This window comes from Falco peregrinus, chromosome 1, assembly GCF_023634155.1.
Source record: "Falco peregrinus isolate bFalPer1 chromosome 1, bFalPer1.pri, whole genome shotgun sequence".
Classification (NCBI taxonomy): Eukaryota; Metazoa; Chordata; class Aves; order Falconiformes; family Falconidae; genus Falco; species Falco peregrinus.
The window spans coordinates 89434417-89505055 of record NC_073721.1 but is presented as its reverse complement, the minus strand read 5'-3'; the positions used below and the strand labels follow the sequence as shown (position 1 = coordinate 89505055).

The 70639-nt window shown below is 40.5% G+C and overlaps 4 protein-coding genes and 2 long non-coding RNA genes across 8 annotated transcripts in view; 4 read left to right on the top strand and 2 right to left on the bottom strand.

Annotated features, from left to right (window-relative positions):
* LOC101916659 (serine protease inhibitor A3M-like) overlaps window positions 1-21653 on the top strand; it is a 28590-nt gene extending 6937 nt beyond the window's left edge. Inside the window, exons 3-9 of the mRNA XM_055814838.1 lie at window positions 160-307; window positions 1452-1561; window positions 6331-6403; window positions 16888-17545; window positions 18811-19081; window positions 19717-19864; window positions 20692-21653. Coding sequence (XP_055670813.1) covers window positions 160-307; window positions 1452-1561; window positions 6331-6403; window positions 16888-17545; window positions 18811-19081; window positions 19717-19864; window positions 20692-20886 — 1603 coding nt within the window. The 3' untranslated portion in view covers window positions 20887-21653. The remainder of the gene's footprint in view (window positions 1-159; window positions 308-1451; window positions 1562-6330; window positions 6404-16887; window positions 17546-18810; window positions 19082-19716; window positions 19865-20691) is intronic.
* Window positions 21654-31387: 9734 nt separating this feature from the next.
* On the bottom strand, window positions 31388-38231 carry LOC114013419 (uncharacterized). Its single transcript, XR_003556368.2, has 2 exons — window positions 37948-38231; window positions 31388-34113 (listed from the first exon to the last, which is right to left on the bottom strand). It is a non-coding gene; the product is annotated as an uncharacterized LOC114013419 (long non-coding RNA).
* LOC101916488 (alpha-1-antitrypsin-like) lies at window positions 34271-39492 on the top strand. Of its 2 annotated transcripts, XM_055814537.1 has the most exons (5): window positions 34271-34387; window positions 35194-35883; window positions 36375-36645; window positions 37378-37525; window positions 38238-39492. In XM_055814537.1, exons 2-5 carry the CDS (start codon window positions 35211-35213, stop codon window positions 38442-38444), a joined length of 1299 nt encoding a protein of 432 aa, XP_055670512.1. In that variant the 5' UTR covers window positions 34271-34387; window positions 35194-35210; the 3' UTR covers window positions 38445-39492. The 2 variants fall into 2 exon arrangements, with proteins under 2 accessions (XP_055670512.1, XP_013158282.3); XM_013302828.3 differs by lacking the exon at window positions 34271-34387 and having other exon boundaries at window positions 35049-35883.
* Window positions 39493-39971: 479 nt separating this feature from the next.
* Window positions 39972-52106, bottom strand: LOC114013418 (uncharacterized). Its single transcript, XR_003556364.2, has 3 exons — window positions 52012-52106; window positions 51359-51465; window positions 39972-40893 (listed from the first exon to the last, which is right to left on the bottom strand). It is a non-coding gene; the product is annotated as an uncharacterized LOC114013418 (long non-coding RNA).
* On the top strand, window positions 50307-56632 carry LOC101916320 (alpha-1-antitrypsin). Its single transcript, XM_005241932.4, has 5 exons — window positions 50307-50498; window positions 52113-52782; window positions 54288-54558; window positions 55211-55358; window positions 56360-56632. The coding sequence occupies exons 2-5, from the start codon at window positions 52125-52127 to the stop codon at window positions 56549-56551; spliced, it is 1269 nt and encodes a 422-aa protein (XP_005241989.1). The 5' UTR covers window positions 50307-50498; window positions 52113-52124; the 3' UTR covers window positions 56552-56632.
* Window positions 56633-63342: 6710 nt separating this feature from the next.
* LOC101916147 (alpha-1-antitrypsin-like) lies at window positions 63343-69482 on the top strand. 2 transcript variants are annotated; one of them, XM_027793221.2, is made up of 6 exons: window positions 63417-63432; window positions 64941-64988; window positions 65127-65798; window positions 66454-66724; window positions 67331-67478; window positions 69161-69482. In XM_027793221.2, exons 3-6 carry the CDS (start codon window positions 65144-65146, stop codon window positions 69368-69370), a joined length of 1284 nt encoding a protein of 427 aa, XP_027649022.1. In that variant the 5' UTR covers window positions 63417-63432; window positions 64941-64988; window positions 65127-65143; the 3' UTR covers window positions 69371-69482. The 2 variants fall into 2 exon arrangements, with proteins under 2 accessions (XP_005241988.1, XP_027649022.1); XM_005241931.4 differs by lacking the exon at window positions 64941-64988 and having other exon boundaries at window positions 63343-63432.
* Window positions 69483-70639: the final 1157 nt, after the last annotated feature.

Here is a 70639-nt window from a genome sequence, read left to right as displayed (position 1 = left end):
TTTTCTTTTCACTATACATCTCCCATGTAGGCTAGGGAGAGCCTGCAAGCAAAATGTCTTTGGGGAGAAAGCAAAATGAGTTTGTCTCTCGGGAGTCTGTGTTATACTGTGATATCTGATCAAAAGTTTCACCACATTCTTGCACTTCTTTTCTGGCAGCTCAGCAAATTTGTATCTTCCAAAATTCACTCTTTACGGGACATATAATCTAAAGGATATTTTATATAAAATGGGCATCATGGATGTATTCACTGATAAGGCTGACCTGTCTGGGATCACTGGGCAGCCCCAGCACAGAATTTCCCAGGTAAGTCAAACTGCTTTTTGCTTTATGGGTCCATGGTTACTGATACATCACTTTTACATCTATTCATGATCAAAACTCATGTAAAGAAGCTTTGCTTCACATGAAAAGGTGGCTTTTGGTATAGAGAGTATTTTGCCCATGTTACTTGTGCTGTCAGTGCAATTGGGTTGGAGCAGGTTACAAGCCTACAACTTTTTAACCTAGGAGGCTTTTCTGATCAGCATGGGGCAAACTTATAAAACAGACATGATCAAATCCACAGCTTGGTACCCTCCTGCAGCGTGTTGTTACAGTCATTACACTGTTGTTTCCATTTGTGTTTACCTTCTTCAGCCAGCCTGTGGGCAAGTAGGAAGCTGTAGGATGTATCACTGCTGCTGTTTTATGGAGGGGAGGGGAGAGGAAAAATGCTGCTTGCTTTTAAACTGTTTGGAGGAAAGGAAAATGCAGTTATTAAAAACATTTGGCTTCAAGTCTATGAGCAATGACTCTCATTAGTGCCAGGCCCAGGCAAAAGCTACAGATAAGTCATACTTTAATAAACCCAGAGTTTAAAGCTGACGATCAGTGCAAATTTCATTGCCTGATATGGACAAAACCAACTGCCCTCATGACCTCAGATGGAAGTGAGCCAGTTAGGGTCTGTGAATGTCTTGATTTTGCAAGGTAAAACTTACATCTTTCTCTGCTCTAGCCCTCCATTTCTTGTCCTTTGCTCACATTTTTCCTAAGACATTAAAGAACATGGAAAACATAACTTCAATATGCTAATGAGAATATTAATTCTTCAACTATATGGAATTTTAATAGACAGTTAAATATGATCTTGCTCTCTTAACCTTTAACCTAGCTCCACAGTTCTGCACAAGTGGGATCAGGGAATGAGCAAAGAAACAAAACAAATGTTTTTGCTAGTAGGGACATGCTCCTCCACTGGGGATGAATGTTTCATCTTTGGGGCTAGGAAAGCTATGCCGTGTGTAGCTTGCTGCTTTTTTTCCACAATTTTGCTGTCTTTGTGCAGTGGACTCACATCTGTCGCTTGTTTCTTACAAGAACTTCTTCAGGCACTTTTAGCTCAAGTTCTTATTTAGGTGACATATTTTGTACCCCCTTGACTTGTAACATGTCTATTTCTTCACAGGCTATTCATAAGGCTGTAGTAAAGGTGGATGAGACTGGCACCGAAGCAGCAGCTGCCACAGGCATGGAAATAGTGCCTATGTCTGTTCCAGCTACCATTGTATTCAACAGGCCCTTCCTAATGGTCATAACTATGGAGAACAATATACTCTTCATGGGAAAAATTGTGAACCCTCTGAAAAAAGACTAAGTTGATACACGTATTAGGTAGGCGGTGATCACCAAGTGTTTGACCTGATGAGTATGGCATAGCTATAGAGGGCTCTTCACCTCTTAACTGATGTTATTCACTGGTTTTTGTAGATGAAACTCTTCATCGATTTAAGTTGCCATAGTTGCATATTTGTTTGGGCCTTGTTTTTTTTTTTAATTTTTTTTTTAGAAGGTTGCATTCAGGCAGAACTGTCATTAGATCTGGGACAAAATCAGCCTGTGTGATACTGACAGCATAGATACATCTTGTAGCAGGGAAGATGAGTAGCATGTGGGTGGAGAGGGTTGTATAAGCCTGCTTCTTCCCTCACAGCTGCCTTCTCACCCTTTTTTTTACATTGACTAGCAAATGGGTACAAGTTATGGCACTTTACTACTTGTGCCCATTTTCCTACCAACATGAAATTCATATCTAGCATAGATCTTAACATGCATAATGCTTACTACCTTGCATAGTACCATTGTTGTCCAGTGAGTCTATTACAATTTTGACTTTCAGCTGTCGTCCCAGCTAGGCTGCTGCAAAGGGGTCACAAAGAAGGTGTGTTTTTCCCCTGCAGATATATACTGGCCTGCCCACTTTTTTTTTTGTTTTGTTTTGTTTCTGTGAGAGTTTGTAGTTCAGACTCGTTCCAGGGCAAACGTTAGAAGGTCTAAGAATTGTGTCTAAGAAAAGAAGAGGTAGATCAGATCTCTGCAGTTCAGTGCCCTGGAGCCAAACTTTGTGAATCAGATATACAGCTCAGAGCACCCAGAAGACTTCTTCTAGCCTATGCCTGCACCTAACCCAGCTTCTAGAAGCCCCCAAGCAGCAGGAAACACAAGCCATCTCCACATGGTGCCAGTGCATGTACCATTGCTGTGTGGCCCTGGGAGATTACCCATGGTAGTAAGCACCATTCCAGTATTGTTTGTAGGATCAAGCACCCTACTAGTAACACCTATACCCCAACAGTGACACTTACTGTGTCTCTTGACATATCTCCTTCTGTTCCCAGACTGTCCAGTAACACAACATTGGTACTCTTTTTCTCATCCGCTTCATGGTTAGTATAGCCACAATATTATAATGAACTTTTTTCACTAGTAAGATACACGATACTAAAAGAAACATTCATAATGCACATACTTATTTATTTTTTCTTGTTTTCTTTCCTATCTGTTTTTTTCTTCAATTTTTCATAACTATCATTATTTTATTTCATTGCTCATTTTCATGGTATATATCTGATCTCTGGTTGCAGGAGGGGCAAATTATTGACTAAAATGGGTTAGTCTATTAATAGGTATTATTAACACCAGTCTTTGTACAGCCTTGAAATATGCAGACAAATGTACTACAGTAGAACAACAATGAATAAACATGACATTAAAAAGTTTCTAATTCTGCTATTTTATTTCTTTAATTCAGAGTTATGACTTAAGTATGGTTCAAGCAGATTTTTTGACTGGTGTCAACAGTTATTAATATTACATCAGCACAGTAATGCCACTAATGAGCTTCAGAAAGCCCTCTGTCTTTGGCCTGAGCAGTGAAACCCTGTTCACATAGTTCTCCTAGCAGAGATAACCTACTTTTTGGGAAGGTGAGGCATTTCTTTGATGCAGAGATGTTTCTTTCAAAGGCTATAGAAAGCATGCTGTTTCTACTGTATCAATTCTGTAGCTTCATGTGTATGTCTCATTTACCTTCTAAAAAGCTCTCTCCTGACTCCCTCTAATAGCTATGTTACCAGTCTTGGTATGCGTTTTGACCTGTGGTTCCTGTTATTCTATAAACAAAATACAGGCCATCTAGATCATACTCTTTTGTTAATAGATTATGACGGGAAAAAAAAGCTCTTAGGAGTGCTGGAACCCACTTCCAGATTAAAATCATAGTGAAGAAAAATTCATCCGTGTGGCAATCAAGGGCAATAAGGAAGAATAAATTTAGTATTTCCCAAAATGAAAACTAGATGTACTCCATTTGTTTTCATTTGTCTTTACATCTCTGGATCCATAGCAAACCTTGACAGAGAGTCAGCCTCTACAGGATCTTACCTATCTTTGTATTTTATGTTGATCTAGAGGCACTTCAGATCTTGCTAGGTGACAGTTTTCTGACATAACCAGATCTTGCAGCTTGCTTTCCTGTAAAAATGTATAGCAATGAATTTGGACGTAAATCCAAAAAACCTAACTTAAGAAGGAAAAAAAAATTACATATTTACACAGCAAATTCTATTAGAATTATGAGGAAAAACTTCAGAAAATGAAAATCATGATCAAACCAGAGAATGTCCTCTGCCTAAAAGAACAACCCCCTAACCTTAAATCTAAAACTGTAATAAGAAAAGAAAAGGACGAATTTCAGGAAAAAAACAACTTGTAGAAGTCACAGTATGTAATAATGTATTCTTATTCAAAGATATCAGAAACCTGCCAGAGACCCTGAGGGGACAGTAGATGTTCAAAGTGTAGAAGTGCTCAAGGGGGGCTACCAGCAAAACAGAATCTCAATTCATTGCACATGAACTTCCTTTGCAGTGGCTGGGCCTGAGCAACTATTTCAAGTTGAACTAACAATAAAATAGTTTTTAGAATAAAAAAAGTCAAAAAGCAAGTAACAACAAATTGCCAGGACTGTTTAGTACGCATGCAAGAGCTTGTAGCTGTCTTAGGAAGAAAAATGTTAAGCCTTCTACTGTGATGCATCAGTATAGATTGGTCTCTGTACCAGAATAATAAGAAGTGACAAATGTGATATAAGTTTTTAGAATAAGATGAACGTGAGCATTGCACTGAATTGCAGAAGAGTTAGTCCAACTTTGGCATTTTGGAAACTGTAGAATTTGTAGTTGTGGGTAAGTATGACAAAATATTAAAGAACTAACACAACTTTCCTAGAATGGTTTAGGTTGGAAAAGACCTTTAAGATCATCGGTGTCCAACCATTAACCTAACACTGCCAAGTCCACCACTAAACCATGCCCCTAAGTGCCACACCTACACCTCTTTTAAATACCTCCAGGGATGGTGACTCAACCACTTCCCTGGACAGCCTGTTCCAATGCTTGACAACCCTTTTGGTGAAGAATTTTTTCCTCTTATTCAATCTAAATCTTCCCTGGAGCAACTTAAGGATACTTCCTCTTGTCCTATCGCTTGTTACTCTGGAGAGCAGAACAATACCCATCTCACTACAACCTTCTTGCAGGGAGCTATAGAGAATGATAAGGTCTCCCCTGAGCCTCTTTTTCTCTGGGCTAAATGGCCCCAGTTCCCTCAGCTGCTCCTTGTAAGACTTTCTCTAGACTCTTCACGACCTTTGTTGCCCTCCTCTGGACACGTTCCAGCACCTCAAGGTCTTTGCTGTAGTGAGGGGCCCAAAACTGGACACAGGACTCTATAGGCACAGCCTCACCAGTGTCGAGCACAGGGGGACGGTCACTGCCCTGGTCCTGCTGGCCACACTGTGTCTGATAGAAGCCAGGATGCTGTTGGCCTTCTTGGCCACTTGGGCACACTGCTGGCTTGCGTTCAGCTGGCTGTCGACCAGCACCCATAGGCCCTTTTCCACCAGGCAGCTCTCCAGCTGCTCTTCCCCAGGTCTGCAGCGCTGTGTGGGGCTGCTGTGACCCACCTGCAGGACCCGTCACGGAGCCTTGCTGAACCTCATACAACTGGCCTTGGCCCAGGGGTCCAGCCTGTCCAGACCCCCCTGCAGAGCCTGCCTGCCCTCCAGCTGATCAAGGCTCCCACCCAACTTGGTGTCTTCTGCAAACTTACTGAGAGTGCACTTGATACCCTTGTCCAGATTGTTAATAAAGATGCTAAACGGGACTGGCCCCAGTACTGAGCCCTGGGGAACACCGCTTGTGACTGGCCGCCAACTGGATGTAACTCCATTCACCACCACTCTGGGCCTGGCTGTTCAGCCAGGTTTCTACTCAGCAAAGTTTACGCCTCTCCAAGCCATGAGCAGCCAGTTTCTCCAGGAGAGTGCTATGAAAAATGGTGTCAAAGGCTTTCCTAAGGTCCAGGTAGACAACATCCACAGCCTTTCCCGCATCCACTAAGCGGGTCACCTTGTCATAGAAGGAGATCAGGTTAGTCAAGCAGGACCTGCCTTTCATAAACCCATGCTGACTGGGCCTGATCACCTGGTTGTCTCCTGTACATGCCATGTGATGGCACTCAGGCTGATCTGCTCCACAACCTTCCCTGGCACCCAGGTCAGGCTGACAGGCCTGTAGTTCCCCGGATCCTGCTTCCTGCCCTTCTTGTAGATGGGCATCCCGTTGGCTAAGCTCCCACCTGCTGGGACCTCCCTGGTTAGCCAGGGCTGCTGATAAATGATTGACAGTGTCTTGGTGAGAGCTTCCACCAGCTGCCTCAGTCCCCTGCTGGATCCCATCTGCCCCCACAGACTTGTGTGTGTCTAGGTGGTGTAGCAGGCTGCTGGCCATTTCCCCTTGGACTGTGGGGGCTTCGCTCTGCTCCCTGTCCCTGTCTGCCAGTTCAGGGGGCCAAGATTTACTCTTAAAACAACTGGTTTTACTATTAAAGGCAGAGGCAAAGCAGACATCAAGTACCTCATCCTTCTCCTTAATGGACAGAGATTCTCCTTAGCCCTCATTTTGTTGTTAATGTATTTATAGAAACATTTTTACTGTATTTTACAGCAGTAGCCAGAATCCTTTTCGAAAGGATTATTTGGAAGAGTTGATACATGTCCATTACAATGGTTTGATTGAGGTATGTCACATAGTTCAGAGAAAAGATAACAAAGTATCTCAAAAACCCCTTAGGCTAGTAGAGAGGGAAGATCTTTTTGTAAGCAGTATGTTCAGGCATGTGTTATTCATAGAAGTTAGAGTGGGACTTTAATGAATTGTGAGGTGACTTATTTTCTTGGTGGTTCCACCTTGCTCATGGGTAAGGATCTCAGGGTACTCTGTGTCTGGAGAACCACTGCCAAGAAATCCAAAGCTAAGAATACAAAGAAAGAAGCTCTTATTTTATATATGATGTGATCTCGAGACAGGCATTGCCACCCAGAAATTTTGCAGTGATGCTGGATAGGCCACTGAGTATGTCATTTCCATGCTCAGTGCTGGTGAAAAAGGAAACCAAACAGTGGGAGATATAAAGAAAGGAAGAGATGGAAATGTCAGTGTGCCCCTGTGCCATGGTATGGCCACACTGTGTATACTATTGCAGCACTGGACACTGAACTACATGAACCTTCAGTCTAAGCTAAGGGTGGATATTCCTTATGGCTTCTAGGATGTTATCTGTACATACACTGTGTATCTATAGGCTCAACTCAGAGCCAAAGGCTAAGTGTTTATTTTCTTTTCCTGTGCCCAAGCGTGTTTAAGACAACAGTACAGGTCTGGCAGTTAAGAGCATTTTCATTTCCTCAGTTAGTACCATCATCTCTATCAACTCAGTGATTCAGTGGGAAATAACTAAAAATCAAAACTGACATATGACTCAGGAGTTTAGGAGCAGTCATTATAAACAAAGAAGAGGGGTTTTCTGGGTACTTTACAAGGGTCTGTTATCACTTCTTCGAATGATTGAAATAGGTGAATTTATGTTTGTAAGCTTATTTGCAGTTTTGGTCTTTTCACAGTCATTGATCATACTTTTTACATTCAATCACATGAATGCCTTGCTATGTACCAATGTACGTTCACAAAGACAGACTAGATCTACCATATCTCTTAATTAATGTCTCTGGGTTTTGTTCTTCTGTCTCTTTATCAGATGTATATATATATCTGTATAGCTTTTAAGGGGAATATCTCATTGCCAGCTTGTTTTTCCTATTAGATTCCTTGTTTAATGTTTTTTTTCTAATGTGAATTAGCTGTAGGTTCCAAACTATTTTTCCTCTACATCTATGACCTTACAGTATATGACAAATCTATTTTTAATTAATGAAAAAATGCAAATGAGAATAAATAAAACTGTGAGTGGCAAAATAATTTCCTCATTGTTCAGGTCCCCTACAACTGATGCAGAAGTTTTATCCATCCTGAGTTGAAGAAATAAGTGCTTGATTTAAATTTGTTGTAAACAACTACTTTCTTTCCAGTCAGTCTTTTCCTACAATAGCCTTTAGATAATGTCCATAGCCCTATATTGGTGTTATCCTCACATTCAATTTGTCTCCCAAGAGAAATTTTAAGGTGTTAAATTTTCCAAAGCTGTCACAAAAATTTAAAATCTCAACAATTTTCCTGAAAAAGGTTTCAAAATGTTCTTCCATTTCATTGGTAAACAGTAGAAAAGTTTATCACTTGATAACATCTTATAAAATAAAAGTTACTGTGGAGTATTTTCATAATTTCTGTTTGAAAATGTTGACAAAGCCAACATATTTATTAAAATATTCTGATTTCTCTGACTCTGCTTTCTTACAATGAAATTGCTCCCTCAGAGAACTTCCAAGATTTTTTTCTGAGAAAAGATTTTTGAAGGGGACAATAAAGGCTACAGGAAGAATCTGGGTACTTGCATAATCCAGGCAGGTTTCTCAGATGTAGAAAAAACTTGAACATTTGTGAAGTAGTTTGTAAGTAATGCAGCACTGAAGCTGTAGCTCAGTTATAAGCCTACTACCATCAATGATGAAGCAGGGATCAAAGGATTTATGGACTTCTCAGCTTTAGCTGTGCACTGAGTTCCCATCGAGCAGTAGTAGAAATACTGTTTTTACAGTAAACTATGAAGGAAAACGTGTCTAGAAAGTGCTGGTAAAAAAATTCCTCCTTTGGAGACAGTGAATCCTCTTAGGCTCAGTCCTGTCTTGCAGGATTCTGTTTCTGGTGAGGAGATCCCAGTCATTGTGCTTCACAAGTTACCTCAGGAGGGACCTCAGTAGTTCAGAGATATGCGAAGAGCAGGGGGTGCTAAGTGTCATCTGTGCTGTAATATTGGGTGTTGGGTTCGGAGTTATAGTAATTATGAGTGTGGAGGCGAATTAGAAAAACAAATGTGTTTGTTAAGAGATTAATACAATCATCATTAGTATGAGAGCTGGAGCATTCACAAAGGCTGGAGACCAGTTCAAACTGGTTTTCATAATCCCCACCCACCTAAGTTCTACCAAAGGCATTAATTTAAAAACATTGCATCATCAAGGTAAAAAAAAAGTACTCTCACTGGCTGATCAATGAACATGAGAGCAGGACACCGTCACCTAGAAGTTCTTGTGACCTGATTAACCTTTCTGCTCTCTACAGCTGAGACCCATTCTTGCTGACCCCTAGGAGTGCCATAATGTTCTGCTGCCCTATGGAAGAAGACGCCTGGGTATTCTGTGAAAATCAGTCTGGGTTTTCCCTGATCCCCAAAGGTTGACTTTTGATGAAGGAACTTGCTGTGACTTCTTTGGGAATGCCTCCCTCCATGATTCTTCAAAAGGCTCTGTTGGCCATTGCTCTCCAAGTTGATGGAGGGAGCAAGGGGTGCCAGGGCATGGTGGTGTGCCAAGGAGATGTGAGTGGTCTGCAAGTGACTGTGGGTGATGTGAAGAAAGGCAGAAAAAGAATGTCAGAGCAGATATCAGTATGTAGGAGCCAGCACTAGACAGGGTATTAACTAGTTTGAGATAGGGAAGGTTTGATCTGTACTGAAATAGTCACAATTACAACAGTTTTCTGTTAAAATTAACAAATTTGAGATGGTTGTGTAGTGGTTGATTACATGAAAAAAATGGCTTTTTTACTTGTCTGCATATTGATCTAGAGTATGACTTTTAAAAGCTATGTGGTGTTGGCCTAAATCTTCTCCCAACATAGTTAAAAACACTGGCCAGAACAAATCTATGCTATATCCATCCAAAATAAAATTGAAACCTGCCTTCTTCTGTGTTTGTTCCCTGGTGGATTCCTGTGTTCATATCCTTGTTTTCAACAGAGCAGTACTGTATGAATAGAGACTGACATGGAGTAATAAACAAGGCAAATTGCCTCTGTGGTTTGCAGGACCACTTTCTGGGTCCTTTCTTTGAGCATTAGCCAAAATCCATATTGTGTGCTTGGGCAGCTGAGCTTCTGAGTCACAGAATAATGTCATTACTGTTTACTTCTATCCACTTTGATCAGCCTTACTTGATCAGCTGCGTGATTAAAGGTAGGTACTCGATTCAGTATCACTCAGGAGTACAGAGGAGGTAAAGGAAGCAATTCAGATGAGATGGTCCCAGATAGCAGGGTCAGTGGACCAATGGGATGGTGAAGAAGAACTTTTTAATGAAGGCTTTCAAAATAATGTTAGTTGCTTAAGTCTTGAATTACTCATTGGGATGGTTCTTGTTAACTATATTTTCATGTTGTATAGACACACATTTATTACAATTTTAAGTACTATATTGCTGTTGGAAACCCATAATTAATTGATTAATTTCTTTCTTTCTTTAACGCAAGAACATTATTAGGAAAGAAGGATGGGCCAGTCGTTAGAGAGCATTGGGCTGGGGCTTGGGAGTTTCTGCTTCCCTTCCCAGCTCAGTCACAGGTTCACTTTGTATAAGCTTAGCTTCCTGTTTGCTTATAGCTGTCCACTGAGGATGATCATCTTTCTCTCATTGTTCAAACAGCCACAGCGGGATTCAGGAGCCTTACCATAGGTAAATAATCCACAACACTGGACTGGCAGTAGATGAAAAGGTTCAGGTGGAATGATCCCTGCTGGTGTGGTGCTTTGGTGAAAATGGAAGGTGAAAAAAACTTTTTAGTAAGCACAGTGATCTTATCCTTCTCTACTTCCCTGTACAACACTCTTGTGTTGTAGGTGCTGGCAACAGGTATTTGCGTTTTCTAGTCATGAAAGAAGAAAGCCTGGTAAAAGGGTTGTCTTGGGCAGTATCATGTGATGCATGCAGATTATTAATACTTGCAGTTTATGTGTGCTTAATCACCTCTCCCCATGTTGTAATGTACCTAGGTAGCTAGCATCTCATGGATGCAAGTGCTAAACCCACCAGGAAAGAAGCCATTTTCTGTAAAGTCCAGAGGACTTTTTGTGGAAGCTTGCAACTGAGGAACATTTCCAATTTCACTCTGCAGCTGTATAAAGCTGCATCCTGCAGACCACAGCCTTTTACATTGTGTATCGCTGTTACCAAAGAATGCCATGGTATCAAACTGATAGAAAATGATCCTATCTTCATTAAACTCAGTGAAGAAATGAAATGATGCTCAAGGCCATTGAAAGTAACTTTTAATTTTCACATCATCTTATCTCAATAAGCAAGTTCAATGTGTTATTTTTATCTTACAGATGAGAAAACTGAAGCTCATCAGACAGTGTTAGTGATGTTTCAAAGGTCAAAGCTGAGCTGTTCAACAGAGCTGGCAACCTACCCTGAATTTTCAGCTCACCAGGCAGTCTATCCCATCCTGAAGCCATTCCAGTATCCTGAACAGTATTTGGGCAATGGGAAATATTCTTGGAGATCTTTGTAGTCAATAAGATTGCAACATGGCTATTTTGTCAACTGTTTTGGGGGTTATAAGGAAAAGAAAACAAAATGCATACTATTCTTTCAGAAGACCTCCACTGGAAATCATTCAGATGTGAAAGTCTCAGCTATTTTTTACTATATTAGTATTTATACTAATATATATATATATATAAACACTTATAGCTGAAAAGAAACCCCATTGGTGAAGCTGTTACATGAAGAAATGATGAATAACAGGCCTTCTTTTGAAAGATTCTGGGGTCTAAATAAAGGTTTCTAATGTTACAGCGACTGACTGCTCTCCTGTCCCCTTTTCAGGAGGGCTCAAGTCTGCTGTAGGTTCTATGTCATATCGGCCAACCTGCACACTTCTGAAGCAGCAGTAGGAGGTTTAGCTGTTACCATGTATGTGCACCATACATGTAACTCACCTCCTACATTTTAGTAGGTAGTTTGTAACTGGTATTGATTTTCAACTGAAAAATGGTGATGAGTGTTAAGTATTGGTCGTTGCCATTGGTATAGTCTATTTTTTTTTTTTAATTCTAGTCCCTGTTCTCTACTTAGTTTATACATAGTATTAGTGATGCTAATTCAAACGAAAAAAACAGTTCTGTGAGCAGAACTTCCCTTTCCTCATGATTGTTTCTGTCACTATATACAGGCTATTTCATCCCCATTTCACATTGCCTTTCTAAACTAATGAATTTTGCCTTTCTGTCAGGACAGTGGAGGAGATTCTCCAAGAAGTATTAAAAGCATGGCATGAGCACTGCTTGCAGATTGGGCTTTTTTCTTCATTATATACCTCATCCAGACTAGAAGAACCATAGTTACCAGACACGCATACATCTTCAATCTTAACAATTTTCCCTGCACTTTGAACTGCCTGATCCTTTCCAAGGACTATTAAATAACTCAAAACTATCAGCATGGAAGGGAGGGGAAGGCAATGTCCATTTCCTTTCTAATCCCACACTCCATTTCCATCATATTGCTGCTATGTCCATATATTTGTGGTCAACATACTTCACACTTACAAATCTTTGTGTTACTTATGATATAATAGATCTATAGGGATAAAGATTTTTCTATATTTGAAGTAACCTGTGTGTCTGTGAACCATAAGCTGACATGAAAACTATCATTTCCTGACCTAGAGGTGTAGAAGAATAACAAAAACACTGGGCAAGTTGAATGGTTTTGTTGTCATCAAATATATCAGTCACTGGTTAATTAAGAACTCTTTAAACCTGTTTCAGAATAGTTTGTTCAAAACAAACCAAACCGGTAGGAAGTGTTTGCAAGATGTTGGTAAAGGCACAAAATATTATATGGGTCTATTTCTTCAAAAGAAGTAAAAATGTGAGTTGGGGTGTGGTATAGATAATGACCTAGATGAAGTACACATCAGTAAAATAGACTTGGGTAATGTAGACTTTGTTGTGGTTTTAATTATCAGAAGGGATAAACCACATCTCTTTGGTTATTTCGGTATCCCGGACTTTTATTCCTACTGAAAATAAATAGTAGAGAAGTAAAATCTAGTTCAGTAGATGAATGATCAGTATGAATCTGGTTAATGTCATTTCATGACATAGTTTTACAGCTGAGATAGTGGTCAGTAGAGAGGTGGAACTGTACATGGCTTGTGGCAGTGCGTGGTACACCGAGCACGCGTGCATCAGTTCATTATTTCAGTTTAAAGCTGATGTAGCACCTTATTGCTGCTGCTCTAATGAAATGCTATGGAAATGCCTTGTTAAAGTGTAGCTTAACATTAAAAACAAAACAGTAATTACAAGGCCTCACAAGTGAAAAAGAAAACAAGAAGCTTATAACCATTTTGTAATACAATTCGTCCTTGACCACCATGACCTGTCATTCACCTAGGCTTTGATGAATAAAATAATCTCTGTGTTTTGACCTTTTATAGGCAGAATTAGAAGGAACAGGTGAAAAGGACAGGGGAAAAGGAAAGGGGAAAAGGAAACAAAGAAGAAAACAAAGAAGGCAAGTGTCAAGACAAGGTTTATCTGTGTTCTGTCTCTGTGCTTATCTATGTTTGTAATGAGAAAACTACATACGTGAGTAAATGAGTACAAAGGAAAAAGTCACAAATGGGGAAAGGAAACGTGCTTCATGTCACTGCTCAGTTGTGGTCTTTGTTATGAACTAGAAAAATTCAGTCAGCTTGATCCACCATATTTTATTCCTATTGGAAAAAAATAATAGAAAGAAGCAGTGCTTTTTTTTATTCCAACAATTTAAATTTGTAAAAGAGGAACAAGGAGTAAAAGTGGGTGCATGCATGCAGTACTCAGCAAAAGAAAACAGCTTGCTACTTGTATTCCCACCACCTGCCTGAGGCAGTAACTCACATGAGAACTGCAACACAGTAACAGAGAACTGAGACATGTGAAGGGACCGCACCAGTCAGAGTAGGAAACCCATCAGGGAAACGTCTATCACATGTCCTCTCAATGGCGTGCAGCTACAGTCAGATTGAGAAGTTACAGGCAATTAGCTCAGAGTCCATATTCAGGCTGAAGATCAGGAGAAAGGTTTGGCTCTGGGCAGACTTTGGAAGAATGCTGAGCTGCTGGGATGTGTGGCGCTCAGCTCTGTGTACGCTTCAGCATAGCACGGGAAGTCTGACTGCTGGCACCAAGAGTGAGCATCTGTTTCCAGTGGTTCCAGGCACAACATCCCGGTTTCCAGTAGGGTCCCAATTACACAACGTTTGCGCTAATCTCCTCCACATGGTCTGAGGCAACAGGCAGACAGAAAGTCACAACTACTATTCAAAGGGCTGAAGACTGTCAGCTCCATTTGCTGAATTGTGGAGACGATCCTTGGAAATGCTATTTCATCAATATTTGCTCTGTTTCCTCCTTTTTTTTTATTATCTCTAATTTTTATCATGTCTGTTTAATGTTTAACCGTGAAATTGAGTAGATGATGTAGCAGTATAAGTAGCAGTGTGAACAGCATGGTCAGCTGAACGCAGCGGGGCTTCTGATTTTGTAAGTAGTGCACATGCATTTTTCTTGGAGACTTACAAATGATGCTTTCTGAGGTCAGTGGAATTTTCATGTTATGTTAATATCATTTGTTTGTTTGTGACTTGGTTGTGTGCAGATGTTGCAATGAAATATTAATCAAGCAAACATGCAATGGACCAGTGGGACCTGCTGTTCTGGGGGAATATGCTTAGCCTGAAATTAGAATAAAACAACCTTTGAAGTCATGGGGACTTATTAAGTAGTTGCTAAAGCAGAATACTGATTAAATCACCTTTTAGGTTGGAAACAGCCTTCACAGTGACTCAAAATTAGCATAATCCCACTAGTGACTGAACAACCAGGTCCAGTTTATAAACTCTTCTGGTGACTTAATGGGTAAAACAACCATTGAACTGCTGAGGCCAGGCTCTCTAATTAGGACTGGGGTGAGTGTAGGGGGTGGGTGGAAGGCCACAATTTAAATTTAATTACCTCTTTTATTCCCATAGACAAACTAATGTGAGGTTTGGCAGAGAATTATTTTCTGGATTTCCAATTTGCATATAAAAAATACATACCAGATTTAATAAAGCCTTTCCAGTTTCTTCAGCTTTGTAATAGTAACATAAAAATATTTGTGACTGAAATCTCATAATTTCAGAATGCTGAAATGAATGTGATTGACATCTCTAAAGGGGAAAGTAGGTGGGGAAATCTTGATGACAATACTCAGTTTTCCAGCTTCTGGTAGAAGTATTTCTTTAGTATTTCTGTAGAGAGCTGTGATACCAAGAGAAGTTTTTTTTTAATTGATCTGTTATAGTAGAAGTTAAAAACAGAACCATGCCTAATACAAGCTTGCTGCAGAAAAAAACATACTTTGCTTCAGAAATTCTTTGAAATTTGGGCTAAGCTCTGTTTGAATACAGGAAGCGGTCATGGACAGACAAAAATTATCCACCTTTTCACTTAAGTGTGCAATATCTCAAATAACTAGAGAAAAGAGTTTATGAAAAGTTAAACACCCAGTATTTTTGAAACACCTTCTGTACTACATGATTACTTCATTTGCAGCACATAAGGCTTTTTTTATTTTTCAGCTGAGAGGAAGAGGAAAAGTTCTGTTTGAAAAAGATGCAAATAGTTGAATCATATTCCCATCTAGGACCATATTCCATGTTTTGGTTTAATGAAATTAAAATGTAGCATTATCACTTTTTTACTGTAGTTCGCTGCAGTGGTCCCTGTCTGCTCTCAGATATAGTCAGCATACTCAGATCCTAGCAAATATGAGAACACACAGCTAGTGTATACATTTGCTATGAAAACAAGACAAAAACAGCAATAAAAACCAAAACCAATTTGTCACCAGGAATCCTGGAACTTGGGCTGCCCTCAGAAACTTTGTCTAAATCTTGTTTAGATAGTAGATACAGTCATCTTTCACATCTGGGAATGAATATGGGACCAAGAGAACTTCATTGTGGCAGGATATGGGAGAATGCATTCCTGGAACAGAAGGATACAAACAGGCTGTGTTGTCTGGAACCCAGAATAAGAGGAGCCATAGCAGTAGAAAAGTTCTAGAAATGTTTTCAGGTAGAAGCTGCAAGGGCCCAAAGATTACTTTCATAGATACTTGTTATATTTCTGAAGAAGGTTTATATGAGATGTCTCCCCAGAATAGCAGGGAATTGAATTCAGCAAACAAGAGACTTGTTCCTGCTCCTGTGGCGGGTGGGAGGCTCATGTGAAGTATATCATGTCAGCATCAGGAGAACAAGCATAACGAAGAAACTTCTTGTCTCCAAGGGGATTAATCTGAGTGTTCTTTGATTTCCAAATGGGATCTGTGCTCTTCTTTTCCTTTTGGACTCAGGTCCTTCCTGTGTCTCTAGAGGGAGCCACCCATGCCATGTGTGGGGATGGTGAGGGGCAAACCACCATTTAACAAATTACAAACACTTGTTGCAGCCCCCCAAAAGGAGGGTCCCTTCATTCCAAACATGCACCAAACATGCGGGTGCAAACCCGTTTCTTCCCATGTGTCTTCATGCCCACTTTTGAGTGCCCTGCTGCCATGGCACAGGATGCTCCAGGCTTTTGCCTTGAATTTTGCCTTGAAGTTTATGTAGATGACTTTTATCCATCATTTATCAGCTGTGGTCAAAGACTGGCCGTAAGAGTGTAACCATGAAGTAAACAGGGCAGTGAATTTAACAAGCACTGGATAGTTGTCTGTCCATGTGCTGCTGCCCTGATGAAAGCAAGGGAATTTATCCCATTTCCAACGAGAAGTGAGTTGCCTCAAATTTCCTCACATTTAGCAAACTGCATTTGGGCAGGTAGTGGAGTATTTGATGCCTTTGAAACTCACACTCTGTTTTAGCTCAGGGTAATTCATTTGTTTAGATGTAGCTTATAGGAAACAATGATCCAGGGAAGATAATTGTTAATAGAGATTATTATGGACTTTAGCTCTACACTTGCATTGCTAATGAAGAATAGAATTGCCTTTTCAGAGCAGTTACAATGGAATATTATGGTTTTATTATGTCTGACATTTTAATTTACAATTTGGTTGAATTTATTAATGACGGTTTTTGTCCATGGGCACTTTAAATATACTATGTACATTAGATCATTACAGTTGCACTGTGTACTATTTATGCTAACAAACTATTCATTATTTCTTACTACCAAGCTCATCATTACCATCTGCTCATCTAATGACTGTTTATTTTGTGACAGAATAATTTGAAAAGAAGATGAAGTATCTCCTGTGCCTGTGTTTACTCCTTGCTGTTCTTTGTGCTGTAACCCATTGCCACCATGAAGACATTTGCCATGAAGTCAAAAATACTAATCTGCGCACTGGAAGAGAAAGTTTATTAGCGCATTACTGTGACAAGCAAGGCACTAACTACGCAGATTTTGTATTTAGATTTTACAAGCAGGTTATATCAAAAGAAGCTGATAAAAATGTTTTCTTTTCTCCCATGAGCATCTCCACTGCCTTTGCCATACTGGCTCTTGGTGCTAAGTCAACCACCCTTTCTCAGATTTTTGAAGGACTGGGCTTTGACAATCTGACTGAGACTCGCATCCATGCTATACATGAAAGTTTCCATAAAGTTTTAGCAGTGCTGAATTGTACTGATGCTAACATCACATTAAATATAGGGAATGCCCTTTTTACAGCTATCGGGTATGAACCACAGGAGACATTTTTACAAAATACCAAACAATTTTATGATGCAGATTTTTTTTCTAGCAATTTCCATAAACCACAAGAAGCTAAGAAGCAAATCAATACATATGTAAAGGAGAAAACCAAGGGGAAAATTCCTGAATTAATTGGTCATCTTGATCCAAGTACTGCACTGGTTCTTGTTAACTACATTTATTTTAAGGGTAAGATATTTAATGTAATATTCCAGTAGATTATTTGGATGCAAACCGAAAATTGTAGATGACTCTTGTTTATTTATTAGCAGAGTGACTCTTTAGGAAAGAGCTAAACTGTGGAGGACTGTCAAAGTAAAGATTAGATCTGGCCAAAAGCAGAGTATCTGATTGCTGAGAAATAGTGATTGCTTGATTTTGGCACAGTTTGCCTGAAAGCTGTGGACAGAGAAGTCCCACTCTGGTGGACTGCCTCATAGACAGGGACCCACTGTGTGCAGTCTTGCTGGTCTGAGGGCATAATGACTAAAGGTGTTTCCAAGATCCCTATGCTGACTGTATGTGCCGGCCAAACTTAATGGACTAACATCCTTCCACTTCCAGGGTCCCCAGTATTATGGTAGATCTACTTAGGTACGCTGCATGAAAACTTGGGACAAAGCATTTTGAGGGCTTTGCGCTTCTGCAGCCGTGCTTGAATGTTAGGATCACTCTTTACAACAACTGCCTGATGGCTCTCTACAACTACCTGAAAGGAGGTTGTAGCAAGGTGGGTGTTGGTCTATTCTCCAGAGTAACAAACGATAGGCCAAGAGGAAACAGCCTTAAGTTGCACCAGGGGAGATTTAGATTGGATATTAGGAAAAATTTCTTCATCAAAAGGGTCATCAAGCACTGGAACAGGCTGCCCAGTGAAGTGGTTGAGTTACCATCCCTGGAGGTATTTAAAAGAGGTGTAGACGTGGCGTTTAGGGACATGGTTTAATGGTGGACTTGGCAGTGTTAGGTTAACAGTTGGACCCAATGATTATAAAAGGTCTTTTCCAACCTAAATGATTCTATGATTCTATGATCCTTTATTCTCCTGAAGATTTCTCACCAAGCTGAGTGCAGCCATCTTGCATTGGGTGCGGCCTAACAGGAAAGGTATAAAAGATCCTGTAGCTGAATGTTTAAGTGGTTGAATTTAAATGACATAAAAGGCACAAGTGATGGGAACATATGGCTACAATAAAAGCAGGAGTCTCTCATTTGGTCCTCACCAACCTTTGTCTGGCTGTTTTTCAGCAAGATGACTTACACTAACTATGCTGAACTTACCACACAGCTAAAATGTTTATTGTGTGTTATGCAGGAGACTGAAGTCATTTAGTGATCCTCTTCTCCCATAAACAGACCTCCAGCATCCTACATTTAAATTGGTCTCATTTATATCAGTGATTTTTATGATCTTCATATGCTTGAGTGCAACATCTTCTCTTTTCCCCCATTAGCTGCCTGGCAAAAGTCTTTTGATCCTTTGCGTACATATGAGGACGATTTTTTTCTGAACACAAATGCATCAGTTAGAGTCAACATGATGCAGCAAGAAGGTAACTATGAAAGTTACTACGACCAGGATCTCTCTTGTGAGGTGATAGAGCTGCCCTACCAGGGCACTGCACGAACATTGTTCATTCTGCCTGATAATGGAAAGATGAAGCAAGTGGAAGATGCTCTCTCCAAGGAAACTGTGTGTAAATGGGATAGCAAACTTGTGACCAGGTAACTCTAGGTAGATGGATTACTATATTACTACTTACTATTTTTAAAAGAAACCATTAATTTCACATTGCTGCCTCCTGAATATAATGCCCTGGTTTCATAAAGCAGGGCTTTAAGTTATTCCCAAGATGAATCAGAGCAAGGCATAAGTGATAAGCAATGGCAGGCTCTCTGACCTGACAGAAGGGGACACAGCATTGTAACAACTGCCTCAAGACTTGCTTGGCTACCTTTTGGCTACCATACCTCTTATTTCATAGTGCTAACATAATTAATTTCACCATGTCTTAGAGTTTATCCTCCTTTTCCCTTCTTCTAGCCTTTCTACAATTGGTCTGCTTACTCTTTGTAGCCCTCCAGTCACAAAACTCTGCTAGCTGCTATGAGGCAGTGGGATGAAAGACTGGCAATGAAGACCTCAGTTTCTTTTTCCAAAACCAAAGAGAGAATGTAGGCACAAGTAGATGACACATCTCTCTGGCCATCAAAATTGCTCAGGGAATATGAATGCCACCATCAAACAAATTGGCAATCAAAAGAATGCTTTCTGGTGTCACTGAATTGCATACTTTCAGCCTCCTGGCTGAAACAAGGCTGCAATGCTTCACTGCTCTTCCATTTGCTTTGTTTAACAGGAGATTAGTTCTGCAGTTACCAAAGTTTTCTGTTAGTGGGTCTTACGATGTTAAAAACCTGTTCAAGGAAATGGGCATTACTGACGTATTCTCTAGTGATGCTGATCTGTCTGGAATTAGTGGCAGCTGTAATCTTCAGGTTTCACAGGTAAGTGAGCAGAGCTGGTGAGGGGGTGGTGGCTGGTTGCTTTGATCAAATATATCCAGGGTTTTTAAAGGCTTTCTTTCCCTCCTTGTCCTACTGAAGTTATGAGTGAAACTCACAAGGACAGGTAGCAGCTTGCCTAGTAATTGTGCTTTTCTACAGAGAAGGTCTGCTGTCCCACTTTTGTATTATTTTAATATTGCTTAATAAAAGGCTGGATATTGAGTGCGTGGAAAAGCTGGACAAGATTTTAAATGATTTCTTGACACTGGCATATGATAGTTTACATGAGATTGCATCAGGTAGATTATAAATGAGGAGTATATTATGATACTTGTGTTGATTAGTACTTAATTTTTTAATAATCTTCAAAATTTCCAGGAAACTTCCAGTTTGCAGTGGTAGAATTTCACCATGTCAGTTTAAGGTACAATTTCATGAGGCAAACTTGCCAAATACTGCCACTGTATTAGCATGTAAACAGCGGTCTTCCATTAGCCTTGAAACAACAGAGAAAGTGTTGCTAACAGAGGTCCAAACCACTTAAAGAAATAAATCAGGTAGTGCATGGACATTATCCTACTCTACTCAGCACTGGTGAGGCTGCATTTACAGTGGGTCTATTTTTATTTTTGGTCCTCCCCATTCAGTCCTGACATGGAAAACACTCCTGTTGCAGGCTATTGGAGATTTACCATACAAGAAAGTTCAGTCCACTGGATTTTGTCACTCTTTTCTTTTCCTAAATATTCCCTAAGCAGAGAGTTTATCTTCACCTCCTGCTTGCTGTCCCATATATAAACCACAGCATTTGTTCCTTTTCTCTGCAGGCAATTCACAAGGCCCTGGTGGAAGTTGATGAGGCAGGAACTGAGGCTGCAGGAAGCACAGCCATAATCCTTAACAAAGTTTTCCATCCTCCTGTTACCATCAAATTCAACAGGCCCTTCATTATCTTGATTTCTGACAAAGAAACCAGCACCACACTTTTCATCGGGAAAATTGTCAATCCTACTGAGAAGTAATTGCTGAATTATTTGGCATATTGGTATTCGGTATGAGTTATGATGGGTACCGTGTTTGCAGTTGTGGGCTAGTTAGTGCTACTAACTAGTCTATGATTGAGGGATATTCAGAAGTAAATGAGGAATTTCAATATCAAATTAATAAGCAAAAAAATGGTAGCAAAACCTGAACAACTGACAGTTTTTAAATGTAATATTTTCCCCAGATCAGTAATTTGAGTTGTTAGTACATTTCCCCAATTTTCCTTGGAAGACAGTTTTTTCTAAAGTCTGCTGTTATTTTTATAAGTGAATTCTCTCTGCTAAGTGGTTTTGTTCAGACTGCTTTCCATTGCGGGTTATTCACCAAAAGCTTTATCCCAACAGGTAACAAGTCCCTTGCAATTCTATTACCTCTTCTCCAGGACCTGACAATGATCAGTATTCACCTGAGCTGGTCCCTGCAGTGTCCTTTCTTCCTTACACAGCTCTTTGCTGCCTAGGCCACTGTGGTTTGCCCTCAACCAACCTGTTCTTTCTCACATGTTCCAACTCTTTGCCTAGGACATCTTAAAAAAACATTGACAGAGAGAAAATCCCTGAGGCAATAGACTTATTCTGCTGTAGCACTCACTGTAAGTCCCTTTTTGCAGTCCACAAGGTCAGCAAAAAACATTGAGACAGTGATATTAGGAATAAACTGTCAAAGAATTGTCCTATGACAATTTCATCCATGAGTTATTGCTATAGCCAATGAATAAAATAAACATTATCATTTAAATCCATCACTTAAGGACTGACTCCAGCCTCTTGCTATCATTCTATAAATATCTTAAAATCAACAAAAGCTTTCAGTCACTTATTAACAAGCAGGATGTCTGTAAAATATGTTCTAAAGGCTGTAAAATGAGTCCAACTTTTCTCATATAGAGATGGCTATTCTTTATATTCTCTCCTTATGTTCCTGCTTAGGTAAAGCCTGTTTTCAAGAAATACATAAACACTACCTTGCTGTTGTGTGCCTGCAGATCACCCACTCTCACTGCAGTGGAGCACTGGGGCTCAGGGCTCAGCCTCGCTGAACTCTATAGCAAACCCTTTATTGCACAGCTGCTGCCTCCAGGAGAGGCTGACTGCTGCTTTGAAGGCTGCTTTCTCACTGCACTGCTTTGACTCGGGCCATTGTGTATTGACCCTGGATAAACTTTTTGCAAGAGGAGTTTAGTCCCTCTCTTTGGGAAGATGATGGTCCTGAAATAATGCTAATTTCTACAGTGGTCCTGGCAACGCACTGTGAGCGCTGCAAAGGTGATGCAAGCCCCAAATCAACAAACAAGCTCCCCACCCTTGACACCTCTCTGGCCATCTGACCTGTTTTACCAAACTTGGTCCACCCTGCACAAAGGTGGTTTATTGAGACCAATCAGTGCTTGCACCATGGGTTTAGTGTACAAAGGGCTATGCTTCTGACTCAGGGGGACTTGGAGACTGCTGCCTTGGATGAGTCCCTTTGCTCCAAGTAGCAAGAGCTCAGTGGAAGCCCTGAGCTATTGCTTCTGCTGGGGCAAGATACCATCACTCAGTGGACCGGGAAATACCATGCCTCTGTGCAAAGAAGCGGGTTTTACGGAGTTGAGATCAATGATAACTTGCTGTGGTGTGAGGCAGCCTGCTCTGTGGTGGCTGTACAAACTTGACAAGAGCTGGGAGCAGCTCCAGTGAGATCCCACCCTGATAAATTTGTGTACTGGTACTGATTAGAAGGCAGCATGGTGAGATTTTTATCAGAGTGGGGTGCAGAAAAACAGGTTCTCAGCCTGTTGCTAAAGGGAAATGTTAGTAAAAATCTCACCGTTGCTAAGACAGAGCAGAGGCTTTAGGAAATAGCACATGAAGCAACTCCCTGTCCCATCTACCTCCCGGGCCTTTGCTTTTGAGAGTGGAGGCAAGAAACTACAGGAGGAGAGCTGCACTGGGAGTTTTCACACTGGAGTGTGAGGAGTGACTGCTCCTGGCAAAAGTATCAAACAGGACGCCTTTGAATGCTGCACAGGTTTGGGAGGTATCTACCAAGATGTGGGGCATCACTACAGTTGCCCTTCAGTTGAGGAACTTCACGCTTTAGACCAGCAGGTTGTCCTGAGCTCTGGCAGGGACCGGGAGTGGGAAGAGGGATCGTCCCAAATCTCTCTGGAAGGGGAGGATGTGGGGAGGACAGGAAACAATTGTGAAAGACACAGAAATGCCTATAGTTCACAGTATGGAAATTCATAGAGCCTGGAGACTGAACGTTCTCGCTGATGCTACTCAGCATAGTCCTGATTATGTTCTTTAGGAACTGGATAATTCTGCAAAGTTTTTGTGGAGAGAGGGGGTATTTTGTTCTAATTCCAAGAAAATCTAATTGCATTAGTCTGCCTTGCATCATTTGGTCTTGTTGCTTTTGTCTGTCTTAATGTGTGACAGGGAACATTCCTCTTCATGCTATCTAGTTGTATAAATGGTAGAGAAGGAAAGGAAGGATTCTGACAGACATAATCTAAAATTTTCATTTAGGGACTGGGTATTCATTCTACCTGTGGTAAACACATGTATTTTATGGTGTCTTTCATTCATCTGTAGGTGATTTTATTAACACCCTTCAACCTTCCACTACAACAAAACCAGACCTGATTAGGATAGCTTAATCCCACACATGCATTCAATCAGTCTGTGGGACAGCTGGATCCAAACTAAGCCCTGAAAGAGAACTGGAGATTCTTTATGCCCTATTAAGTGTTGTCCACCTCACTTAACTGCAGTTACAATCAGCAGAATGGGCTAATACAGCTCACAGTGGAGCACATGGCCCCCTATCAAAAACATCCAAGATAAATGACTCCCTGTGGGTCTATTAGCCCTGACCTGACATGTTTACAGGAAGCTCTGAGGAAAACGACTTACCTAAAGAGAGTGTATCTCAGCTGAGAACCCTGTGAAGGAAGATGGAGCCACTGGGCTGGGTCCCTGAAAGGCAGCCTAGCTGTGTCCCAGGGACCTGAGGGCCAGACATCCCATGGCAGCCTCTGAGCCATGTGGGAGACAGTAAGTTTGTTCTGTCTGACCTTGTTTATGGTCCCCTGGGACTCTGTTTGCTGACGGGATAGCTTCTATCAGTTAAGCTCTGTTTGCTTAGCCCCATGGCAGAGTCCATGTAGTATGTCATCACAAACCATGAAGTGGTAGGACTGCAGGGCTAATGCAGCATGTGTCCAATGCATTTTACCTTTCATCAGTAAAGAAAGGAGCTGACTCAATGCCAAAAGGCACAAAGGAATCAGATAATCACAGAAACACCAGCTGCCCACATAAGCCCTGCTATTCATATGCTGCCAGTACTCTGGACTTGCTTATTCCCAGCTATGCAATTTGAGTGGCAAATTACAAGCCCAAAGCTGTAACCGCATATTCTCAGGTACAGAGTTAAGGTACAGATGAGTAGTCTTATGCTGCCGTTTCACAAGAAAGGGGGAGCTGATCTCATAGGTTACTGACATAAAAAGAAGAGATTCCTCATCTACACTTCCCTAGTCTCAACAAACTCCCAGGAGGTACCTTGCATGAGCTCTGACATTTGCTGAATCCTTCTGTGAGTCCATTCAATTCACTGACCTGACAGAAAACTGGCAGGGAAAAAAAAATATATCTGTTTGCTATGCTTCGTTCAAAGGAGTTTTGGGGAAGTAGAAGAGAGTGGGGAGCTAACTCCAGATACCTCAACCCTGGTATCTGAAGAACTTGGCCTTGAATGGGCACACCAGCTCTCTCCCCACAGCTATGTCATCTGTTCAGCCCTTGATCACTGCCACTATTTCAAGCACATGGGAATTGACTCATATGTAAAGCCAACCCTATTCTAATTGTTCCAGTAGATTCAGTACAACAAAAGCAGCAGGCTTTTTCCCTGTACTCACACTCATTTCAAGCAGAGAATCACTGAGCTCTTAAAAACCAAATGATTATGATAGTTGCTGGGCAGGGTGGATTTTGACTGTGGATTCTGAGAACCAGGAGTACCTGTATGGCAACTACAAGGCAGTCAGTGCCTCATAACCCAGCTCATCTTTGACATGAGTCTATGTAGTTTTTGGAGGTATAAAAAAACCTCATAGCAGTGTTACTCACTAATCCAGCATTCAAGTCTTGTCTTCAAAACAGAGGCATAAGTTTTCCCAGCAGAAAAAAAGTGCAAGAGAAAGACAAACATTTTTAGATGCGAATGTTTCATTGAAAACTAAATATTCACCTCAGTGGGAGCTAGCAGTGCAAATTCTCAAAAGCATGAAGACCACCATGGGCTATGTATGAGTCCTGTGACATATCCTCTGAATCTTATCCATCCATCCAATGTTCCCTGTTGGGTAGTGCACCTCTGCCCTTACCCATGTGGGGCTGCTCTCATTAGATTTAAACTGATAACATGTATGATATCATCCATTCCCTTCAAACTGTTAGCCAGCAAAGACTGATCTGGAAATATCCTTTATTTTGTTCCCAGTCCCAGGTATAATACAGAATACATTTTTAAATAACTTGGTAATCGTGCTTTCCTCAGACTAAGAGTTTTAAAGAAAACTGTAATTCGTTCATTTCATGTAGATGTCCTTGAGTATGACTAATACCCTGGTTACACAAACTCAGCTCAGCACTGATGTTGCTGCAAATGACTTTGCTGACTTCTTGCAAAAGAGAATTTCCATGATAAAAGTAGCTTTTCAGTTCAATCCAACCCCTGGAGATTAATTTTTTACAGTTGAATTAGCCTGTTTTATACAGATCAGTCTTTATTTCTCTTATTTTTTATTGCACTCAGTTTCTTTTCCATAAGCCATCTGGAAACAGAATACTTATGATTTATTACTTTACTAAACAAGAACGTATCCTTTGTGGTTGGAAAACTTCTGTTAACAGCAATGTGATACTACAGAAGGTCTGCAGAAGACTTCGCCTGACTTGTGCAAATACCTTATTAAGGAAAAGTTGCTATATTGTTTGCTATGTCTCATGTAGGAAATGGACCACATGGAAGATGCTCTGCTGAAGGAAAATGTTTGAAAAGAAAAAGCAACACAGAGTAAGATCATTCAGAAGTGCTGTAGTCATCATAAGAACTTTGGTTGCAGCCAGGAAAGAATCTCAGAGCAAGAGAAAACATCTGTGCACAGAGGAGATGAAAGAGATAATGAAAAGTGGGTCTTAAAATGCATATGAAAGCAAAGAGAACATATGTCTAGACCTCATTTAGGTATGCTGTTCACACAGATGCAGATTCTTTAGCCATCATAAAAGTCATACCATATCTCACATATTCAAGGAACGGATAGTAGAATGTACAACTTGAATATCTTTTCTGTTCCTATATCTTCTATCTTTTGTGTCTGAGTTCTACCTCTTTGGTAAATCTTACGGGTGAAATTTTAAGACCTTTTGGGCCTCAGTTGCCCCAGTCAGAAATTACTACCTCATGCCCATGCCTGTCATTGCGCTGTGTGTCATAGTCTTGAAATATTCACAGTAGCATCAAGGGTGACTGAGAAGAGACATCAAATAGAAACAGATACGTTCCAGCACTTCTAGCCACTTCTAGGCTGGCAGAGTGGGAAAGATGGTGCAGCAATCATTATAGGAAGCCTGTATAGGTACAGTCTAGATGATACTGAAGTGTCTTGTGGAGGCATGTCAATGTAAGTCATTGACAGGAATGGGACTGTGCTGACCTGTCTGTCAGCCACAGAGGGTAGAGGCAAATCACAGTATCTTCTTTTGCCTTCATTGAAACACAGAAGAGAATTGTTGCATTAAACCATCTTGGTGACCTGTCAGAATCCTCAACATCCCAAAAGCTTACAGCACCAAAGACTTTTTTAAGAAAAAGTATATGAGCAAAAGAATTATATCATAAATTTCATTTTATTGCTTATCTGCCTTCTGCTTCTTCAGTGTGGCCAAAAATATTAATCTACTAAATAATAACAAATTATAAACCTTTGCAAAGTTTAGCCCTAAGACTTTCTATCTGGCTTTCAGAGCAGAAAATTTCAAGTGTAACTCAAAAATATCTACATAAGGGATTTTCTTAGTGCTTGTGTAAGGCCATGCCTGCAACAGAATGATTAATAGTGTAAGGCATCAATTTAAACTTGAACACTAGTGCCAAGAGGTTTCTCTGTGTAGACAACTTCATTGCAAAATAAGAACTTTTATTCTCTGGTGAACTTGTCAGTCTAAAAGTTGTTTGCAAAAGAAGGGTTCCTTTACACAAAGAGAAAAAGGTCTGTAGGGCAAATTCTGCTAGTAAAACTTTATAGTTTCAGTATTCCAATTATGATTAGTAAGATCCTTGTAAGAACCTGAGCTTTTAGTGTGATTCTGCTATGCTGCTTTCTGCAGGTAGAACTGCAAGTATGGAGCCTCAAGTTCGGGGATTATAGGAAAAGGAGCCCTGTGCCACCATCTTCTGGTAAAATCAAGGAATGGACATGGCAAATTCTGTCTGATTTTGAAACCAAAAAAGAACAGTAGCTTTCTAGCTTGCTGTTACAGTGTCAGTGGGGATTTTGATCTTGTTAAGTTTTAGCTGCAGGTCTGGTGAAATACTGTACTTGCACAGATTGCTGTCACTCAGGATTAAGGGTTTGGTGTTATGGTAGGTAGTCCACATACAGATCAGCTTAGTAGTGGGGAAGGACATAAATTAAAGATTAGAAATTACTGGGAAAGAAAAAAAGGCAAATCACATAGGAACACTGTGCCACTGTCTAAATCTCTGGATCATCCACACATGGATTAGAACATTTAATTCTGGTCCTATAGTAACAGAAAGGATAAATGAGAACTGGAAAATCTTTAGAAAAATGTAGTAATCTTAACCAAAGTCTGGAACACCTCCTGTTTGAGGTGACAAATCTTCAGCCTGGAAAAGGGACAACTAAGGGGGCATAAAGAAGGAAAAGATTTGTGACACAGATTGGGTGAATGGAGATAATGTTCACCGTTACTACATCTAATGCCAGAGCTATAGACCATCACATGAAGCATGTAGGAGCCAGGTTCAAAGCCAGTAAAAGAGGTGGTTCTGCACACAGCAGACAGTGTATGTGGAGTGGCACATTGCAGAGTGACCCTGCAATCCCAAAGGTCTAACAGCCCAGTACTTGTTCCTCATGTGTTCCTGATGTAGACAAATTCCAGATGATCAATATGGCATTTTTTAAAGGCATGTCTTCATTCACAATGCAGCTTACAAACCATAAGCTTCCTGGGTGGATATTCAATATTTTGGTTTTCCATTTCATGTTTTGTCTGTTATGTGTTTCACAAGACTAACCACTACTAAGGAATCCTTATCTCTGGGAGCCCAGATCACTGGTGGAGTGAGGAAGAGCAGGATTTAGGTGCAAAGGCAGGGCATCTGGTTGGGGCTGGACTGGCAGTGAGGAAGGGTCTGGGAACAAGAACTTACAGGAGAGAGTAAGGGGATTCCTCCACCCTATGCGCATCTTTCAGTAGAGTGTAGACACTTTTTGTGACACAGGGAAGAAGAGATTGATTTTTGAGCTTAAAACCTGTGAAGATGATGGAGAGTGAAGGAACTTGAACTTGTTCCTCATGCATCTCCTCCTGGTGCTCCCCTGTGCAACAGAACTGGGCTGAGAGCACTTTCTGGAGGGAGTGTTCAGCCCCAGCCCAAGGAGAATGAATAAAAGTTTTTGAACTCTCAAACATCTCTTGCACTGCCAACCTCAGGCTTTTCATATCGAGGGAAGAGGTGAGCTAATATAATAGGAAAGGTTGGAAAAGACCTGTGTTTACCCAGGTGCAGTGGACAGACTCTCTATTATGGGCTGCAAAAAGCTATGTGTTGTGTCCTTCTTCCATTACACAGGCACTAGCCTGAAATAAATCTAATAAAATAGACAGGTGCTTTCTATCTTAGAAATATATTTCTGCATAGGCAAATTTAATGCTTAGTGCTATCTATCCATAAGTGTAGGTTTTGTACTGAGTGTAAAGCAGTGGAAACTTAGGTCAGCTGCTTTACTTTGGTAAGCAAATGACTTTCAGTCCAAAGCATACAATGAACAATGGGTCAAAGACACATAATTTCATTATTTTCCAGTTCTGTAATTCACTGTCCACACTTGGAAAACCCTTTCCAAAGTGCTTCTGCAGGACACTAGCTTAAGGCTCAAAGTCTGTCACTCAGAATCAGACAATAATTTGAGTTTGAAGGACTGCTGAGCTGCTCTGCTCCAGATCGATTCTATATGAAGGTATAGCCTGTCTGCTTTACCGAGGTGGATTCTAGATCACAGTGCTTCACAGTCACTCTTACTTCATCTAAGCAAACATCTTTTATATCCCGTGCATTTACATTAATGTGCTGGATTTGCTAACTGAATATTTGCTCAAACCAATTTTATCACAGTTCTTTGGTAGGTTTTATCAAGTAACTAGAGTAAAGTTTAGATTCAGGAGTGTTATGCTTTTAGAAATTGATTTTTAAAGTTCTCTCCTTCAATGTTACCTATTAATGAACGACAGAGAATACCAGTTGAAATATATGGTGATCTGGAACATTGACTCTGGTTATATAACATTATAAAACAGTTTTAGCATTTACCAAACCTACTCTTCATCCATCTTATATGGCTAAATCACTACACCAAGTGTCACACTTACTACAAGCTCTTCCCAGAGAGGACATAAAAGTTAATGATGATATAAATGGAGATACATAATTATTAAAAGGTAATATATAATATTTTTATAAGTATATGTAAGGATAATGAAAGTATTCATGATAGCTACTGAGAAATGGAGTCACATGAACTGTGAAAACTGAGTAAATGTGACTCATATAACCTCACACGCAAAGAAAATAAAACAACCTTCTTGGTTTCCAAAGGAAACAGCATCAAATTTTCATGTTTGTAGCCACTTGTTTTCTCTTAGCTACCCTCCATAACACTGCAGCTTATTAGCAAATTTCAATCAGGCTTAACAAAGAGGTAGGAGGTTGAAAAACCATTATGCTACTTTATGAAAATCAGTGAAATCCAAGTTTGTGTCTGCTGTGGGGAAGGCAGGCAGGACTCAGCTGCTTTAAATTCTGCTGATTGCAGCAGGCAGTGAGCTAGTGGCAGGGAGCCCAAGCTGCTGCAGCAGCTCCAGCTTCAGCTCCTCCCAGTCTGGTTGCAGCCCTAGCTGTAGTCTTAGCCCTTGCCCCAGCCCTGCTCTCCTGCTTGGTTGGAGTCATCCTGGAGGGTGTGGAGTAAAGCTGTGGTTATTGTGGTGAGGAAAGCCACAGATCCTTAGTAAACTAGGCTTTATTAACTCCACTGCTTGCAGAGGAGTTTGATAGATATTCTGCTCTGTTTTACTGTAGTAGAGCGTAGTGTGTGCCCACTGTGTTTCTTCTGAGGCAGTTTTAAGGATTTTGTCTTTTTTTCTAGGAGTGCAGTTTGGAAAAAAAAAATAGTTCGTGAAAGTTTGGAATGTTTGTCCTGTGAAAAATTTGTATGTGTTGTGAATTAGTACCGTGTGCTGATGTTGTGCTCTTAATCTGCATTAGACCACAACAGAGAGGTAGTATCAGAATACTAATCTCATTAATTTCTTCAGGCTAGCTAGTTGGATACTGCTGAAGTTGATAATGGGATAGTTTGCTTATAGAGAGGCTGGATACTAACCCATCATAATTCTTCAAGATCAGGAAAGAGAGAAGTTTCTGCCTCACTACAGGTTGCTGGAGGTAATATGCATCTAACTAAAAATAAAATAATAATATACATCTAACTAAAAATAAAATAATGACAACTAAGGGTATATTCTGTTCTGATGACAGATTCTCTGAAAGAGTTAATGTCTTTCAGCCTGGGTATTTACAGCCTAATCTACTTACTTAATTGCCTTACTTTTAATATACTGGGGTTTTTTCCCTTTTATTTACACTTGACAGTAATTTTCAGGTTTTTCATCAAAATCTTGGTAAATAAACTTACAATATTTTTACATCATTTCATATCAGGATGGAAAACATCTCATTTTTACTAGCTTTTAGCAAAAATTGGTTTAAAACAAATGTAAATAAAATCTAGTAAATGTGCAATTCTTTAAAGCTCTTAAAAGTGTTTTGAAGTCATTGTTATGTTATCGGAACATCACAATTAATTTGAGCTAGCATTTATTCAGTTTTTTTTCAACTCAAATCACAATGCATTAATTATTGCCACAGGTTCTGATTTAGCAAAGATAATGATTATCTTTAGCGCAACTACTTACACACTACTCATATGACTAGAACTAATAACACTTGCACATCTTGTGCAATCAGGTATCACATTAAAAAACAGTTCCTAGGGCCTTTGTTTCTTCTTCTGTTTGAATTACCCTTGAGGGGAAACCTGTGTTTCCTATCTCCCAGGCTTGTGCCTGTGTTATTAGATTAACACATGATGTGAGTTGATCTTCCCCCAGGACCATGAATAACTATAGGTGTGTGTTTATTTACATACACAAAAATTATGTCTTTCACATGTAGATGAAAACACACACAATTATCTACACATCTCACATAAGTAGTTTTTATATTTTGTTCCATTTTTAGGCAGAAGATCGTCAGAAGGAAGGCTGGGAATTGTTTCTCCCTTCACTTTCTCATCAGCCTCTTGCATCCTGAAGATGAGCTGTTCCTCTGCCAGGTGGATGACTGGGGTATGGTTATTGCAGGTAGAAGAGTTTGTAAGACTTGAGGGGCTTGTATCCAGACGAAGTGATCAAATGCTCCAGTCACTAGGTTAGTAAGCAAAAAATTACTAATGCTGAGTTCAAAAAGACAGTAGTGTGCCCTTCCCTGTTTTGCTGCTTGACTATGCAGCCGTGTGAGACAAGCATGGGACTAGAGCCTTGGTTTGAGACCAAGGGGAAGAAGGTGCAGTTACATTTCCAGTATTTCCTTCAGACTCCTACCTGCAGCTCCCCACCAGTACAGTGTGCTCCTGTTCAGAGGTGTTGAACACCTCGTGTGGGACATTTAGACACCTGACATAGGTGGGGGCTCCTGCTCGGGAGCCATATGCTTGGGAGCTTGCTGAGAGGGACGGATGTGTTGACCTGGTCACGGGGCCACTGCTCCTTGCTATATATTACCATAGTTCTCCCTCCTGGCACAGGCTTTCATCTATACTAATGCTCTTTTCTGAGAAGATGGTGAAATTCTTCACCAATGCAGTCCAAAAACAATATTAGTATCTTCATTATTTACACTGTATTGCTTTTGAAGTTTGTGTTTTATAAGAACATCTGCCAGATAATGCTCTTCTGTGCATGGTTTAGCAGTAAGTAACAAAGCAAACACATGAGCAGGCCACATCCACATGACAAAATCCTTTTGGATTACAATACATCTTGTGTTCACTTTTCCTCAACTTTTACATTTAAAATTCAATTATCAAGGTTTGTATACGAAGAATTAATTTCTTGAAGACAGATGAAGCAAAACTTGCATGAAGGAATGGGTACATCTGGGTTCCCTGATGGAAAATTTAAGTTAAAATGGAGGCTAGAGTTAATGGAAAATTAGAAGCATCTTCTAGGTTGGTTCTTGTGCTGGTTTTGCCTGGGACAGAGTTAATTTTCTTCATAGTAGCTAGTATGGGGCTATGTTTTGGGCTTGTGCTGGAAACAATGCTGATAACACAGCGATGTTTTTGTTACCACTGAGCAGTGCTTACCCAGAGCCAAGGCCTTTTCTGCTTCTCACAGCACCCCAGCAGTGAGCAGGCTGGGGGTGCACTAGAAGCTGGGAGGGGGGGCAGCTGGCCCCAACTGACTAAAGGGACATCCCATACCATATGATGTCATGCTCAGCATATAAAGTGGGGGGAAGAAGAAGGGAGGGGGGGGGACGTTTTCAGAGTTATGGCATTTGTATTCCCAAAGAACAGTTACACATGACAGAGCCCTGCTTCCCTGGAGATGGCTGAACACCTGCCTGCCCATGGGAAGTGGTAAATATATTTTACTTCGCTTGCATGCATGGCTTTTGCTTTACTTGTTAAACTGTCTTTATCTCTCAGTCCATGAGTTTTCTCACTTTTACTCTTCCGATTCTGTCCTCCATCCCACTTGGGGTGGGGGGGGGAGCAAGCAGCTCTATGGGGCTTAGTTGCTGGCTAGGGCATTGCTGGTTGCTTTTTGACAGTTCATAATCCACCCTGTAGTTACTGGGCAATGGTTCAGTGATTGATGGATTATGGATATTACCCTAACAGGCTGCCATCAGCCTCTCGGGGTGTTCTGGCAACATGGAATCAACAGGATGAAGACTGCATATTTCACACCTACATTATGGGAATGATATTATAACTGCTAAGTGGAATGACAAAACCATCTTACACAATGGAAAGGAGTCCTGCAACCTGATGGGTTAAAAATATCTTTTCCTGCCTTAGTTTGTCCTTGAGTCGTCTGTCCCTATATGATATTCAGCTCTGAATGTCATCCAGTGGCACCAGCATGCCGCCTTTAGCACTAGATGAAAGGCAAATTGGCAGCCTGCTTTTGTGTGCTGCTGGGGTCCATTTCAGTTACATGTTATACAGAAGACTAACCTGAGGCAAAAAATTGACCACATATCTCTCTTTGTAGCCGGTCTCTGGAACTGTCCAGTGTGAGTGTTCTTTCTCAGCAGTGGTGGGTTTGTGTATTTTCTAAAAAAACAGGGGAACCCTCTTCACCAGCTCCCCAAATACTCAGCCACAGGTGATGGTCAGCAATGAGTGAGCAGCTGTATTGACCAGAAATTTCTCACAAGAGTGGTAGAGACCGTTCACCAATCACATAGAGTCTGCTCCCCTTAAGAAAAGCCCCAAAACCATTAAATGTGGTGTCAAAGGTTGTGACTGAGGTATACAGTAATTCAGAAGGACTTTCTAAATCCAAACCCTGTTTTGAAATCCTGACAGAGAGGTTATGACACTGGCAGTGTCCCCGTCCCATTTATTGGTCACCCAGGACCAAGCTAAGAGGATGGTCTGGCAGGGAGGCAGTGCTCCCTGGTGAGCTGTGCTGGTGGCTTTGTCCCCATGGCCAGACCCAGGCAAGGAGTAGCCTTCATGTGAAGTCACAGCATTCAGCTCCAGTCGCAAAGGATATGGCTATGGCTCTCCTGGCAACCACCCACAGCAGCAGGCTTCTCATGTCAACCTGCAAAAATGGAAGCAGTAGGAGATACAGTCCCGGCTCCACTCCCTCTCACCCACAGCCCCAGCACCCAGCCCCTTTAGCTTGTGTCTGGGTTGGACAAACTGTCCAGAACATCTAGTGTTACTACTGCTTGCTGTGCATCCTCACTGGTAATTTTTATTTGAACTAATTAATGATTAACGAGTGTGCTCTGCTTAATCCTGTTCAATGGTACTGAAGAGAAGAATGAGCAGACAAGGCCAGATGGACGCAGCAAGATCCTTTTTGTAGCACTGTAAGTACCCTCTTAGTTTTCCCTTGGATTGTTTGGACATTTCATTTTGGGGGATTATGTTGTTGCCTTTTCACATGTAAGCAGAAGGATATACGTGTTATGCAAAAAAAAAAAAAAAAACACAAACAAAACCAAACAAACAAACAAACAAAAAAACCCCCAAACATGCCAAAAGCCAGCAAGAACTGGCTGCTAGTGAAGATACTTCACATAATTAACTGAAAATTTGTTTCGGAAACAATAGAGATGCTTATAGATCTTGCTACCACAGTGATCCAATATTTGGATCCAATTTTGAAGAAGTTTGAAGATACAACAAGACCCAACTCTGAAGAAACTGTAAAAGTATTTTGTAATTTTGGTCCTGTATAGTATGGTCTGTGTTTATATCACATATTTGTTTAATTCAAATTTAATTCTTTAATTACTTGATGAATTGAGGAAGACTAGCAGGGCTGCAGTATCCACCCTGCAGTACTGAGTACAAAATCAACTTCTACTTCTTCTGGAGAAAAGGCAATAAGCTTCCAGTTATTTGCAAATTTTAAAAGATTCAGTCCGACCCTATTTTTTAAAAGTTTATATGGTCAAAATTACTTCTTTTGAGAGTACTTGGTTATACAAATAGTGTATCAGGAGGCATATTCCTTCTGAGGATCACTGGCATCCATTAGGAATGCAAAATATAGAAGTGTGGGATTTTGGAGAACAGGTGTGCTCTGAGAGCCTCATTTTACTTGGCTGGAGAACACAGCCCGAAGAAATTAATTTCCATGCCATGTTTTGTATGTCTATCTCTTTTCCAGAAACAGTTATAAGGAAAATGAAGCCCATCTTCTCCTTGTGTTTATTGCTGGCTGGTTTGTATACTGTTTCCCAGTGTCATCAGCATCCTCAGTACCGCAATAAGCAGGATGGTCCTAAAGGGGCACGCTACCCAGGACGCAGCTCTCATGGGGAAGGAGTTTATTCAGTTAAGAACAAAACCTTTGTCAAACTAGCTTCCAGCAATGCTGACTTTGCATTTTCATTTTACAAGCTGGTCACATCTGAAGCAACCGATCAAAATATTTTCTTTTCACCCATAAGCATCTCTGCTTCCTTTGCAATGCTGGCACTTGGTGCTAAGTCAGCGACACTGACACAGATTCTGGAAGGGCTTGCCTTTGACCTGAAAAAGATTCAGGAGCAGGAAATACATGAAGGTTTTTGCCAACTCCTCCACATGCTGAACCGCTCAGACAGCGAGCTCCAGCTGAGCCTGGGTAATGCCCTTTTTATAGAAGAGACGCTAAAACCACTACAGAAGTTCTTGGATGATGTCAAAAGCTTTTATGAATCTGAAGTCTTTTCTACTGACTTTAACAACTCCTCTGGCGCTGAGAATCAGATCAACAATTATATTGAGGAAAAGACAAATGGGAAAATTGTTAAGCTAGTGGAAAATCTTGATCCTCTCACTGCAATCATTCTTGTTAACTATGTCTTCTTTAAAGGTAAGAAATATCAAAGGGTGCCAAGGCTGTAACTTAGATGCTTATTGCAGGGAATAAAAACTTAAACGAAAGAAACTATAGTTTAAATATTTTAAATGGAGGATACCATGTTCAGTATCTAGAAAATATTGCTATAATCACATGTATATCTGTTGTCGGTATAAATGTGTTCTCACTTGGTTGAGCGAAAGACCGGGTTTTTTAACAAATATCTTTGTTGAGTTTGGCAAATTCTTTAATGTGATTATAGACATTCTCTATTGAGAAATGGTGTTTTCAGTATTTGTCTGTAATTTTCTTTAAGCACCTGAAATAAAATAAAAAAATAATAATAAAAAAAAAGCGCTGCAATGCTGTAATACCTGAGGATGCAGTAACTTCAAAAAGATACTTGCTCTAATCAAAGGAAGGCTGTGGCACTACATCCTCTTTTGTTCACCATGACCATTCCTACTTGTATACCACTGAATTATTTTTCTTTTTGTCATAAGCCCATTGGGAGAAACCTTTCAGTACTTCATATACAAAAAAGGAGGATTTTTTTGTGGATCCAAAGACATCTGTAAAAGTTGACATGATGTACCGGAAGGGTTACTACAGAACTTACTTTGATGAAGAGCTGTCCTGTTGGCTGGTTCAGATACCTTACAATGGAAATGCCGCAGCATTATTTATTTTGCCCGATGAAGGGAAGATGAAGCAGGTGGAAGATGCTCTCTTGAAAAAGACTGTATCTAAATGGCAAAAGTTCCTCCAAGAACGGTAAGTGTTTTTGCTAAGGTGAGAGGTGACCATGTTGTAGATTAGTAGTGTTTATTTCACCAAGAAAAAACATTAAAGGCCAGGTAAAATTTTGCTGAACTCTGTTCACTTAATGGTCCCTCTCTGTGCAGGACTTGCCTTTTCTTGGAAAATTGAAAAGAGACATGGGTAGTGAACAAATAGGGCATTGAATTTGGGATACATCTCAAGTTAAGTTCCTGGCTCAATCACAAATTGCTTAGCACCATGATGAAGTTAACAGATCCTTGTTTCATACAGACATTGTGAAACCACAGTGGAGTAGCTATTGGGTGTTAGGGTGTTAAGGGCATTGTATTTAAAAGAGAAAATTTTCTATATTCAGCTTTACTGCAGCTATTTCTGTGGTGGCCCAGGCCCTGTGTATATACAAACAGCCTTAGGACAGCTAGCTATTATCTTTTGGAGAAAAAAATATGTTACTTGGCAGTAGTAGCTCTGTTTGCCACAGAGTTGGTATAGTTGTGTCTTCCACCCCACTCCTTGAACCCCACCCTGGAGACAGAGGGTAACATGGGCTCATCCTGCTCCATCACTCCTCATTAGATAGCTAACCTGATCAGAAGTGCTATGTGAACCCTGAGAGCAGACTTTTAACATTTAGAAAAATAAATGTGAAGTGTCACTATATTGATGCCATTGAGGAGTGTTACCTAGATGACAATTTGTCCCTATTTGTCTTATTTGTTACAGAAAAATACATCTGCACATTCCAAAATTTTCTATTTCTGGTACCTATGATGTGAAAAAGATAGTCAGACAAGTGGGTATGATTGATCTATTCACCCCACAAGCGGATCTGTCAGGGATTACTGAGGAGTCTGGACTGATGGTTTCAAAAGTAAGTCAGCCCATGAAACACGGCAACCACAGTATTTGTCTTTTCCCAGGAACATGAAAAGCTTATCCCAGCCTCTTTGCAGTATCACTCAACCAACATATGCCAGTCTGGAGGCAAAGCAAGCCCTGTCTTTCCTAAACCTGAAGCCAAACATGCTTACAAGGGCTTATACATACATGGTTCGAGGTCGAGGAAGGAGGCATACATATAATTAAATGCTCTTTTGGCTATTAGACAAAATTATCTAAAGGTAGCACATTAGCTTTGGTAAAATCTCCTCTAATTCTGCCTGCAGAGGGCAAAAGGCTGTTATTCCTGCCCTTCTAGTGCTCTCAGAGTTATTTTTTTCAGCTAGATGATAGGGTAAATTCACAATAATACATGAAGTTGCCAAAGGCAAAACTAAGTCTAGGCTAAATTACCAGGTTTGCTTCCAGGGTTTCATGCCATCAGTTATCTTGAGTGCTCTTTGGCTCTCTGCTCCTTGAGGGTTAGTCACTGCACACGCAGCAAAGAGGGCTAGCAGGAGTGGTCTGATGGCTGCTGCTGCTACAGTGGGAAGAGGAACGGCTGGTGATGACCTTCCCAGAGGCTGGTGCTGCCAGGTCTTGCCCTTGCCAGGGCTCCATTTGGCAAGAACAAGGAGGGTGGCAGGCTGCAGTCTTCTTGCTGGGTTGTCAGTTGGAAGCCGTTTTGCTTTGTGTCCTTGCAGGTGATCCACAGAGCCATGCTGAATGTTCACGAGAATGGCACTGAAGCAGCGGGGGCCACAGTGAAGGATATTACCTGGAGATCTGGTGATTTTCCTCAGCCGCCTCGAGTCAGATTCAACAGGCCCTTTCTCCTGGTGATTCTGGATAAATACACCCGCACCATCCTCTTCATAGGGAAAATTGTAAACCCTCTGAAAAATAACTGATTGACATTGAGGACATGCACTTACAGACATCTCTGGCTAAATTCCTGTGATCCAGCAAAACGTTTATGTGTGTCTATCACTACATACTAGTGCTCCTCTTTCAACCATTATCCTTATATACATTATTAATCCCTTAAAACACAAAAACTATTTTACCTTGTCCCAAAGTCACTGGTATTTCCCCCAGTCTACAGCCAGGTATAGCTTGTAGTGTTAATGAAATACAAGTCACTTTTCACCAGTTTTGTAAGAAGCCCTTCCTGACATGCTCCCATGGGATATTTGAGATGGTTCAAAGTCTCCAGATGATGTAGCTATTGCTGTACACTCAGTGTGTGTATGAAAGAGCAGGAGAAGTGAAAGGGGGAAAAAGAGGTGCAAGGTGTTAAGTGTTATTTAATCCACTAACCTTTGATGATCAGTGTTAAATGCAGATTCCCTTAATATTGAAGAGAATTTCCATTAACAACTTTGGTTTTTAACCAAGTATGATATGAAGCTGCAGGGTCAGTGACTGGGACGCTGGAGGACATACCACTGTAAAGGGTTGATGAGTGCAGCTGTTTTAACTTGCCTCCTCCTGCCGCCTCCTCAGTGGAAGCCCTCCTCAAGATTTGCTTTACAAATAATGTTTATTCTGCCAAGGAAGGAAGCCATACCAACAAAAAGACTCTGTTTTACTTTGCTAATATAGCTATTGCTGCCAATGCCCTGAGATAAAAGTATGGTGGAGCCGTCCATAACACAGCACCAATTTCCTTTTCATGGATTTGTTGTCACCATCATTTTTCTTTTCTCCTGCTGACACTGCCTTCACTGTCACACTTTCCAGCTAGACTTGTCAGACTGTGGTAGAAAAGCAGAGGAATGAAAAACTGTAACTTCAGAGAGTTTGTATTTCCTCAGTAAGAACAGCAGAGCTTTTCTAGGGACTTTTAACATGCATTAAACTGTCATAGACAAACTTACAAAATGTAGGTAATACTTGAGAAGTCACCTTTCTAAATGTTAGCAGTGGATTATAGAGTAAAAGTATACTGTGAATTGACATTTGTACCTTTTCATTTACAATTTCTTGAGTCTAACTTATTGCTCTTGTGTTGTTTTACAGTGACTCAACTGATAGGATTTTAACATACCAGCTACACCAGATAGTTGCATGGTTATGAAAGGAAAGAAACACAAATCAGTAAATATTTAAATTATTTTTTCTTTAATGTAATAAATCACCATCATTAGCATGTCTTATTAAAATACAGAAAGAAAATGAAAGTGCTTAAATTACAGACTGATTAAATCTTTTGCTACAGAATATCTCAAACTGGTAGAAAAAAAAAGTAAAATATAAATAGCAACTTTTTAGACTTTACTGTCTTAAAATGTCTGTGAAAAAAATAACTTTAAAATTATTGTGCATATTTCTAAAATATAATTATCTTGATTGGTTTGGGGATCTTTATTCTCTTTGACGGTAAACTATGCTATCAATATTAGTAAATTGTAGCTGTAAGTATACTAATAAGGAATATAAGAAGCTTTCCATGTCTATCTGCCAGCCACGTAACATGACATTCACTCTCAAAGTGCTCTTCATGTAAACCAGTGACAAAAGTTTCTTACTCAAAACTGTGTTTAGCCTGTTCAATATTTAGTAACAAACAGTTGGTTTCATACCTCTAAACATAACAAGGGCTTGGGTTTGGTGTAATACAGATAAACTGATTCTATAGAAGATCATTTAAAAGTTCTTGGCAAATCTCAGGGCTAGTTCAGGATGGCATGCCAAAGTCCAGCTGTGCAATGGCAAATGTCTCTGTAGGTGAATACAGAGACTTTGTGTTTGTTGTTCCTCATGGACCTCAGATCAATAGTCTTTGTTTGTTCGTAGGAAAAAGATACCTAAAAGATATTTTGCCAATCAGATCTCACTTTGAGAGGTAACTTTGTTGCTTAACTTATTTGAAAGTGGCTAGAGAAAAAATCAAGCTGAATTAAGAACCAAAAAATATCATGTTGGTAGGGACTCACCTTCAAATGGGAGCAGGGACCTTATATATACGTCTTGCTTCCATTTCCTTTCTATTTTGACAAAAACCAGGGAGTGCCCATCACTGCAAATGTGCAGCAGAAAGCAAATTTGTGTGGTAAATAATGAGTACAGAAGGATTGCACACACCTCACCCCCACAAACTGTCAGCCTTAAGGTACTCACTGATACAGTGCAGGCATGGTTTGTTCATTCAATCTGCTGGTTTATTGTGTCTTCTTTCCTGGAATTTTGTTTCTTGGTTTGCTCGTTGACTGTGAATTTTGTGACCAAGAAGCCTCAGTGCAACAAAGGACTTTCCTCCTAGTTAGTCAAGAGTTTCTGCTGCTGTGTGCAAGCACTGTGGTGTACCACTTCAATGCAGTGACACTGCTGGAGGATGGAGCTGGCCTGATGAACCACCTGAGGGAAAAAGCGTGAAGGAAGCCTACACACAAATCTGATGTGGGAGTGCATGCAACTGTGCACATGCAGGAGCTGCAGCCTCAGCACTGCCTGTGTGGACCCTAGGAGAAACCCATGATGATATGGCTGAAAGTAGTCTTCTGTAAAGGCTGTTTTAGGTCAACAGCCATAGAAGAAGACTTGCCAGCACAGCAGAAGTTTTGCAACAGCACATGCTGAGCAGCTCTCTGAAATAAGGAGCAAAGGAAAATAAGCACTGCGGGAAGAGCGGTACTCTGTGTATTTGTTGTGATAACTAGGAAGGAGTTGTCTAGAGAAGTGAAACAAAGTCTAAAAGCATAAGTAAGGAGCTCAGAAACCAGGGTTAACCCCTGGTGGATATAGATTTAATTCTTACCTACAAACACTGTGACATTTGAAGAAAACTAGCTGCAATTCTGAGTAGTACTAAAGATCATAAAAGAAGGAACAAACAAAAATAAGCAGTGTATACGGGTGGAGGGGCAGACAGGGGAATAATATGTTTAAATTAATTCAAAGAAAATAACATATTTCAAACAGGCAGTGGTTAGCACCAATGTGCACGGCTGTCATTGTTCCTAGAGCTGTGCACCATCTGCTAGAAAGAAACTAAAGGTGTATAACATAAGCCACAGCTTTAAAGGTTATGGGCTGAAAAGCAAATTGTGTACTCTGCTGGAAAGACCTACTAACCTCTGTAAAACATAAGCACAAATAAGAACCCATATTTTGGCAACGGTAAAAGGCACAGGCTGAGCAATGAGAAAAAACTCCTGACCAAACCGAGGCATGTAGTTCTGATGTCAATGTGTCATTATCAAACAGGAGATATCATAGAATCATACCATAATTTAGGTCCTTTGCAAAGTAATCACCTCTTAATCTGTTTTCTAATGTGTAACTACGAAATAGTCACACCTTATTAGCATTGTCTTCATACTGACTGACCTCTTACATTCTTGTACCGTATGATACTGTTCTTTCTGCATATCAAGCTTAGGATGTAATGACAAAGACAAATTTTAAGAAGGTTTGTAAAGTTCTGGTGAGGACTGACCCAACGATACTTCAGGGATGGTGAGGAAAGAGTCTCCCCTTAATGACAGCATACCTTTCCTGGTGCTCGTCATCGATCAGCACACCCACATTGTTATCTGAATGGGAAAATTGTTATCCCTGCAGGAAAATAGTGCCATTCACGTCACAGACCCATCAGTTGGGGGTGTCCAATTTCTCAAAGTCAGATGTCATAATTTGTGTATTCAGACAGTCTAGCAATTGTCATACAATTAGTAATTAACAGATATTCCTGGGCAGTACTTTAAAAAAAACGTTTAAATGGACCTGCAAGTGTTTGTTATGAGTTAATTGAAAAATACATCTTGGACTTTTATCACAATACCTTTAAAAGAAATTAAACCACCAGATGCCTGCATTGAAAAAAGAGAAAAAGGAAAAGACCTTACTCAGAAGATGATTTACATCCTCCAGGACTATTTTCACCTTCTTACCCAGTTGCCTTATGCCACGTGGAGTGCAAGTGATAGAACAAAGAGCAGATGACACCTTGGCTAAAGGGGCATCTTGTAAGTGGTGTGAACATGAGATAACATTCATATTGGAGCCTGCGTTACCAGTGTTATTTATGGCACAGTTTCTTATTTTACCTCTGTAAAAGGGTGGTTTTGACAGTGGTGGTAAAGAGAAGCACCACTCTACAAATCAAGGACTGGGAAAATAGCTGCTCTTGCAAAATGTTGAGAAAATAGAAATGTTCTTGGAAGTTCTGTGAAGAAACATGTCATGTCTTGAAAAGCATGACTCTCTCCTGAAAAAAGGCTAAAGCCCATAGGGAGCAGGTGGGAGGGAGAGGGAAATTACCAAAGTGGCCAAGATGTCTACGTTGTGCTGTGAAAGGCAGAGACACAAGTTGAGGTCCCTCTTGCAGCTGCCATGAGGTAGGGAAGCTGGGAAGTGAGAGCAGCCTGTCTATATGCTGGGGCTCATTAGCCCATCATGCAATGTAGACTTAGAGCCTTTCTTAGGCTTGACTGGAACTTAATTAGCAGTTGTTAAAGCTTTCGGCGTAAACAAGCCAGAAAGTGATGCCAATGGAAAGAGAATCAAAGGAAATGGTTGTAGAGGAAAAGATTTAATGCCAGACTTTTCACCTCCATCGGTTTGGTGTTGTTTAGTCACCGAGCCCAGGCTCAGACCCATGCTAGTGCAACTGCACAGTTGCTTCTCTATCCTTGGAGTCCAAAAGTTGGCGGGGGTTCACCACTCACATGCTGACCACATAAGGTCCTTAAAGCTTTAAAACTTAAAGCTTTAAAAGCTTTTAAAACACTCAGGATAAAGATTCTGCCTTTCTGTTAACTTTCCACACTTGTGCCATTTTTATGCTACACTTGCATTGTCTGATTTATGTACTGTATGGTATATATAAAGTTTTGGGTTTAAGCTTTTGGCTCTGGCATTTGCATATCTTTGAGTCTCTGGGGCAGGCTTCCTGACCTTCTTTCTCCAAGGCAAGCTCATGTATAGGAGCTGGCAGCTGATGTGACACAATCACTTCTTACTCCTTCTTCCTTATTTTGGAAGTAGGTGGGGCTCGCCCTGCACAGCAGTTTTACACATCAGCAAATGGAGTTTCTCTTCTGAGACATAAAATACATATATATATGTAAACTGCCAGCAATTGCCACCTTAGTATCTGCTCAAGACTGCTCCCTGCCAGGCTCAATGAGGTGATGATTACCTCTCTCTTTTGTAGATCTGGTACAGTGGAGTTAAACCCAGTGTTTAGTTTAGACCTACTTGCATCCAACTAATTCAGTAAAGTCCTATGAATCATAGATGAAACTCAGAGCCATTCCAATCTGAGGTGACTCACTTTTTGGCCAGTTTTTGAATAGTATAAAACGTGGAGGCTCCTTAAAGAAATAATTCACTTTCATCACTAAAAAGAAAATAAGGAAAAAAGAGGAGGACAAAACCAAATTTGGGGTAAACACCCATAGTTGCAATTCTTGCTTCTTTAAAAAAAAAAAAAATCCTTTCTGTAGTTCTGCCGCTGTACAAATGAAGGCATCACAGATACACATCTTCATTTACTTCAGCACAGCAAAATTAAAAGAGCAAATTAGTTCAGAGGCTGTAAGGGGGGTCTGATATGTCACATCTTTCCATTTTATAACAGTAAAGACTATGTTTATGTAGTTTCTGTTTTACTGACATTGATCCCCAAAATGTTCTTCCCTTGATGCCCCAAGAAATCCAGCTCTTGTTTTCTTTCCAAAGCACTCCAGTTGGATGTGACCTGTGTGCTTTGGATGGAGGTGGGATTTGGGTGGGGAAACGTGATGAAAGGTCACGAGAAGTTTAAGGGGAAAACAGCCTCTCTAAACACTTCAGTATTCATGGAGTTTGGCAACGTAGAACTAACCACTGAGACCTAAGCCTTGTATCTCATTTCTGCGGGCAAAAATGAGGAATTATTTTTGGCATTCTGTGGATTTAATGGGTGTTCCAGTCTTTCTTTAGAAACTACTTCAAAAACGTTAATTAAACCCCCTTTTTCTCATTGCATGTTGGTCTTTGAGTTCAATCACAGATCTTAACTAGCATAAAATTAACCACTCTAAGAAATATTGATGGCATTCTATGGAAAGATAATTTTCCTCTATGGAAAGAAATAATTTTCATCATGCTTTCTTACTTAGTTGTCAATGCCATTCCGTACTATCCTGTAAGTGACAGCCAGCAAACAAGAAATCCACTGTGTGATTAGGTACAGACAGCAAAGAAGTCCACTGTAGGTTTCACTAACTGGTCACCCCAGTAAACAGTACAGCTTCAGAGCTGTAAATTACATAAACATATCCTGGAAAGCAGGAACATATTTGAAACCTGGCTTATCTCAAGGTAGGCACCAGTAACGCTGACTTCACATTTAAGCTTTACAAGTAGACCATGGCAAAGGAAAGTAACGAGAACTTTTTATTCTCTCCTTTGAGCATTTCTACTGCTTTCACGATGCTCTCCGGGGCGGTGTGTGTGTGTGTGTGTGTGTGTGTGTGTCTTTCCAGCTCCTGGGCTAGCTTTCTTCAGATGTATTCACGCCAGGGTGTCACTGCATCAGGGACCTCCCTTCACACTTCCGCTGTCCAATTCCCATTCCTGTGGATTTTGTCCCCTTTCTTTGCAGGATGTTCACAAAGCCCTGCTGGATTTTGGTGAGAAGCACAGGAAAGCACAGGGCTGCTGAATATAAGTTTAGTTCTTGTCCTCTCACTATTCAGCATTCGTCACAGATTGTGACAGCAAACAGTGAGGACACTTTGTCTTAGATTTTTGGGTTTGGAAATCCACGTAAGGGAATTTTCTAATCTTGCACTTGTGCTATGAATATCAACATGTGAAGAAAAGAAAAGGGGTAATGTTTAAAGTATAAAAAAAGATGCTGTAAACTTAAACCTGTGACTATCTCTGTGCAGGCTTAATGCTGCCTTGAGAAGCCTAGCTCTGTGCAGGCTCTTGCACCCTGATGGAATGGTGCATGTTGGAGATATCGTAGTGTTAAGGGCTTTGCCACATGAATTGTGGTTTCCTGGATGATCCAAATGTTTGACATGACCAAATGTCTAGAGTATGAGTTTTGTATAGGCATTGCCAATGTTTAGCTTGAAAACATCCTCTATCAAAACTCAAAATAAAGAGCATGTTATCTTATTAACTGTGACCTAGTTTTAAATTGGACAAAAGGAAGCAAAGTTTCTATGCAAAGAGAACTTAAAATAGCAAGAATTTAACCACACAATACTTGAAAGGCAAAGAAAACTTGCAAGGAGTGATCTTTCTTTCACATTCATACATGCATCACTAGCCAGCTGTACTAACAGATAGTGTGCCAGCAGCAAGCTGTCAGATTAGGTTGGGCTAATTAAACCTTATTACTTTGTTAGGCATGGCTCATTGAACATCCACTGTGTAACTGTTTGCAGAAATTCACCAATTCTTACAGCCCTAACTGAGTGAAAACATGAAGTTAGAACTGTCTTTAATATCAGTGACAAAACCCAACATGGTTGTCTCCCATAAAAGTATAAACACATCAGATTAGAGTAACCCAGCACATGAACTGTGTTTATATTACAGCTAAGAGCAAATGTGCTAAAGAGAAAAATGAAGCAAGCCAGCAAGAGACATTTCAGTTGCATCCAGAACCTGTGTTTGTATGCTTAACAGGTTTTTAAGCTGCTGATTTTAAAAAGTTTTTTAAGCCAATCATCACTACTCAGAAAAAAAAAAAAAAAGGTTAAATTACAGCTACTTAGCACCAGGAAGACTTTTCCACGGACAAACTTTCCACTACCATAATTAGAGTTTTCAAAGCGGGAGTTTTAAAATTGCACTTTTTAAGTCACAGCAGGGTTCCTGGATAAAAAAATTACTTGGCCAGCAAATATCAAGCACCTGCTAAATGTAAGCGTGAAGTACAGATGATTATTAAGGCACTTTCATTTTGGTTCAAAAACATGGATTTAGAAAATCTCTTCCCAGCCATTCTGGTGTAAGAAGTTTGCTTTCCACATGACACAGAAAAAACTATCAAATACGTAAATTCTACAGGTTTTCTCTGAATCAATAAATACTATATATGTACAGGAAACTTTTGATGGTTTAATGAATGAAATAAAATGGGATTATATCCTTTCTTTACTGAGGTTTTAGAGCTGAAAAGTTATCTTCAAGGCTTTGCAGTATGAAAATTATAACACAACCATTTTGTACATCTCTATAACCAAGTTGCGTTTCTCACTGCACTTCTGTAGTTGGGAGTGCTTTTTACATGGGTATCTATTAAAAGAAAACTAAGGAAAATCTTGAATAGATGTTAGAACTACGAAATATGAAATTTGTTATCCAAAAGTAATGATTTTAATTGCAGTCAGGAACTGAACTCCTGCTGTATTATGTTTGACTGACATGTGAATACCATTTCTATCTAGACTCAACAACAATCATAGATCTATGTTCTCTCTGGATGATTTGATGATACCATTCATCATCTGTAACTTCCATAGTGATTGTTTGAAATGCATATGTTTACCTCTAAAATTATCCAAATCACTATGTTGAAGACTCATTAGAGTAACAAGCTTCTGACTTAGAGGTCTCATTAATTTCAACCTACAGTATAAATGAGCATGCAGGATCTGTCAAATAGGATAACAGATCTAAGACAAATATTTTTTAGAAAAATAAATGCAGGGAAGGTTCTTACATGAACCACCACCAGGCTAAGTGTGGCTTGTCTTCCTTGCAGCCTCCTTCCCTGCTGACTTGAAGGCCAGGGGTGGGCAGACCTTATAGACCTATTGCAAAAATGGAAGTTTATGGGCACATTTGAATGCAGCCACATACATCTTCAAGACATATTCTAGATAGGCTCTTCAACACAACACTGACCATTGCTCCAGAACCTGCCCCCCCCCCCCCCCCCCCACACACACACACACTAACTGCATCCTTTCAGCTAGAGTTTGGTGCTGGGGTAAGCACTGGTGAATTTTGCAAACATGTATACTGTCTTTGTAGATGGGACATGAAGACAGCCATGGACCAGCTGTACAGGTATGTGATATGTAATGTGGATATTACAGGTCTTCCGGAATGGGGTGGCCGTGTCTGCTCTGCAAGCCCTTGGTCTGAATCTTCCCTCAGCTAAAGCCGACATTCTGCTGCCTTGAGACATTGCCATTGTTTGTTTTGCTTTTCTTTCAGAGGGGCCAAAATAACAAGAGTTATGTAACAGCCCAAGAAAATGTTTATATACAGTGATGCTTAGGGTGGTCATTGCATTCAGCAGAGCACGGCTGGGGCTGCCTAAGGTTGCAATTTTTGCTGAGCATTTGCTGATGAAAGGAGCTCAGCAGTTCATACCAAAGACAACTGGAGTAAAATAGTATGAGTACAGTCACATGTTCAGGAATAAACTAAGGTGTAAATCAAAGCAGCAGTGTAGGTACGTTGTGCAGGTTACTCTCTCCAGAAGCAGGCCCTGTGGTGGACCAGCTGTTGGCTTGCAGAATCTCTGCTGATCTCCCTAGTAGGACAATGGACCACTTCTTCGAGCCACCAAGAACACTGATAATTGAAGCAAAGAGGCATATTTTGAAAGAGTTTCAAAATCAAGACACACTGATTTTCAACAACACAATAATACAGATGAATGTCTAAACAGCAAAAACATCTGCATTTGTGTCTCTGCCAGAGTTTTCTCACTTAACTGAAGCATGCTTTGGTTCAACTCAGAGTCGTGCAGGGAATCCAGAATTACCCCCAACCCTTGCACATAACTCTTCTTTACAACACTGAGTCTTGCTCCTGCTACCTTCCTCTTCAGCTGACTGTGCAGCTGCACAGTGGACTCTACTGCCCAGGCTTCCTCTTCTGGTGTGACTAAATCTCAATTTTACTCAGAGGCTCAAACAAAGCCTCTGAGTGTGGGACTCTTTCTGAACCAATGCTAATTTCATTTGGGGGGAAAAATCCAAGCTGAATGTTAATTACCCCTTCTGTTCTGCTTTTCATAGAACAGAAAGTTAGCTTGGTTTAACATATTGTAGCAGGTGTCCGAGCCGCATGATTTAGGAAACTAAAACCCCAAGGCAGCCCATAACACACCTCAGGAGATGTTTCAGCATTTGTGTCATTAGCTAGCAATAACCTAGGAAGCTCTGTCTGGTAGAACAGCTGCTCATGGTCATGGACCTCTTCTCTCCGAAGTGTTTGACTTTGGCAGTTATGCATGTTTAGGGACAGCAAACATGAAAGCCAGCTGGCCCTGCAATCACTGACTTCTACCTGCTCTGCATGGCTACATCAGCGTTTATCTGTGTCCTCAGATAATTTTGTTTTAATCCTTGTAATGTTTAACAGAAGTGTAAATGCTTAACGCTGCTCAGTTGTATGACTAAAGAAGTAGCACAGAACAGCCAACAACCTGACTGTCTTGGGGCACTGTGAGCATCTCACTCTTTTTCCTGAAAGTCTGCATTTGTGCAATCATACATTCCAGCTTATGCATTATTTTAATTCATATGCACTGGGTTTGTGCCTGGCAAAAAGAGAACAGTGTGCTCCATCAAGCCTTACTGGACCTACACAAGCACTCCAGGGCACAGAAGTGACTAGTACTCTAGTAAGAAAAAATACAAATTCAAAACTAAAGTACTTAACAGCAAGTTCTGGCTATACCTAAAACAAGCATGTAGAGTTCAGCTGTATTCTGAGGGAGGGGCGGGGAAACACCGAGGCTGTAGATACTGTGCAGGGAACCTAGCTCCCCTACCAGTGGCATGGATCCCAGTAGCTAAAGAACTGCCCCTGAAAGCAGCACAGCTGGGAACTAGGAACAGCCATGCTTACACTGTTTTACTTACGGAGGGGATTGCGCCACCCCTCCCTAAGCAGATGTGAACAAGTCCTGCAAGGTGCAGCAGAGGCATAGAGGGACTGAGAAGGCATTTTCCTGACTGGCTGATCAAAACATGCATCTAAACAATTCAACCAGCCACGAAGGCTTGTCAGCTAGCTTCACAGCACTTATCTTCCTTTGGAAAAATCCCAGGAAATTTTAAATACACCTCTACAAGATGGCTGAGGCTTGTTGTTTGAGACTGCCTGGATTTGTTACTGGTTAATATTATTGGGTTACTGTCTTGTTTGCTATTCTTTGAGGGATTGGGGACTGTGTCTTGATTTACTATTTATATGTTACAACAGTTGCATTTGTTCAGTATTGTATTTGGGCACTCACAGTGATGGCACACATTTTATGCAGCTTTTTCAAGTACTAAAATCTATACTAAGACTTTTCAGGTCTTGATATATTGGGTGCTCCTTGACTGAGAGAATTACTAGCTTGTGAGAAGACACTGTGTCTGAAAGATTGCAAGATTACTGTTCAATATCCAGCTAAAATTCACCATTCTTACACAAATGAATGAAGTATCCATGTTATTAATGAGGATAAGAGGATTCATTGCCTTCTGAGTAGTGACCAGTAGGGTCTCTACTGTGTAGAAATAAAAGATAAGATGTTGACACTGAAGTGGAGTCCAGTGGGTTGGGTAACATAGCTAAGCCCAAGCAGTACTCTCTGCAGCTCCCTCACCCTGACCTTGGCCCCTTCAGAGCTTAGTGCTGGGCAAAACTGTGTGTCTCTAGATGAACGGTTATCTCTATCTCAGGAAGTGTATAGGGAAAAGTAGCTGCCCTTGGCACCAAAATCTCATTTTCAATAAATATTTGCTTAGGAGTTACACATCCTTTGATACACAACACTCCCCTCTACTGACCAGCTGGGCCCCGTGGTCTTTGTTCTCTGTTTGGAGTGATGTGGACATACGCATACAGTGTCCAAGAAAACTAGCTTCATCAATATTCAGCTTTGTCCTTTGTGTAATAGGTATTTGAAGCCACATAATGTTTAACAGAGGAAAACAGCAGTATGAGTAAGGCAGCAAGAAACAGCACAACCCATACGAGAGCAGGACCCTTCTGAATGTAAAGTAAGTACCCAGTTATCTTTACCTTAACAATTTTGATGCAGCTGTAAGGCACTTAGCTAGTGAGTCATGAAGCACATCTGCTTTTGAGCATGAAATCTGGTTTCTAAGCACTCAGATGACAGCAGAGCTTAATTTCAAGAAATATTGAATAGCAGATTCTGGGGATACGTTATAGCAGCTCCACAGAGTATGACTGTGGTCTGCTGAATATCTATCCCAAATAGCTCTTTCACATCTAGAAGAAACCTGTTTCATTAACAAGGGGGAAGTAGTCTGACTTCCCAGATGTCAGACATTTTTTATCATTACTTATGTTCCCTAAAGCTTACAACCAGATAACTTAAACTGAAGTGAATGAGCTGGCTGATTTATACCAGCACAGTCCAGACAGGATTCATAAATTCATTTTGCTGTACCAGCCTTCTCTGTAAGCCCCAATTTACTCAGATGTCACAAAGTAAAGCTGTGGAAGGGCAAGCTGGCTCCTTCTCACCAAATCTTAGTTGTCAGTGTGCTGATACAGGGTGGGAGAAATCCCAATAAACTTCTCATCAGCTCTGCTGAACCTGTCGGAGTGCCTTTGTCATCCACTGGGGGGTGAGCAGGTAACTCATGTGAACTTCCCTGGAGCTTCAAGTAGGACATTAAATGAAGGCTATTTGGAGCTGCTTTTCTAGTCATCAGTATAACTCTCACCTGTTTTATGATAAGTTACATATCTTAGACACTACAAATCATCCCAACATGTTCTTAGTCTAACTGGTGAAAGTGAAAGCAATAGACAAACAAGCAAGCAAAAAAACCTGGCAAGATGTCATGATCCAGGTTTATGGCGCTACTCTGGCCATGGGCCCATTTACCTTATGAGAGGTGACTTCCTGATGACACAGAGTTTGGAAAGACTGGAGGGGCCAAGCCCACACTACTGACCTCTCCCTCCCAGACCGGAATTAGGGGAGGAATCCATCTGGAAGACACGTTTCGCATGAGTGGTTGTTTAAAAGCAACATATTCTGATCTAATCAGGTATTGAAGCAGAAAAGTATTACCAGCTCTCTTGTGATTATTCACCTCGTATGCTAAAATGAGTCAGAGATGAGAGAAAGAATACTACTTTTGAGTGCTGCAATCTTGTATTGTTTCCCTTTGACATAACACTGTCATTTGACGTAAACCTCATTCAATCACTAATAGCATAATAACCCAGAGAGATCTTAGAGATAAACACAAAAGAATTAAGAGATGTTCCTGATGTGCTGCCTCACCATAAAAGGATTTGCACAGAGACACGCACACAAAGACTTTTCACTGTTCTCCCCCTCTCACTTATTTTTCTTTAATACTCACATGTTTCTTTCTCCATGTGTTTCTTTCTCCAGTAACTTGTAAAAAACAGTAAAACAGAACTGGGGTAGGCAACAATGGATAGGAATTGCAGACAGACTCAGAAGCACAAGGATTTTAAAACCACTTAGACAGTAAAAGAAGCAGGTTATGAGATAACAACGATTACCTGTTTAGCTGTTGAAGGTAGCAGCAGATAGAAATAAAAGATGAGATGTAGATACAGCTGATCTTCAGCATCCAAACCCATTTCATTCTTTGTCCACACAGTAGCTGCAAAGGATGATGAAGACCACCCTCCCGCTGTGCTTGCTAGTGGCCATGTTTCACCTCACTGTCCACAGCCTGACCCAGACTGACCACCACAACAGCAAGCCCAAGGCAACTGACCCCCAGAAGCAGCACCTCCATGAGGGGGATTCCCTTGAGTCCTGCCAACGGATAATCCCCAGCAACACAGACTTTGCCTTCCAGTTTTACAGGCAAGCAACCACACAAGAACCCGGAAAAAACATTTTTTTTTCCCCAGTCAGCATCTCCACTGCCTTCGCCTTGCTGGCTCTGGGGTCCAGAGCCACTAGCCAGGCTCAGGTGCTGGAAGGGCTGGCCTTTAATGTCACCAACACCCAGGAGGAGGAGATACACAACAGCTTTCATCATCTCCTCCTGTTGCTGAATCGCCCTGACAGCCAGGTACAGCTGAGCATGGGGAACACCCTGTTCATCGACAAACACCTGAAGCCACTGAAAACATTCCTGAAGGACATGAAAAAGCTATACAAAGGAAAAGTTGTTTCTGTTAACTTCCAGAATTCCACTGAAGCTAAAAAAGAGGTCAATGATCATATAAAGAACCAAACCCATGGAAATATAAATGAAATACTTAAAGACCTGGATCCAAACACTCTAGTGGTGATTGTTAGCTACATTTATTTCAAAGGTATGTTACATAGATGTTTTACTGCAGTTCCTCAGTTTCACCTGCACTAAAACAAATACCCCAGATTATTTCTGAATTGTTTTTAAAAGAAAGGCCAATGCTAAGATTAGGCTATTATGATAAGAAACATTTAAAGTGCTTACGCTTTGAAACCTCTTCAACATCTAAATTTTTCTAGCATATGTTTAGGCTTCTAAGCATAAAAGTTCATCTATGTGCAGTCTTCAAGTTCTAGGGAATTGCAAGAGCACAACAGATTTATGCATTTGTGAATTTGTCAGGTTTTTTCTAATTATTTCAAAAATTACGTTTTCACCTGCTGTATAAAGTAAAAAAATAAATTCCAAATATGGAGATTAAGAAAAATTGCCCAAAACTTTAATTTACTTACAGTCCATGCCTATTAAATGGGTAGGTACCTCTAGAGTTGGAGACCAAACGTTCTATAGCTTGTCTTCATGTTATACACATTCCAAGAGGTTCTTGTGAATGCATTACTCTGGTAATGATTAACTTCCTCTTAGATGTTATATCCATTTCTAGCAGCATGCAGGACATACATGGAATTTACCACCCAGAAAGGCATGTTTGGAAATAGGTGTACTTCCAGCAAAATAGATTTTAAGTACTTCATTAAATTTGGGTGCCCTAGTCTCAGGTATCCTAGTCTCAGATGCTTTACTCTGAGGCATTTCTTTATGACACCAGAGTGTATTTTTTTTTTTGCTGGGGTGGCAGGAAGGAAAGCTCAGACTTATGAAGTTGTCAGAGTACTGTGGAATTTACATTCCATTATTTATTAATCTATTTTATTTTATTTCTATTCAACATTATAAACAAGAACATACTTACAGAATGGCGAAAGCTGTGATCCCTGTGTACATGTTCAGTGAATGACCAGATTTAATACAAAATAAAATATCACAGAAAGTTCAGTTGAATAAATATCAAGAGAATACCATTTTGAAGATTAAAGCCCTGAAGCCCTATTCCATTTCCCATAATGCAGTTATGATAAGGCCCAAAAGTTCAGGTCGCTCTTGCATGTAAGCTTTTCCTTAGTGCTACAAGATGAAGAACACATGAAAAAGCATAAAAGGAGCTTAACATGGTACCTTTTAAAAGCCAGACATCTGCTGTGGAACTGGCTTTACAAGCAATAATCTAAAACCAGAAATTAACCCACTGGATCCTGGTCAGCTTTCATTTTCTTCAAATAAAATGTAAGGTAATATGATGAAGTTACTTCATTTAATCTATCTGACTGAGGAAGGTGTTGTACAAGTCCATACAAAATTTAACTTGGATATTTAGTCGTTACTGAACACAGTACAGCAAAGATAACAGGGCACAAGTTCTTTAATAAACCTGTAATATCTTTGATCTTCAAGTCTAAGAGTAAATCTTCAGATGTGGGTTTATCTGATGTACATTAGTTTGGACTATATTAATATATCCCCCCTGAAATAAGCATTCTATTGCATGCTTTCTCTTTCTGGTTTAAGCCTACTGGGAAAATCCTTTCAATATTAAGGGGACTCACAAGGACTATTTCCGTGTGAATGCAAACACCTCAGTTGAAGTAAGGATGATGACTCGAGATGGATTTTATAAAACATACTCTGACAGGAAGCTGTCTTGCAAGGTGGTGCAGATTCCTTACAAGGGAGATGTTGCAGCATTGTTTATCCTGCCCAATGAAGGAAAAATGCAGCAGCTGGAAGATGCCCTGACAAAAGACACTGTGTCTAAATGGGAAAAATCACTTGAAAAAAGGTAAATATAGAATTCTGATCCGACGCATGAAGGCAGTCAGAATCCAAAGTCTGAATATTATGATCAGGTTTTACAGTTACTGGCCTTTGCTATTGATTTGAGATAGCCATGGAATAGGTATAAAGGGACAGATCAAATGATTTGATACCTTCAGCAAATATTAGAATCAGCATTGCCTTGTGATAAGGGAAGACATCTGTGAGCTGAGAAATTTTGTTTCTCCACACACATTTTCTAGTTGATGTTAAGAACCTCCCTTGTCTTAAGCACAATATGCTAAGAGGGTTAATACTGCAACATAGAAATCAGATACCTCAAGAGGGAATGGGGTGTGGATTCCAAAAGAAAAACCTTCAGGGCTAGAAAAAGACTGCACACTTAGTCCACCAAATGCCGGCACCACCACTGCTTTCTGTCCCATCAAGTGACTCTGTTGCAGAATCAGACAAGAAAGTCCATCTGATACCTTTCTCATTCTGTACTTTCTCATCCTTCAGAATCATCATCTTCCCATCTTCTTTTTGTTGCCAGATGTTTTTCAGATGAAAAGACTAACATTTTAGCACAGAAGAACTACCAGCAAGTTGGGAGTCTTCAATCCAAGGCATGTTTTCATTGCATTAACTGCCATAATTTTATTTTGAATTAACAGGAGGATAGAAGTGCATATGCCAAAAATATCAATTTCAGGCACCTACGACTTAAAGAAGATGTTAATGAGTCTGGGTGTAACTGATGTGTTTTCTGACCGCGCTGATCTGTCTGGAATCACAGGAAAGCCTGATGTGAAGGTTTCAAAAGTAAGTTTGTCAGCAGAAACAATGGTCTGTGGATTCCTCAATACCCAGTTGTCTTGCCCTAAGCTATGTTGTGAAATTTTACTTATTACTAGGGCTGGCTGATAGTCTGAACTAGAACATTTAGCTGATAAAGTGACTTTAAGTCTCTCCATGTCTCCAAGATCTGTAGATAAGGGTACTGTCTTCTGTCTGAGAGGCAAAGGTTGGGAGGGGTGTAGCGTAGGTCCCAGGAACTAAACACAGCCCAGTTTCTGCATGCAAAAAGAAGTGTCCATGGATATCTGTGTTGGGGATGCCTTGCATATCTAGTAGAAAATATGTCCTTTTTTTCTAACATGTGCATTCTATAATTTTAAAGGATTTTAAAACTTCTATTGCTGTTGAAGGTCCTGATGAGTGCTAATCATGTAAGATTGACCAGACTTGAGGAAAACATCCCATTTACTGAAAATAATGTGAAGAGAAGCAGATAAAGTGAAGAGAAAGGGCTAGCATTCTTACAGCCATTCTGAAAGCAGTAATTACAACGTTATTGTAATTACTATTGTGGTGCTTGTAAAACAAAAAGATTAAAAATGGCCAGCAATAATTTAACAAAAAATTTGTTGTCAAGGTTGGATTTCTACTGGCTAAACTGTAATGCATGTGCTATGAGGGATACAGACAAAGCAGTTCTGGCGCCCAACTTCCTTTTCCTCTGAAACTGTCATTCCTTGTGAATTTGCTTGAACATTCTGCTTCCAATTCATTCCACAAGGTGTGCAGTTGCTAAGGTCTGTGCTGGATACACATGCTGTGAGGAACACTGAATGTGAGAATACTTGCTTATTAAGACAACACTGCTGAAAAAACCCCACCATGGGCTATAGTAGCCTTCTTCCTGGTTCCTGGCCTACCAGGAATTTTTGTGAAAGGCAGTAGCTGAATTAACTTAGTGTTAATTTGAATAATTTCACACCCTGTCCTCCACAAACATTAATTCTTGCTATATTTTTTTGTAGGCTGCTCACAAGGCCCTGCTGAAGATTCATGAGAATGGCACAGAGGCTGCAGCAGTCACTGGCACAGATTTTCTTCCTCATTCTGTTCCTCCCGTTGTTAAATTCAACCGTCCATTTTTGCTGTTGATTGTTGATCAATATACTCAAAGCATCCTCTTCATGGGAAAAATTGTAAACCCAACTGAAAAATGACTGGTCAGTGGCTGATCTTATTGATTTGAATTGATTCCTCATGCAATTGTCGTTCAATGTGATTAAAATTCTATCAAAACAGTTACTAACAATTTCCTTTTTCCAAAGAAATGAGGCAAGAGTGTGGTCATTCTTAAAACCACAGTTTTTACTTCATTCTCCAGTAGAAAGTAAACACTGAGATACACCTATTAGTGAATTAGGAAGAGTTTTATAAATCAACCTTTTAAATACCATTGTACAACAGCTTTGAAAAACAACTATCCAGCTGAGAGAACCAGTTTAAAACATTTTAAGTAAAGGCTGAATGAAGAGGCCACTCCTGACTTGTGGGTAGGAAGGAAAGCAGATGGTGAGTTTTGCTCCAGCTGGTGCCAGCTCTCACTGGGTCCTGGTGCTGAAGGGCTGACATGTGGAAATGTAAAATACAAATGCAGGCCACTCAAGGATCTTAGTTCTTCTCTTCCACGTGGATGTCATTAATGGACAAAATCATTTTTTACCTCTGAGGATATCTGTGTCAAACTGACGTCTCTCTCCTAACACAGCCTTATGGATTCAAAACAGTGTCAAAATCCAGTCAAGGCTTGGAACTTGTGAGAATCTGGAGCACCAAGAAAAGGAATATATGCTGACAGAAACACAGCCAGTCTGGTGTGGTGTCAGCCTGACTCCTTCCCTGTTCCATCCTGTGGGATCAACAACAGATGTTTAGCAGTGATAGATGTATTTAACACTGCTCAGGGGTACAGCTGCATAGACTTGGGTTAAAAACACCCAGACCCTTCTCAGTATGTTGAACCTCATTCAATTTCTTTAAATATACTGGGTTAGTGGTAGGAGTTTAATTTTTTTAATCAGATTTGAGTCTATGGGATCAAGAGGTCAATTTGCTAAGAAAGTAATTAGTACCCAAGAAGGAGCTACTCTGTAGAGTCCAACCTCTCCAACTGTTACCTGCCCACACCAGTCTGTGTGGTTAGAGCATTTGCCTTGGGTACAGGATATTCAGGAATATTCATCTTCAGACCCCTTCCTTTCCTGCAGGCAGACAATCCCATAGCTGCAGCATCCTAAACTCCAGGCTGGTCAGGTTGACTGCTGCAGAAGGAGAGCTAGTGTTGAACCTGGAGTGCTGGTAAGGGTATTTGCCTGGAAGATAGAAATCAATGTCTGCCCTTCCCTGGATGGAAAATGGGTTTGACAGGTAAATCCTAATGAATTCTTTGCAAACTACACTGTTGAGTGAGTGGTGGCTGAAGTAAAGGTATCTTGTGACATTGGTAGGGCTTCTAGGAGAAGGAAAGCATAGCTTCAGATCACATGGTGGGCGAGTCAGTCACTTTCAAACCAAGCCTAGGCACTTCCTTTGAAGGTCAAGTCTTTGCCATACACTCCATTAGGACATTCACAGCTGGTGCCATCCACCCCCATTGTGTTGGCTTCTTTGAGTCCCCCTTTAAGGTAACAAACTCTACACAAGCATCCTATTTGGAAGCAGTGGCTAAATCAAAGCTGGGGAATATTTTAGTTGGCTGACACCCAAGAAGGGCTACTGGCATTGCTTCATAGATTTAATCTTGCGTTTCATGAACAAATAGAAGATCAGAAGGGATAGGGTATGAATACCTGGAAGGGGTAAAACAAACATTGAGATCAATTATATTCCCAGAGTTTACATCTCTGCTAGTAAATAAAGTTCTCCAAGGTCAATTCTCTAGCCATGAGGACAACTGGCTCATCAAAGCTCATATCCACGTTGCTTAATTCTGACCCTGCAAGACATCTGGGCTGCTTATTGGAAATATCCCCTGACTTATGGTAACTCCATAAAAATGCTTTGCACTTGTTTGGAAAAATCATAGATGGCATGAGTGATACCTACGTCTGAAACTGTACCAAAAATGGAAGAGTATGAGTGACTGCAGGGTGATGGTCCAGCCTGCGCTCCAGCATTGCTCAATGTACTAATACAAATGGAGCCAGAATGACCAGCTCAGGGGTAGGATACTGTCCCTCTGTCATTCAGTCCTATGAGCTCCCCTTCTGCTAGCAGTCTGCCTTTTTTGAATAACACTAAGTTCCAGGTCACGCTGATAGGCCTTCACCAGCTGCTTCCTAAAAATGAGAGAACTGGAGACTCCTTCTGTGGAGTAAAATTAGGCAGTTCAGAAAACAACCTTCAAAACTACTGCAAGTCACAAACTGTGAGACTCCCATGTACTTCCCATAGATGTTTTGGTGGTTTCTTCTGGTCAGTCCTATGCATTTGCTGTCACAGTAACTGTGCATGTTATTTTCAAAAGGCTGCTCCTCATTAAGGATTTGTGCCCATCCTCAGGTGATACAGCAATGCTTTGATAACGTAGATACCTGACACACTTCACAGCTGAGCCCATTGAAACTATCATGAAATATAAAATATGCAAGTTTAATTCTATTACATCTTGATATAAAAGAACTTAATTAGAGTTTAAAATGTGATACAACTTACAATGGAGGCACAGCCACTGTCTATTATCCATGTCCTTCCTCCTCAAAAGTATTGAAAGCAAGGTTTTAATATGAACCAGAAAGTCTGTCATTAGTTCAGGGACCCAACAGGTTTTTACAGTTGTGCAAGCTGCTTGACAGGTGCTGCCCTGACCCTGCAAACTGGAATGAGTTGGCAGAAAAAGGCCATTGTACATTGTACATTGTCTTCCTTGGCAGCTGGATCCCCCAGTTGTGAAAGGCTCAGCACCCAAGGCCAATGTCATGCAACTGTCCTTCCAGTGACTGCAGAGGCAAGCAGAGATGGAGGTGATGAAGTGCACAGCTCCCCCTTCCTCGAATTTGACAACGATGTTAAAAAAGCAGACCATGACTGCAGTAATACCACTGCCAAACCAGTGCTGAATCGCAGAGGTGTAACCAGATCCCCTGTGATCAATTAATTCTCATAATCCCAGACCAAAAAGAAACTCATATTTTTGGATTGCTAATAAATTTTTACAAATGGTTTTACTGACAGATCAGAAAGATAAATGTTGTTATAACCTGATAAAGTAATAACTATAGAAGTTCTCAAAGGGTCAGTTGGATTAATTTAGCAGTTGTTTCTGGCATGGTAGCCAGATATGAAATCTTTTTACAATTAGATCAAGAAACCTTAAATTGACTTTACTTTTTCTTTACCCATGACTGCATGCAATGCTCCTTTGCTGCACTTGAGCCTGTTGTTCCTGGCTACCAACAGCCCACAGCCGCAAGCAGAATAAGAAAACTAAGGGCTGCAGGAGCAGCATCCCCATGAGGGATATCCTTTTGGTTCCTGCCAGTGGATGGTCCCCAGCAACATGGACTTTTCCTTCCAGTTTTACAGGCAAGTGATGGTCCAAGAACCTGGTGAAGCATTTTCTTCTCCCTGGTCAGCATGTCTGCTGCCTTCACCCTGCTGGGAATGGGCTCCAGAGCCACCAGCTAGGCGTAGGTACTAGAAAGTCTGGCCTTTAACCTCACTGACACTCAGGATAACCCATCACTTTATTGTAATTTATTTTAATTCTGAGAGTTATACATGCCATCTTTTAAGTTCTTGTACCATTATATTTGATTAAATTTTTTGGTCTGTACTTTTAACTACCTTAAGTCCGATGTATCTTTTGCAAAAAGAAATTCAAATTACAAATCAGTCTAAGAGCAAATTTTTGGTCTTGCAGTCTGTCTATTACTTATTTTTTTCCCCTATTTAATTCTAGTGATTTGTAAAAAACTTACAACAACTAGTTTTGAAAAGCCTTGGCAGTGTCAAGCAGAGCTACAATTCCAATGTCTTAATCTGGGCACACTATGGAAAATGTATCAGAAAAACCTGAGATGAACTCTTAGTGAGAGATTACCCATCCTAAGCATTAAAATCCTGGCTATCTGACTCCAATGGAATTCACATCAGGCCTTAAACACTTTTATGCTCTTGGAAACACTTCTCCTTTCAATGCTAGGAGATCAGGTGCAGACAAAGCAGAAAAAATATTGTTTTCTGCAAACTGATGAAAATGACCATCTAAGGTGAAATGCCTGTTATGAGAAATGGAATCACACCTTGGTAATAAAAGAACTGTATTTCCTTCTGAGGTATAACACAGAAGAAAAAAATAGTAAGATTATTCGATTCTGTTTATACAGCTTTCATCTAGAAAACTATGAGTTCATATGAAATTTTAGTTCAGAGATTCCTATTGCATTGGTGAAAGAAGCTGAAAACAAAGCAGAAAAGGTCTAGTTTCTATTCTCAGTTCTGTCACAGACTTTTTGCTTAGCCTTCACCTTCTTTCTTTCTGTCAGTCATGCTGTTTTTTGAAACTGAGCCAGAAGACTTCCCTTATCTGAGGAGAAAAGTATGAATATTTGTAAGACATGGGGAGTGTATTTGGGATGCCTTTTACAGAAACAGATAAAAATACACAGCGGACTTGATTTTTATTCTGGTTACATAAATTTTGCAATGATGCCGATCTCCTGATTTTAATGGAGTTATTTATGTCAAGAGGTTTATTTATCTGAACTTTTGCAGACAGACCTTGAATGATACAACTTTATAAGGCAACAAGAAATGGCTGCATGAGGATTTATCACGCAAAGTACAGATTTCTCTTGCTTAATCTTTATCATCTGGCTGATGTTTTTGTTTCCACAGCCAGAAATACCTTGCCCTGGAAAACCCAGAAATATAACTTGCAAAGCTAGTGTATAATAATCTGACAGCCAAGCAGCAACAGAAGTAAATTAATGATATGGGATGAAACTGCTCTTGTAAGGAGGAACCAAAACATATTGCATAACTGACCAGAGTCACTGGCAGACAGTAGGGAAAGAGATAATTATTTTTTTCTGTAATTCCTTTCATATAGACCATTATCAGGCCAATGGGAAAAGCATATCTGTCAGTCCTTTATATGACTCCCTTGGCTCCTGGAGCAAGAATCCCTCTGTCCCAGCCACTGCTTACCTAGAAGCATCCAGGAGCTCCGTATTCTCCTCTGAGAAATTCACCTACATGGCTTCTCTTCCTGCAAAACTCTGCACAAACTTTTCCATTGAGCCTCACATTTCACAGTGACATCTATTCTGGGACACAACCATTTGCACCAATGGGAATGTACAGAGAAGTAACAAACTCCTTTCCCCTCCCTGGGTTCTCACAGATGCTGCCACCTGACAGGTATGCCGGTGATACCCATGCATGGTAATTCAACCTCATTTTCCACAGCATTCAACAGGAGTTTGTTTTCCACGGGCATCTATTTCTGGCACCTAAGACCTAAGAGAGATTTTCAAAGGACCAGGTGTGACTGTTGCATTCATTAACCGTGCTGATCTATCTGGAATAGCTAAGAAGCTGATTGCCTTGAAAATGGTCGTTTGTGGGTCTGATGTAACTCCTGGTCTTAACCTTGTCTAGGAGAAGACTTGGATCAGGGTCAGAAGAGCTGGTGCCTGGGAGTGGTAAGCAGAGACAGCAGCAACTTTCCACTCTCCCTGACATGCTGAATGCTGCTGCACGTCCTTGAAGAAATTAGAGGAATCACTGCAGAAGCTCTGCGGTTCCCAGGACTTCCTCCCTGAAATCAGTAGCATCCTTCAGATGCTTAGCTAAGCATTAGGACTGGGCTGAAAGATTTATGCTGTGTATGTATGTAGGCCTATACTTGAGAAAAATAGTTTGTCTTCACTAGAGTTGAGCAACAGCATAATTGCTCCTGTTGAACCTTGGTCATTTTAAATAACACTGCAATAAACTTTCTGGCTAATTCCACATATCATGAAAAAAAACAACAAACCCTCTACAGAAGTACGCTCTGACCAGCTCTTTTTTTTGTCTTGTAAGAGGTAGTAGCTACATAGCAATAACTATAGTGGGTGGATTCCTATGTGTAGATAAATAGTAGATTTACCTGGGGTGGAATCATGTACATTCAATGCAAAGAATTAGTCATTGCTAATTAGGATGTGCCATGTATCTCATCCTTAAATAACCTTCTAAATGGCTAAATTATGCCGGTTTCTCTCACCTCCCTCTGAGAGGGATCCCAATGTAATTCATATATAACATGTATGTAAATTATGCCTATTCTATGTGTATGTAGCAAGGGCTTAAGAATATCTCCTCGCTGCTTCCCAGCTAACATTTTGCCATGGTAAAGATTGCCCATTTTGTTCTTCCATTTGTTTTCTTATTTTGTCTATTTTTTCAGCCATATTAATACTTTTCTTTTTTACTTCAGTAGTTTCTAAAATAATCATCAAAAGTCTCTCAAAAAGCTAACCAGCACTGCTGACTAATAATTTACCTTTATCTAATAATTTTAATGAGCCCTTCAAATAATGCCAGTTAGTGTGCACTGCAGGACAGCATAGAGATACTGAGCTGTTCCTGAACAAACTTGCTGCTGCCTTGGGTATTCAATTATATGGCATCTTTGCATCAGGATATTCCATACAGAGAGTTCAGTGGGATGTAGCATCCTTTTTATAAACAGGCATTGTTTTGGCCCTATCTGAGCTTTCCAGTTCTTCTAATGTTGTTTTCTAAAGCTCATTTACCATGGTTATGCCAGACTACCTTGCAAAGCTCTTTTGCCCGCAATTTAGTTCAAATCCAAGAGTAGCAAGGTCCCCGCTCTCTCTCTCCCCTCAGAGCACCTTGGCATCATTCCACATGTATGGCGGGAAAACAGACTTATAATGTTTGTTGACCAGAAAAAAATAGTTTACTCAACTTTTGTTTTGCAAATAAATCTTATTTGCTCTGTTTAATATTTACCAGTGGACATTAACTTAAAACTGCCCAGCGAAATGAAGAGTAGGGAAGAAGCACTGTGAAAGGAAGGTTCAGCACTGTAAGTACCGTATTATACTTTCTTAGAAGCCTTTGAATTCATGCTGTCTGTGATCTCTGTAATTTTTTGCACAGTATTTAATTCTGTGATTAATTTATTTTGTGCAGTAATTGCAAATTAATTTGTCTTCTGGAAGCATGTTCTAAATGATGGAAGCAGGATACAGTCAGTGATCCAGCTCCTAGCTATAGTGGCACGATGACTGGGAGGTGAGGTCCCAAATGAGTACTCAACAGTCAATACCAAGTTGAAGAACAAAACCTTGTCTCCACTCCCAGAGAAGTAAATTTAATTACAATCTCAGTGCCCTGACTACTCCAGGCTGATTCAGGGTTAATGAGAGTAGCATCCCTATAACTCCAGTGTGCTTAAAGACCAGCCTACTTGCAGCCAAGTGAAGAGAAATTAGTCTCTCTCAAAAGCAGATAAAGCAGATTTGGATAATTATGAAAAGAATACTTACCAGACAAAAATGAATTACCTCCATTTAGAATGCCTTTTTTTTTTCCCCTCAAAGTCAATGTTTTTATCCAGCATTTTAGACATGCTGAGCACAGCTGTTGTACCCAGCACTTCCACAGCTGACATCTCCAGTGTTTCATACTGGGCAGCCAAAAAAGGGTGAACTCAGAATTAACAACTCTCCACAAAAAGTTTAATATAAGACCTAAACCTGGCATTAGACACACAGCCTGAGGCAGACGCTGAGGCAGAATCCCATCCAGAATAAGTGTACAGGTGCTATGAACAACATTCAGATCATCTCGATTTTCCTGCAGGCCACTGCCTACTTTATGTTTTTGGGTTTCTGTCACCTGAGATAATTTAAGTGAGGCACCCTATGGAAAATGTTTTTCTCCAGTATGTTTCATGGTTCTTCCTCTGAAAAGGGCAGAAGAGAGACTGTGGGATTATGTAGAATTTGCTTATGTCAGTTAAAGAAAGAGGAAAGGTCATCAAATTGTGCACACACAGCAAGTCAGATTCCACTATAGCTTTTCCTAATTTCTTGAGTCTTGGGCTTTGCAACCTTATGAATAGTTTATGTGCAATAGAAAGAGTCAATAAACTTTCTCAATTCATTCTCCATTTGCTGAAACATTTCAGGTAATTTTTTGAAATAATATAGTTCTTAAGTTCAGAGCTGCTACACAAGACACACAAAGATATCAGCAGTTTAAGGGGTGAGCATTTAGATGGATTTTATTCACACCTAAACTGATATTATCTCTGTATCACTGCAGTGCTTGAAAAACCCAAATCATAACAAGACCATGGGTACTACAGAAACATATCAGCAAAAATCAATCTCCCTGACAAAGTGCTTAGCAATCACATGGGAGTCAACAGGTGAACTCAGTCATGCACCCCAAGGCACTTAGGAATGCAAAGAGGCCATGATGGTCAGAGGCAAGAACTGTTTCAGGTATAAAACCTCATGAAAACCTACAAAACATTGACTCTTCCTTGGCAATGACACATTATTATCTTCCTTCACTTGTTCATAGGTCAGAAACTGAGAGAACTGACTGGAAATAGACTACCCAGGAGGCCAGGTAGAAGAGTATTTCTAAATTGAGTAGTAATCCTAAAGACTGACATCTGGAAATCAGTATCTAGAATATAAAAAATATTTTTATGCAGGAAAGATAAAATTCTCTAGATCTAAAAGTTGCTCTATTTATTCTTAACAGGACTGTTCAGAAGGAAAATGAAGTCTGTATTGTATTGGTGTTTGTTGCTTCTTGGACTTCACGTCCAGGGTCGATATAGTTCCAGCCTCAATGATGAACAGCAGAAACAAAAAATACACCATTCCTCAGAAGACCATCCCCAAGCTGAAGGCGAAAACTCGGCTCATGTCAAGTTAGCCCCCAGCAATGCTGACTTTGCATTTAAGTTTTACAAGCAGATCAGAGAGGAGGCAGGCAACAAGAACATTTTCTTCTCTCCTTTGAGCATCTCAACTGCCTTTACGATGCTCTCCCTGGGGGCCAGAGCAAACACACTCAGACAGCTGCACAAAGGCCTTGCCTTCAACCTAACAGAGATAGAGAAGCAGGAGATCCATGAGGGATTTCAACGTATCCTCCAGCTGCTGAATGACCCTCACCGAGAAGTCCAGTTGAACATGGGCAATGCCCTGTTCATAGACGAGCGACTGAACCTGCTCCAAAAATTTTTGGAAGATGTCACAAATTTTTATTATTCTTCAGCTATTTCTAGTAACTTCCAGAATCCTCCAGAGGCTATAAAGGAAATCAATAAGTACATAGAAACAAAAACCCATGGGAAAATCGTTGATTTACTCAGGAGTCTTGAGCCAGACACTGTGATGGTTCTGGTTAGCTACATTTTCTTTAAAGGTGAGTGACAAACATGGGTAGCAGTTATATGCATAAGCTCCAAAAGTCATATCCAGATCTAAGAAATATAACTTTACATCTAGTTTAAAATACATTTTTCTGCTTTTAAATGGTATAAGGATACATTTGACAGCCAGGTATGAAGAATCATTTTCTATATGAGTCCAAAAAAAATATAAAAAGAAGACGCCATAGAAGTACCGATCAATGTCATATAAATTTTAAGCCAGGTTCTGAGCCAAAAATATTCAGAAAGGATGAGCTTGGGAATTTATGATCATTTGTTGAAAGATGCAGGTGTTTGACTGTGCAGGATGTGATCAAATGTGGATGACACTTGTATGAAAGGAATAAACCTGGAGCCTGTATGGTGGGAGTCTGTACAAGTTTTACACTTACCTTAGCAGACAAAGGCTCAGGTCTTTTGTGTTCCAACCCTCAGCCTATATTTTTCTTATGTGATATTTTATTAGAATCATTGAAATGACATAAAGCTTCTTTGCATGACCAGTGAACAAGCATCCTTAAACTGAGATAGGCTTGTTGTTGCCTTTACAGTTTAAAATACAATATTTTAAGCATCAACTAATGTGACATGCCTTTACTAGTCCCTTTTCCAGTTTATTCAATTCTACACTCATTCTTTTGTCAACAGGCTACTGGGAAAATCCTTTCAACAATTTGAACACCAGAGACAGTGACTTCTTTTTGGATGCCAAGAATTCTGTGAAGGTCAAAATGATGCATCAAAGCAAAAACTTTAACATCCATAGGGATGAGGAGTTGTCTTGCTGGGTAGTAGAAATCCCATACAAAGGAAATGTTACTTCATTGTTTGTTCTGCCTGATGAAGGGACAATGAAGCAGGTGGAGGATGCCCTGCTAAAAGAAACAGTGTCTAAGTGGCTGCAAGCATTTGAAAAAAGGTAATCTTTAAACTGTTACTCTATTTAAATATAGAACAGACCATAACTACTCATCCAGGCAAGATAAAGCTTAGGATGCCACAATGAGCTGGTGATCACAGCTCTGAGGAACAAGCACTGCATAATTTCTTTAACTCAGAAAAGGTACTGAGTGATTTCGTACCTAAAGGGAACCCTCTCCTCAGCTCCCCCAGTCACAGTAATGGGAGTGCTACCAACTGTGAGGATGTTGCACATAGATACATTGCCCTCAGGTATATAAGTACATATATAAATATATATAAATATATATATATTCATATACCTCAGGTATATATATAATACCTTGAGTAGAAGAACCCAAAAAGTTTCTTTTTCTCCAGCCTGGATGATGTTTTCCAGCCTGCCACTTTCATAAACCAGCACCCTGTCCCTGCACCACTGATCATACTGTGGCTAGTGGGGCAGGTACCTCAATTTTGGCTTCTTTAACATCGGATTTATTCCTGTCTTAGAAAGCCAAGGTTTAGCTCCACAGGTGTTTGGGATGGGTGTACACCTGTAATAGCTATTGCATTGAGGGATCTTGCAATAATAAACTCAAATTTTTTGTTTATTTTCAAAAAGAAAAATCTACCTGGACCTTCCAAAATTCTCCATCTCCAGCTCCTATGATGTTAAAAGCCTGTTTCAGAAAATGGGTGTGACAGAATTGTTCACTAACCAGGCTGATCTTTCTGGAGTGGCAGAAGAAACTCTTCTGAAGGTTTCCAAAGTAAGTATGCTAGCAGAGATGGTAATCAAGAGGTTTGTCTGCCTTGTTTTATCTCAACAAATAGGCTGATCCCACTTCTGGAGTGTTGTCGTGGCTCATTGATGATAATAAAGGAAGGGAAAGGTGAGGCATTAAATGGCTGTTGTTCCTACAGTTTAATATTAAATTCTTTACTGCATAGTGATCCTGAAAATTCACTTGAAAGTCTCTGAAGAAGAAAACAGACCTGGAAAGGATAACAGGAATAATTTCAAAAAAAGTTGGTGAAAATAATTAATGTATGACAAGAGTCATAGTTATAAGTTTGGGAATAGTCGTGTTTATCCTACATATACACCTTTAATTACTGCATTATCTGAGAACCTTAGAATTTATACGAACAACAGACTTACAAGACAGCAATAGCCTCCTTACACAAACAAGAAACTGACACACAGATAAGCAAAGTGATTTCCCTAGCGTCCCAGAGAATGTATGCATTGTGCCATGAGTAATCCTTCCCCACTATTCCATACTTGTGAGACCAGAGTACTGCACATCCAGTTTTGGGCTCCCCAGTGCAAGGGAGATGTGGACATGCTGGAGCAGAGCAAGTCCAGCGGAGGGTCAGCTAGGTGGCTGTGTGGCTGGAGGATGGGATATATGAGGAGAGGCTAGGAGACCTGGACCTGTTCATCCAGGAGAAGGAAAGGTGAAGAGGGTTTCTTAGTGCTGGCTACAGATACCTAGTAGGAGGGTGCAGAGAAGATGGACCCAGACTCTCCTTGCAGGTGCACAGTGATATGACAAGAGACAACATACCAAAGATAGAAAATGGGAAATTCTCATCACATATAGTATGTTAAAAAATTCTCCTTGATGATTAAAACCTAGGATGGCTTACTTAGAGAGGCTATAAAATTTCCATCTTTGGAAATACTCAAACCCTAACTGGATCAGGCACTGAGCAACCGTATCTATTGTCAGAGTTGATGCAGTGTAGGGTGGTTGGTTGCATTGGATGACCTCTAGAGGTCCTTCCAACATATATTATTTAATGATTTTATGATTCCTCACACTGAATAATACCTTATTATATGTGTAAACACCTGAATTACAGATATAAGACAGAAGGGTAGCAGGACCTCATAAGAGGAAATTTCAGTTGTGTTATGGACAGTGAAGAAAAAACATGGAGGGCTGACCAAATACAGTGAAATAAGATCACAGGAATTAGAAATATGAATTTTCTATACCTACCGCAGAAAGCCCTGTAAAGTCATCAGTGGGCTGTGTTACAGAAAGACACCCTATAAAGCTTGTCACTAATGTGTGTTTGCAGAAAATCTTTGCATACAGAGAAATTGATGCAAAATGAAAACTTTCTTATTCTGTGTTATATATTAAGGACAAAATCTTACTCTGAGAAACAACAGAACAATAAATGTTCTCTATGCTGCTCAGTCTCTGCACACAGCCAAGTTTGACTCTGCCAGAGTGTTGAAGAAATCTGTCCCTGAACTAAGAGCAAACTTTGCTTGCCTTGGAAAGATGGAACATGAATATCTTTTTCACACCAGTTCTATATTCATTCTGTGCTTTCTTTTAAAGAATACCTTCTCACAGTGTTAAAGCAAGCAAGTTTGTCTCTAGCTGCTTCTCACTTTTCTATACCTGAAACTTAATCTTTGCTTCCCTTGCAGGCAATTCACAAGGCCACGGTGGATGTTAGTGAGAACGGCACAGAGGCTGCTGCAGTAACCATGATAGAATTAGTACCACTACTTGCACCATTTCCTCCTCCTCCTCACATCAGATTTAACAGGCCCTTCCTGATGATGATTATTGACAAAAGCACCGATGGTGTCCTCTTCATGGGGAAAATTGTGAACCCAGCTGCTAAGGAAGACTAGGCCAGAGCACTGGTACTCCCCAGTTCAGAGGAGAAAGCTTGTGCTCATCCCATGGACTTCTTAGCCAAAAGGGACTAGAACTGATCCCTAATTAAAGAATAAACAAACATTACTTGATGTTATTCTTCACTTACAGACAGCTGGGGACAAGCATGAGTGGGCCATGTTCACAAAATGACCCAGGCAAAATAGGCAGCCATGGGATCTTCAACAGACAAACATCTCCCTATCTCACTCACCCATGGCTGGTGCCATGGTCCCTTCTATGCAGATAAACCTTCCAGCTCCTGGCTGAGAAACTCCCTATGTCTCCCATTTCCTGCACGTCAAGTCCTCAGCTCAGAAACCACAAATCTATCCCCTTCAGTTGAGAAACTGAATCTTTTCTCTTCCTCTCATTCCCCTGTGAATCCCAGGAGAAGTCTTCTTGGTCTTTGAAGTCCTTTCAGGGCTCAGTAGCTAAGAAGAGAAGCAGAAATATAGACCTGCTAAACCTTTCCTCTCCTAGATGGTAGGTGCTCCTGGGTAAAGAATAATCCTTTTCCTTCCAGCTTGACAACTGCCTCCTACCAGCTCCAAGCCCTTGCTCCCATCTCCATTCCTCATTAGTTGCTCCAGAGTAAGTGGCCTAACTTTCCTAGCAGGGCAAGAACTCAAGTTCTGTATCAGCAAAGGCTGCACACTGTTGCACAAATGGTCATCCTTAATGGTCTTGTGCATGTACTCTAAAGCCTGGGCTCTCTTGGAGAACTGGATGTGGCAAAAACCACACTCCAGTTCCAGAAACTGGTGACAGCAGCCTGGGAGGTCATGTTGTTGGTGTCTGAATGCCAGCTAACCATGTTGCCCTCCACCTGCTTCTGAAAGCTCAGGCTGATGATCCCTCTAAGGGATTCCTCTCCATTAAGCTGATATTTGGGGTACAGCAAGGACTCAGACACCTTCCTGAGCACTGAATGGGCAGAGCTGGAGTTACCAGCAGCATGACATAAATGGAGAGCTGCACTACAGCAGATTAATTTAATTTACTGTCAATTAAGAAGAGTAGGATAGTAATAAACAAATACATAATTAAAACCACCTTCCTCCCACCCCTCCCTTCTTCTGAGGCTCAGTTACACCCCTGACTCCTTTATCTCCTCCCTCCGAGTTGTGCAGGAGAAGGGGAATGGGGGTATGGGGGTTGCAACTTGTTTATAATGCTTCATCTCTGCCAGTTCCTCCTCCTCACAATCTTCCCCTACTCCAGCGTGATGTCCCCCCCACAAG

What these genes read in the sequence shown, in the direction of transcription:
- LOC101916488 (XM_013302828.3), top strand. Translation starts at nt 35,064, where the DNA reads ATGCAAAATATAGAAGTGTGGGATTTTGGAGAACAGGTGTGCTCTGAG. An exon ending in CAAAAGTTCCTCCAAGAACG is followed by an intron (nt 36,646 to 37,377) that starts GTAAGTGTTTTT and finishes TATTTGTTACAG; the next exon opens with AAAAATACATCTGCACATTC. An exon ending in CTGGACTGATGGTTTCAAAA is followed by an intron (nt 37,526 to 38,237) that starts GTAAGTCAGCCC and finishes GTGTCCTTGCAG; the next exon opens with GTGATCCACAGAGCCATGCT.
- LOC101916320 (XM_005241932.4), top strand. Translation starts at nt 52,125, where the DNA reads ATGATGAAGACCACCCTCCCGCTGTGCTTGCTAGTGGCCATGTTTCAC. An exon ending in GAAAAATCACTTGAAAAAAG is followed by an intron (nt 54,559 to 55,210) that starts GTAAATATAGAA and finishes TTGAATTAACAG; the next exon opens with GAGGATAGAAGTGCATATGC. An exon ending in CTGATGTGAAGGTTTCAAAA is followed by an intron (nt 55,359 to 56,359) that starts GTAAGTTTGTCA and finishes ATTTTTTTGTAG; the next exon opens with GCTGCTCACAAGGCCCTGCT.
- LOC101916147 (XM_005241931.4), top strand. Translation starts at nt 65,144, where the DNA reads ATGAAGTCTGTATTGTATTGGTGTTTGTTGCTTCTTGGACTTCACGTC. An exon ending in TAGCTACATTTTCTTTAAAG is followed by an intron (nt 65,799 to 66,453) that starts GTGAGTGACAAA and finishes TTTTGTCAACAG; the next exon opens with GCTACTGGGAAAATCCTTTC. An exon ending in CTCTTCTGAAGGTTTCCAAA is followed by an intron (nt 67,479 to 69,160) that starts GTAAGTATGCTA and finishes CTTCCCTTGCAG; the next exon opens with GCAATTCACAAGGCCACGGT.